Below are 72,089 nucleotides of genomic sequence, written 5' to 3' on the forward strand. Positions count from 1 at the left end.
AATGTCAGATGTAGGTGGGACTCTTCTGAGTCCCAAAGGCCCTACAAAATCGGTATTTTACCACACAATCCTATTGTGTGGTAAAATACCGATTTCAGGTGTGCATGCATATGTGTGCATGCACACCTAGCCATGTGACAGACAGACATGCCCTTAGGGCATGTCTGTGTGCCACATGGCGCACATGCCTATTTGTGGCGTGCCAGAGGGTGTCAAAGTGACACCCCCTGCACCCTTGCAAAATTCGGTATTTACCGATTCTGTAAATACAGAATCGGTATTTCCCATTGATTCCTATGGGCTTTGAAGCCCATAGGAATCAATGGGAAATACCGATTCTGTATTTACAGAATCGGTAAATACCGAATGTTACAGAATAGGTATTTGCACATCTGGAAATACCTACATGTCCACCACATTGATTTACCGATTTTCAATTACCAAATCGGTAAAATTCGGTAATTAAAAATCGGTAAATCAATATTACCTACATCGGCCCCAATATTGCTTAAAACACATACCAGCAGCCCTGTATGAAAGGTTGGGTAAAGAATACATTAAGTCAATCTGGGATTTACCATACACACACACATGTTGGAGTGGGGGAAAGGAGATATTTCTTAGTGGTATCAATTGCAAACATTCACTAAGCGGTACACTTTTGTGTCAAGGTATTAGTTTACACGGAGCCTGCAAAGAGTTCTTCAAATAACCTTTCTTGCCACCTGCAGGGTTCCCCGGCAGCAGTGATAGATCCAGTTTTTAGGCAGCTATCCAATGGTAGCTACATATTGTTGAATGATCACAGCTGTTGTGGAATGATGCCAGGAAAATCCTATTTAGTTAGTGTGTCAGCCAGGGTCACTTGTTGTATGCAAGTATTGTTTCCTAAAAGTAAGACAGACGGGGATTCGCCGCTATGGCATTCACTGAACATCTCTTCTATTCGAATTGATATTTTAAGTAGACTAAAAGCCCTTCTTTTACAAAAAACTGTGCCACTGACCTCGACCAAAGAAACGTATGATCTGCAAGTTGCTAGGTCCTATGCGGAGATACATGCCCTATTATCAACAAACTGCCCAATACTTTTCGCAGAAATATTAGGTCATATCGTAAACATGTCTGATACCAGTGGTATTGTAAATGTATTTAAGGTAGCTTTTTCGGGACTGTTAGCACCCTTTGAAGCAGTCCTAGGCATTTTTCCAAATTTTGTGCACTCTGTGTTCGGTGGCCTGCCTCCCATCTTGGGACTCGTAGCAGGGATACTATTTTTATTACTTCTGCTCCTATATGGAAAGTCCAGTCACCAGCGATACCCAGATTACCATAGAAAATGCTCTTCTGGCGATGCAGTATCGTGACCGAATAACACAGATTCTTGGCTTGGCTCGTTTAAGAGATCTGAATACCACATGGTTCCTTTAGTTCAGACCAATCTGGCAAGATTGCATCTTACCTGTTCTACGATGCCTACTTTGTGGAGAGGAATGCGTGTTAGCCGTTTGTTTGACACTTCTATCAGCACTGCCAATGGATGGTGACGCTTTGCTAGGTCCGGTAGTGGCTCATGCATTGTGTTGTCTCCAGCGGCTACCAATCCTGATGACGGCATTCATTGAGGTCTCACAGACGCAAGCTACTGCCAGTGAGATTCATGGACCAACCGGCACACTGGTACCATATACTGTGAACGTTGCTAATGCGGTTGACGCTGACGGTGATGATTCTCATCTGTGTACAATTGATCTACTTAATGAAGTGGTTCAGCTTTCACCTACTGTGGTAGACGATTTCTTTGCCAGCTTAGACGATTTGATGTTTTCTCCTGACACCGAGATTAACTTTTGAAATTAGCACACAGCTCTGAATTCGACCTTCATTTTTCAACAACAAAGCTTCTAACTTTGGTACTCTATTTTTCTAGTATTTTGATTTGACTTTTTTTCAGAAAAATTGAAACTTTTTTTTTGGGGCGCTAATTAATCTGCTTAAAGTAGAACTATTCTTAGAGAACAAGAAATTCTTTTGAACACTTCCTAGAGACAATATTTGGCCTTGTCCTTAAAAACAATAACAATTTATATATTCTGATATGGAATGGTCTCAACCTGTCTGTAAAACTTAGAGCCATTTAATGAATGTCCATTTAATAATTAATTCAGATAGCATTAAATGTCGTTACATATGCTGTGAATGTCAACTATTGCCTTTAAAAATGCGTGCAGTACCAATACTCATTTTTTGTGTACAACCATTGTCAGATACATTTATGTATTTTTGAGTGGGATTGAAACCCATGCTTTAGTTATGTTTTAGATGCTTATACTTTAGTAATGACGAACTTAATAAGTTGAGTGGGTGTTGTATAGCATTTTAGGACCCCAGTGTAATTTTCTCGATTCATGCCCTTATATAGGTATCATTCACCATATCCTTATATAGGCATTGAAATCATAACCATATTTAGACATAGCTAATGCAGTCCAAATACGGCATGCATACTTCCACTAGTTCCGAAAATCCACAACGATTTCTTGGAAAACTCGCCTTCAGCAGTCAGGGACTTCCCCGTGCTTGAATATTGATTTATCCAAGAACTCTTGGAGTTTTCAAAGAGCTAAGACCCTTTGATGACGTTATTATGTCCAACCTTACGTCAAACTCGGCACCTTCAAGGTATAAATATGCCCACTTGCCCAAGCAAGCACACAGTGGTTTGGAGCAGTTCGACTATCTACTTGCCCGATGCAGCTCGTTACAGCAAGTGCCGAAGGAAGCCCAGCCTCCAGCAGATACACTCAGAGAGACGCTGTCATTTCTCCTGCCGAGAAATCCAGCTCTAGTGTTTCCAAGCTCCCCTTGCGTGGTGTCGGAAAATCGAGTCCTGAGAGAGAGATACCAGACCTCCTTCATTCTAAACCAAGGTACGGAGCTGATTAGACCCTAAGAGAAATCTTGGATAGATTCTTGGCAAAAGAATACTAAAACTAAGCTACACCTCACTTACTTCTTCCCCCGTACTAGACCTAGGTTAGGTACATCGGGTTTGGCGTATTTTAGAAGCACCAGTTGAGTACTTTTTAGTATTTATGTGTGTTACTTTATATGGCTTAGAAAGCATACCATGCTTTCACAGTATTATTTTATAATACTATTCTTACTGTACGCATTGTACTTTGCAACCAGTATTACGATTGTAGCAGTTCATTTCTTCTGCATGAGAAAGAAGACTGTTCCATAAATACTTTTATTAAAAACGCCTGTCTCTCTATTTCTCTGCACCTCTGGTGAAATGAAGCATGCACGATTGACTGAGTGAAATAACTATCTATTGTTTCTGCGACTCTAGAGATATGTTTCTTATTCTTGGGAAACAAAGTTGTCATGTTTATGCGGTTGTCAGAAACTAATCACTTCTTGTTTATTCAAGAAAGTTTCTAGTGACCTCTGAGCTAGCTGGCACTCACAATTAAGTCTAATATGTTCGATAGAGACCTAGTCGACCTCAGTCCTAAGTCTAATCTATAGGATATATTATTCCAATGCGCAGAGCCTATTGGGAATATAGGAACTACACTACAGTTTGGGCTGTGACGCTGCTCACTTGTTGCCTGCAATTGCACATGAAGGAGCAGATTTACAAGTTCTGGCGCATTTCTGCAAATCAGCAGGGATGCGTGAGAAAAGATGCGACACACAATCATTTACAATGCGGCGCACCGTGGCACAAGGATAGGGCGATGTGTGTCGCATCCTGTGGCGTAAGGGTGACGCATTGCTGGAGTCGTGTCGTAGTATGTAACCTCTGTTGAAATGCATTGGGCAGAAACCATTTACACAACGCAAGTGTGGGAGCCATCTTATAGCAAGTGGGTGAACATTTACATGGAAACAAAGCTATAATGGAATCTAAAATATTTTTTGATTCAGGGGCGCGGGAGATGTTGTGTGGCTACTAACATGCCCAGAATAGTTCCTATACTGTACCCTTGTTTCTGGACCTCTACATAAACCAGAGGTCTGTAGTTGTGCCTTGACTGGCCCCAGTATTTCCATAAGGCAGAATACAGCTGATGCTTCAGGCCACAACCAGACCGTGGCTCCAAATCAAATGAAAAGGATAAGAATTGGCATTGTAAAATTAGTGTTGGGGGAGCGCTCCAAGGGCAAAATGTTATTTTACCTGAAGAGTTAATAATCCTGCCACCGTTGCTGGCTCTTTTGTGCTTCTGCAATGGATGGCAACTTCAGGCTGGTTGCATCCATCAAGTATTACTTGATGTTGTCGAGTCTGCTGGCATGTAGCTGGTATTATATTAGTCTTAAAAGAGAAACCACAACGTGACACTTGTGAATGTGGGAAGATGACCCTTCCTGTCATTAAAGTTAGCCAGAGGACAATTATTCAACTTCTCTTGTTGGTTTTAACCAACTTTTTTATGTCTGTAACTACTGTAATATTTTATCATCATTTTAAAATACCATTTTACTCGCCTGCTTCTTTTCTCGCACCTCAAGTCTGAACCTCCATTGTAACTTTACGGCAGAAACCATATGCAATGCGGTTGATGCTGCTTCCACTTACACTATGACAAAAGTAGTGTGGAAATATTGTATCAGGTGCAGTTGTGAACCTGGGGTCCTTCACAGGGGGTCCACTATTTCACATTCATATTTTGTCCCCCCCCCCCCAATTAAATGTGAGTAGGCTACTATACATTTCAAAGTATTTTACATTCTGCCTGAGTCAGTCAGCCTTCAGCTGCGGGCCAGCTACAGTATCGAGCACCAACAGCTAAGGAGGGTCCTGTGTATAACATACATGCCTCAGGAGGTGGAGCTTAACAATATTGACACCGTAGTACTCGTTGTCAGAAGCCAGCACACTGGGCCCAAGTGCACGTGTCGCAGACGCCAACTGGATGATAGTGAGGCAGCTGAGTGAAGCCGATGTAAACTGCACTGATCTCAAGGTCACTGTTGAAGCCCACCACAGAGCAGAATAAAAAGGTTCCTTACCACTGAAGTGCTACCATGCACAATCAAGCCGATGAGGGGGACACTGTGTGACGTAGATTAACCAGGACACTCCGGGAGTACTGCACTTACAAACGAGCTGTAGATGCTTCTAATGCTGGCCCACAGGGCCCTGTTCTTCAAATATGACCTACTGGGGATCCAGGACCAGCTGTCAGTATCTCTCCTGATGTCACATGTCTCACTCGCTGTAGTGCTGGCAAAGTCTCCAGCAAGGTGTCCGACTCCCCGCAGCCGCGGGTGGGCATTTACTCACTGCGCTGGTTAGTTGTTGGGCAGGGCCTATCGGGACCACCATGAGCTTCACAGGAAGGCGGAGATGGCCACCCAAGCCGCCAGGCTGCGCACCATGCCGCCTGCCCGCAGTCCCGCCGGCGATTCACTGGAGCTGCAGACACCACACGCCGGGGTGTACAGGCACACGACGGTGTTGTTGGGACAGGGGCTGCAAGCAAGGGAGGCCGCTCAGCTAAGATTCCACCGCCCAGCGTGAGTGTGATCCGGGCCTTGCACCACGGCTACACAAGTCAAGTCAAGTCAAGTCAGAGATTTATATAGCGCGCTACATACCCAGAGGGTCTCAAGGCGCTTGAGGAGGGGAAGGGAGTTACTTGTCGAATATCCAGGTTTTAAGTTGCTTTCTGAATGCTAGGTGGTTCTGTGTGAGACGTAGGTGGGTGGGGAGTGAGTTCCAGGTTTTAGCTGCGAGGTAGGAGAAGGATCTCCCTCCCATGGTGGATTTGTTGATGCGAGGAATGGTAGCAAGGGCTTGGTTGGAAGATCGTAGCTGGCGAGGGGGGTGTAGAAGGAAAGTCGTGTGTTGAGGCATTCGGGTCCAAGTTTGTAGAGTGCTTTGTGAGCGTGGGTTAGGAGTCGTAAAGTAATCCTCTTATTCATGGGGAGCCAGTGGAGGTTTTTCAGGTGGCTGGAGATATGGTCTTTGCGTGGGATGTCTAGTATGAGTCTGGCTGATGCGTTCTGGATGCGTTGGAGTTTTTTCTGGAGTTTTGCGGTGATACCGGCGTATAGGGTGTTTCTGTAGTCCAGGCGACTTGTAACCAGTGCATGGGTGACTGTCTTTCTGGTTTCGGTGGGGATCCAGCAAAATGTTTTTTTGAGCATGCGGAGGATGTTGAAGCATGAAGATGAGACTGCGTTGACTTGTCTGTTCATCGAGAGGGAGGAGTCCAGGATGACGCCCAGGTTTCGTGCGTGGTCCGTCGGGATGGGTGCTTTTCCAAGGGCCTCTGGCCACCAAGAGTCGTCCCAAGCGGAGGGGGAGGTGCCTAAGATAAGGACTTCTGTTTTGTCTGAGTTCAGTTTCAGACGGCTGTGCTTCATCCACTCTGCTACTTCTTTCATGCCTTCATGTAGGTTGGTTTTGGCGGTGTTGGGGTCTTTGGTGAGTGATAGGATCAGTTGGGTGTCGTCTGCATATGAGATGATGTTGAGGTTGTGTTGGCGAGCGATGGTCGCGAGGGGACTCATGTATACATTGAAGAGGGTGGGGCTAAGAGAGGAACCTTGGGGTACGCCGCAGATGACTTCAGTGGCCTCGGACTTGAATGGTGGGAGGCGGACTCTCTGGGTTCTTCCGGTGAGGAATGAGGTAATCCATTCCAGTGCTTTTCCTTGGATCCCGATGTTATTGAGTCGCTGTAGGAGAGTGCTATGGCAGACTGTGTCGAAGGCTGCGGAGAGGTCGAGGAGGATGAGGGCGACTGTGTCTCCATTGTCCAGTAGAGTTCGAATGTCGTCTGTTGCTGCGATGAGTGCGGTCTCCGTGCTGTGTTTGGCTCGGAAGCCGGACTGTGAAGAGTCGAGGGATTGGTTGCTTTCGAGGAAGGCGGCAAGCTGGGTGTTGACGGCTTTCTCGATGACTTTGGCCGGGAATGGTAGGAGCGAGATGGGGCGGTAGTTTTTGAGTTCGGTGGGATCCGGTGTGGGTTTTTTCAGAAGGGCGCTGAGTTCGGCGTGTTTCCAACTTTCCGGGAAGGTGGCGAAGTTGAGGGAGCAGTTGATGACGTCTCGGAGGTGAGGTGCTATGATGGAGTCTGCTTTGTTGAAGATGTGGTGAGGACATGGGTCTGTGGGGGATCCTGAGTGGATGGAGTTCATCAGGCGGATGGTGTCCTCGGTGGAGATTGGGTTCCAGTTGTTAAGGATGTTCGAGGGGGGTGCAGGTGCGGCAGAAGTTTGGGTGGGATGGTCTCGGGGTTGGATGTCGAAGCTGTTGTGGATGTCTGCAATTTTGTTGTGGAAGAATGAGGCTAGGGAGTCGCAGAGGGCTTGAGAGGGGGTGATGTCGTTGGAGTTGGCTGAGGGGTTGGTGAATTCTTTGACGATGTTGAATAGTTCCTTGCTGTTGTGGGCGTTGTTGTCTAGTCGGTCTTTGAATGCGGCTTTCTTGGCCGTCCGGATCAGTTGGTGGTGTATGCGGGTGGCGTTTTTGAAGGTGTCCCTGGTGCTGGTGTTTGGGTCTTTTTTCCAGGCCTTCTCGAGGGAGCGGCACAGTTTCTTCGATTTCTTAAGATCATCATTGAACCAGGAGGCGTTTTTGCTGCCGAGTTTGATTTGACATTTTTTCGGCGGTGCTAGGATGTCGGCGCTGTTGGATAGCCATTGGGTGAGGTTAAACGCTGCTTGGTCGGGGTTTGAGGAGTGGGCAGGTGGGTTTTGAAGAAGCGATGAGGAGATCTGGTCGATGGTGATTTTGTTCCAGTTTCTTCGTAGAGTAGGTTGAGGTCGGTTGTGAGTGGTGGTTTTATTGTAGAAAAAGTGTACACAGCTGTGGTCCGTCCAATGGAGGGTGGTGGTGTGACTGAAGGAGACATGTTTGCTGGAGGTGAAGATGGGGTCGAGTGTATGACCTGCGATGTGGGTGTGCGTAGAGACAAGTTGTTTGAGTCCGAGGTTGGCGAGGTTGTCCCGAAGGGAGGTGGTGTTGCTGTCGTTGCTCTTTTCCAGGTGAAAGTTGAGGTCTCCCATTAGGATGTATTCCTCGGAGGGGAGGGCGTGTGGGGAGATGAAGTCGGTGATAACGTCACTGAATTTTGCACGGGGTCCTGGAGGCCTGTAGAGGAGAGTGCCTCTGAGTGTGGTCTTGGGGTCGGTGTGGATCTGGAAGTGAAGATGTTCAGCGCTAGCGAGGTTGACGTCTGAGCTGGTTGAGATGCGGATGGAGTTCTTATGGACGATAGCGATGCCTCCTCCTGTTTGGTCGATGCGATCCTTGCGGATGATCTTGTATCCTTCCGGGATGGCAATGGTGATGTCAGGGGCTGATGAGGCGTTCATCCATGTTTCTGTCAGGAAAGCGACGTCGGGAGAGATGGTGTCTAGTAGATTCCAAAGTTCGGTGGCGTGTCTGTGGACTGAGCGGGTGTTGAGCAGGATGCATTTTAGGTGGTTGGTGTCGGGTCTCTTCTTGGTATCGGTGGATGAGGAGTTGGTTTTGGTGCCGTCGAACTTGCAGGAGTTGCATGAGAAGGGTCCATGGGTGTGTCCAGGAGCGGCTTGGACCCAGGTGGCGGAACGGCCGGGGTTAAGGGCTAGGAGGGTGGTGGCATCGTAAGTAATGCGGGGGAGGTAGGAGGTACGAAGGCCAGGGGGTATGGCGCTGGGCGCGGTCCAGGCGCGGACGGGCATAGACGGGCTTACCTTTGGCGCGACTGGGGCGCGAACGCTGCGCGTGAACGCTGCGCGAAAGTGCATCTGTCATATATGGGTAGTGGAGGGGGAGGGGCGAGGGGGGTCAGCTGGGAGCGGGGTGGAGCTATGGGCAGGGAGGCACAAATAACAACAAACCAACAAAATGGCGGCAATGGGGTAATTGACCAGGACTGGGGTCCGATCTGCAGTGTCTGTAGCACAAATGGCAGTGGAGTTGGCAATCGGGCAGCGGAAGACTGCAGGCAGCACGAGACACACAGTATCTGTCTAGCGCTGCTTTCGAAGGTGCCTCCGCTATTATTTAAATATTAAAGGGCGGGCGGGGCAATCGCACGCTATCTCAATACGCCGAAAGTTAAGCAAATAAACAGTTACAAATATATGCAGCAGTCTATCAGAGGCGGGCGGGGCAATCACACGCTATCCCAAAACGCCGAAAGTTAAGCAAATAAGCAGTTACAAATATATGCAGCAGTCTATCAGAGGCGGGCGGGGCAATAATATATGCAGGCTGAGGCAGTGCGAGGGCTTGTAGAGCTACGATACCGGTCAGGAGCAGCGGGAGGAGCGGCCGTTTCTGCCAGCCAGGTCACAGGGCCTCCTCCGCGACCTGGTAGTTCCGTGCAGGGGTTCCTTACGGGCTCTCCACTGGTTGAGAACAGCACCAGGGCCACCGCCTCTCCGTAGGGTTTCTGTTCTTGCTGGGGGTAGTGGGGCATATTACCAACAACTAGCGATGATTATCGCTATGTTGGTTTAGCGGCAATATTAATATCGCCGAGCTTCGCCGATTTTTATCGCTTCGAAGCCTTGCTATTATCAAGGTTTATCTCCTAAGCGATAAAAATTGGCCGAAATGCATGAATATCGCTGTAAAGTCAGCAATATTCATGCATTACCGAGCAAATGCTCTTAGCCATGTTATCCACCAACTATTGGATGTGTGTGTGTATTTGAGCTTGTAAAGCGCACTGCTACTCATAGGTTTCCTGGAGCTGTATAACGCTGGGGAACCCATCCTGGCTTTCCCTGTGAGATGGTCCCTACTGGGCACCCCCAAGGTGAAGCCAGGCATCCCCGGCGTTGATGGGGCCGTTTGTGGAGATTAAGCAAGCTATTGCCCAGAGTTGCTGAGTGGGACCCATGGTTAGAGTGACACCGAAGGGGAGATTTATCGAGGCCGCTGAATTGAACCCTGGTCCCGGGCCGACCTCTGCTTCTGGGTCTGCCGCCTCTAACCAGTGAGCCACACTACTCCACATGGATAACATGGCTAAGAACTGCTCAGGGGCAGGCGGTAGCTTTTGGAGATAATCACGCTTAGCGCGATTATTTCCAAAAGTTGGTAATAGGAGATAGAGATGTTAGTGACTGTTTCCAGTCGCTAACATCTTGGCACGCCCACTTTGCATGTCATTAGCGATAATTATCGCTGACATGCAAAGTGGGCACCTAAATTCCCGCTATCTCCTACTAGCTGTCGCTAACTGGTGTTAGCGACATCTAGGTAATAGGACGATACAATTATCGCCGCTTTAGCGGGAAAAATTCCCGCTAAAGCGGCAATAATGCCCTTGGTAATATGCCCCAGTGTGTGTTATTTCGGGAAAAAAATGCAATGTCAAAGCATGCGGGGTGTTTGTTGCACATTCACAAAGACAAAGACACCCCACAGAATGCATATGTTGTGAACACAGCCAGTCAATCCTACACTATCAGCCTTATTCATGAAGGGGCCGTTTTGCGAGCCCCTAATAGCGAATCATAGCGATTCGCTATTAAGGACTCGCAAAACGGTAATCATGTAGGAATCGCATAATAAAATGCGATTCCTACTGATTCCTTATTTGCGATTAGCAAATTGCTAATCGCAAATAAGGAATAACTCGCCATTCATTCCTATGGGCCAAAAGGCCCATAGGAATGAATGGGGAGTATTCCTTATTTGCGATTAGCAATTAGCTAATCGCAAATAAGATTGCGATTTGAAGGGTGCCAGGGGTGTCCACAGGACACCCTGTAGCACCCCTCAAATGATCTGTGACACAGGTGTTGCACACACGCATGTCCAAAGGACATGTGTGTGTGTAACATGCAACTCAGAAAAATGCATTTAAATGCATTTTTCTGAGTTTTCGCAATTTACCGCGAGGTCTGACCTCGCGGTAAATTGCGCCTAGAAATAGCGAAATCGCAAATTGAAATAGGATGTTGAATAGCATTTAAGGAATCTCAAATAGAGATTCCTTAAATGTCATTTCCTCGCACATTTGCGACATCGCAATTAGCGATTTTTGCTTTTGGGATGCTGAATCCCAAAAGCAAAAATCGCACTCGCAAAGGGCCGGATTCTCAGAATCCGGCCCTTTGCGAGCCGATTTAGCCTTCATGAATAAGGCTGTTTATCACTTCATCTGAGCCTGGTCTGCAGGTTCTTGATAGCTGGGCACCTGACAGTTGGCAGGAGCTGTGCAGCAATGCACCACCCGGCACCGTGCCACAATGCACCAGAGGCAGGCTGCAACACCCGGCACCATGCCACAATGCACCAGAGGCAGGCTGCACCACCCGGCACCGTGCCACAATGCACACCAGAGACAGGCAGCACCACCTGGCACCGTGCCACAATGCACCAGAGGCAGGCTGCACCACCCGGCACCATGCCACAATGCACACCAGAGAAAGGCTGCACCACCCGGCACCATGCCACAATGCACACCAGAGACAGGCGTGCGCTTTACGAATACCAACAACTACGCATCCAAGCTTGTTGTGAAAGGTCCTCGAATTTCAGTTTAGACAATGCATTTTGAAAGTAACAAGGTAGTGTTGGTGCAAGTGTGCATCTCATATCAAACTTGTTTAGTTTCAGTTAACTGTCAAACACGCAGGACAGCGACCAGTTGTCCAGCACAAACTTAGGATACTAAGTTTGTGCTGGACAACTGGTCGCTGTCCTGCGTGTTTGACAGTTAACTGAAACTAAACAAGTTTTGCATACTTCCGCTGACCACACTTCCTGCCAGGGCCACTCTTCGTTTACCTCGGCACCTCCATGCCCCTGCCCTTATTCTAAACAGCGCTTTCGGGCACTCTGGCCCAATGCGAGAAGGCAGAAACATAAATGGTAGTTTTTACCGGTTATGTTTCTGCCTTCTCACACCGCGAGAAAGTAGAGGGCCCACGCCCCACGCCCCATTGGGGGAGCCGCCACTGCGTTTTAAATGAACTAAAGTAAACAAATAGAAAACAGGCAGCAGTAGTCAGTGAGAGCAGAGCCTGTGCCACGCTCATGGGATCCGCTAGCAACGATACACGCACTAGATATTGTACTTCTAGTGAACATACTGTTGCCAGTTGATGGCGTAAACGTGGCACAGGCTCCGTGGTCACTGACTGATGCTTCTGTATAGTCAGCATACCCTCCCATGTCACGCCGAACCAAGTAAGCGTCGGCATGCCCAGACTGACCGTCCTGTAAATAGTCAAATAAGATATTCTAGAAGCAGTGTTTATTGCAGGTGGTACTCTCGTGTTCACATTCCTATGTGACGCAATTCTAGCATGTCTATCTTCGTACTAATGTCAGACATTCCCTCCAGGAAATGCCTTCCAAAAATTTCTAAACGTGAGTCTCACTGTCACACAAAGTACGAGTGAAACATCACGGAAGAACTGGATTCACGCATCTCATGTTAAGAAATGCCGGAAACCTTCGTTAGGGTTAAAATATGTTCACCTAATAAGGTTAGGGCGAGGCTGCAACGTGTGTCAAACAAATGAGAGTTTGGAACAAAAACGCTCAAGATAATCTGTAAATACAAGATTTAAAACTAGTTATCCATGGTTCGTAGGGATGAAACAGAAGTGACATGAGGGTTTGTATGCAGATTTTCGCAAAGGATTGTGGGCAAGCGGTGACACTTAGTCTTGGCGCGCTGCAGTTGCCTGATCCGCAATGAGGGTTTGTATGCAGATATTACGCAAAGGATTGTGGGAAGACGGTGTTGCCAGTAGTTTTTGGTCACTGCAGAGTAGGGTGACCAGCCCTCCGTAAATTTGGACCTCAGTCCCTGGTCCATGAGGATCCTTCTTGCAGACGCCTTTTGTTCCTAATTATGGCCACTAGAGGGAGCCAGAAGCCTCAGCCCCCTGATGCGGCCGCCTCACACCCCTCTGAGGACAAGAGCAGCCCCCAAATTTCCATATTCAGAGTGACAATGGGGCAGTCTGGGCTGGGACAGGGATAAAAGGTAAAACGCCCATGCTGCAACGTGAGAAAACAGTTTATATAAAGAAGCCTGCGAAACAAGGTAAAAAGAGCGGGTTATAGGGGCATATTACCAAGCAATAGCGGTTAGAGACAAAAATTTACCGCAGCGCTGCGGCGATTTTGTACCGCAAATAAACCTTGGTATTACCAAGGTTTAACGCAAATGCGGTAAAAATCGCCGCAAAGCATGAATATCGCTGAAAAGTCAGCGATATTCATGCATTAGCGAGCTAATGCTCTTAGCCATGTTATCCACCTCCAATTGGATAACATGGCTAAGAACTGCTCAGGGCAGGTGTTAGCTTTTGGAGATATTCGCGCTTAGCGCGAATATCTCCAAAAGTTGGTAATAGGAGATAGCGATGTTAGCAACTGTTTTCAGTCGCTAACATCTTGGCACGACCACTTTGCATCTCATTACTGATAAATATCACTGACATGCAAAGTGGGGCCCAAGATGGTCGTTATCTCCTACTAGCTGTCGCTAACTGGTGTTAGCGGCAGCTAGGTAATAGGGAGATAATTTTATCTCAGCTTTCTTGGCTTTTAAAGCCAAAAAAGCGGAGATAAACCCCCTTGATAATATGCCCCATAGTTCTTTCTCTGGCTGAGCTTTTTCAACATTATATTCAACAAAGCCATGGTTGCTGCTTTTTTAATTTAAGCAACTAACAACCATTGACAAAGCCAATAGTCCGGCCTGTTGTTGTTGTAATGATAGGTTGTAATGATACTTGCTGTATTATATATCTGGATACAATGACAGACACAACGTAATACTAGTCGGGTGGGCAGAACACTATGCTAAGCACAGATTTTTATCCTAGGTGATTTAAGCCATGCCCCCCGTAATTACATCGAACACCCCCTTTGAAGAGACCCCCTAGTTTTCTAACCCCACTTAAAGCCCTGAAAACAACACCATGTCACAGTCACCTCACGTCCTGGCACTGTGCATCATGCATGACTCATGACTACTAAGGGGCAGATTTACAATAACTGGCGCATCCCCAGGGATGCGCCAGTTATTGTGCGCTGCAGCTCCGCTACCCATGGTGCGCCGCATTTACAATGAGGCGCACCATGGGGCAAAAATGGCACAGATGCATGACGCATCTGTGCCGTAAAGGCGGCATATTGCTGGAGTTGCGTCGCAAGCGCGACGCAGCTCCAGCAATGCTCTGGCGGGTCCTATCTGTCCAATGCTGTGTCAAGCCTTATGCCTGCTTCAAGCAGGCGCAGGGTTTTGATGCAGCATTGGCATAAAAGTGACTGAGTGAAATCTTGTAGATTTCACTCAGCCACTTTTAGGAGGCCTTCCTGCGCAGGAACGCCTCCTTATGGCGCAGGGCCATGGGCGTCCGCAGGGGGGGGCAAGGAGGGGTGCTTGCCCCCCCTGGAGCGACCCTCCTTGCCCCCCCTGCGGACGCCCATGAAAACCGTGACTTCAAGACGGGGGTTTCACTCTCTTTCCTCTCCTTTCTTCTATTCGCTTCCCTGTGAAATGGATCCCAAAAAGAGATGCTTTTGCTGGAAATGTTGCATTTTAATTTCAAAGTGCAGCATTGGGAATAAAAGGCTAAAATATGAAAAATAGATAAATAATAAAGTAAGACAGAGTGGTAGCAAAGTGGCAAAACTGATTTTATTCACACTGAAACACATTAGCGCAACTTTTACAGAGTTTGCCAGTGAAGCGCTATTTTTGTTTTCTTGACTTTGTTTTCCCTGGACTTGGAACTAGTGCACCAATCCTGGAGGTACTGCAATGTGTGGATTGGAAAACAAAATGTGTGCTGCGGCTCTGCATCCAGGGATGTGGGGGCATATTACCAACAACTAGCGAAAATTTTTGTCTCTAACTTGTTTAGAGACAAAAATTATCGCCGCACATCGGCGATTTTTATCGCAGATAAACCTTGCTATTAACAAGGTTTATCGCAAATGCGATAAAAAACGGCCGAAATGCATGAATATCGCTGAAAAGTCAGCGATATTCATGCATTAACGAGCAAATGCTCTTAGCCATGTTATCCACCTCCCATTGGATAACATGGCTAAGAACTGCTCAGGGCAGGTGTTAGCTTTTGGAGATATTCCTGCTTAGCGCGAATATCTCCAAAAGTTGGTAATAGGAGATAGCGATGTTAGCGACTGTTTTCAGTCTCTAACATCTTGGCACGCCCACTTTGCATCTCATTAGTGATAAATATCACTGGCATGCAAAGTGGGGCCCAAGATAGTCGCTATCTCCTACTAGCTGTCGCTAACTGGTGTTAGCGACAGCTTGGTAATAGGGAGATAATTTTATCTCCGCTTTCTTGGCTTTTAAAGCCAAAAAAGCGGAGATAAACCCCCTTGATAATATGCCCCGTGGTCTTTTTACCATACTGCTTACGTTTTGTAAGGATAGAAGCAATGGCCATTGAAATGGGTCCGTTCAGGGCCCTGTAGTCGTGTCCTTAACTTTTCAGGCAAAAGCACTCACTGGTTTTTGAATAGTGAGTGTAAAAGCATTAAGGTAACCATGTTGTTCCTGCTTACATTTCCCATGGTTTGCTAAATTTTTCATTCCCTATAAGTGTTTGCTTTTTCCAGGATGTTGTTACGTTTTTTTTTGTAGGCCGCATATTGCTCTTGTCTAGTGCGTAATTAAAATTGAGTTGCATCTAGGTGTTTATAGCAGGAACAATTGGGTTGTAGCTGAAGACAGTGGGAGTTTTTTTCAGTGGGGCAGTACAGTGTTCAGTGGGGGAGAGGGTGTGGCACTATGGTCAGAGCTGCTGAGTTTGGAACTGGGAACCCGGTTCAGCCTTAATAACCAGTCCACCAGACCACTCTCCTGCGAGAGCACAATCACATGCTAGACCTTAGAAGGCTTCGCAACACCTTAGAAGTCCTGTTTCGCACAAGCAGGTGGACCCTAGCATGACAAGTGTAGGTTAAGGATATGATGTTACAACGCGGACTGTTACAACGCATACCGTTACAACGCGGATTTTACAACGCGAATACTATTACAACGAGTACTATTACAACGCAAAATAGTACTGAAATAGGAAAAATACCATTACAACGTAACATATAACAACGTATACCATTACAACGCATATCTATACTACTATTATAAAGAGAGAACTTGCACCTTTTGGCCAGGTAAACTCAGGAACCACAGCACCAATCACAACACCCAATACAGCGTTGGAAAGGGCAGTTGCAGCAGAAGGACATAGGCTATGCAGACGCCCACCATATACATTTTAAATGTAAAAGAACCATGCCAGCAAAGTAGTCCCTTGTGGGCGTGTCTGCATTTGTGCATTGTGCTGTGGGTGTGCGCTGGGGGCGTGACAATCGCTGGGGGCATTCCGTCACGAGTGTTGTTTTTTCTTCCCAGGTTCTATACATTCCTGCTCCCTTTAAATAGTAATTCAGTGGTGGTCCCATTCTCTTAGAACCACCCCAAGCATAGTTATGGGCAACAATACAACTAAAATGCCCTGCAAAGCATTATGGGATAAGCTTAGCATAATTTTTAGCATTCATGAAAGGGTTTCAATGTTTTTGAATTTTACTCATCAGGGACATCTTGGGACGACGAGGTGAACTGCAGCTTGATGTATAATATTTTAAATGCTATTGCATGTGCCTCATCAGGGACATCTAGGGACGGCGAGGTGAACTGCAGCTTGATGAATAATATTTAAATGCGATTGCATTTGCCTCATCAGGGACATCTAGGGACGGCGAAGTGAACTGCAGCTTGATGTACAATATTTTAAATGCGATTGCATTTGCCTCATCAGGGACATCTAGGGACAGCGAGGTGAACTGCAGCTTGATATATAATATTTTAAATGCTATTGCATTTGCATCATCAGGGACATCTAGGTACATGAGGTGAACTGCAGCTTGATGTGTAATATTTTAAATGCTATTGCATTTGCCTCATCAGGGACATCTAGGGACCATGAGGTGAACTGCAGCTTGATGTATAATATTTTAAGTGCTATTGCATTTGCCTCTTGGGGACAACTGGGGAGAACGAGGTGAACTGCAGCTCTTTGTAGAAATATTTGGATACTATAATATTCACTTCCCACTGCTAATCTCATCCCATAATGGTTTGCAGGGGTTTGATCTCAAAATCATCACCTCTCTCACTGCTTGCTGGAAGCTAATTTCACTTTTGTGAAATGACTATATGCATTTTAGCATGTAGAAATACTTGGGGCCTTATTTATGAATGCCTTGCGCCGCCCGTGCGTCACTTTTAACATGGGAAAAAGTGACGCATCGGTGGCACAAGGCCTTCATAAATAAGGCCCTTGTTATTTTACCTTGAATATATGAGGTTTCTGTTTTAATAATTGAAAATCTGACGGAACGAAATATTGCGGATTTATTGTACCAAGTTCGCGCCAATTCCGCCCACCCCTACTTTAAATACCCCTGCACCCCATAATCATAACCCACCCTTACTCTATAAAATACCCCAACACCCTTAAACACTAACCCATCTTAACCCTATAAATATACCCTGTACCCCAAAACCCAAACCTATCCCTAAACCCTAAAAATACCCCTGTAACCCAAAACCAAAACCTAGCCCTGAACCCTATAAATACCACTGTACCTCAAAACCCAAACATACCCCTGAACTCTAAAAATATCCCTGTACCCCAAAACCCAAACCTACCCCTGAACCATAAAATACCCCTGTACCATCTAGGGACCATGAGGTGAACTGCAGCTTGATGTATAATATTTTAAAGGCCTTTGCATTTGTCTCTTGGGGACAACTGGGGAGAACGAGGTGAACTGCAGCTCTTTGTAGAATTATTTGGATACTATAATATTCACTTCCCACTGCTAATCTCGTCCCATAATGGTTTGCTGGGGCTTGATCTCAAAATCATCACCTCTCTCACTGCTTGCTGGAAGCTAATTTCACTTTTGTGAAATGACTATATGCATTTTAGCATGTAGAAATACTTGGGGCCTTATTTATGAAGGCCTTGCGCCGCAGGTGCGTCACTTTTCACATGGGAAAAAGTGACGCATCGGTGGCACAAGGCCTTCATAAATAAGGCCCTTGTTATTTTACCTTGAATATATGAGGTTTCTGTTTTAATAATTGGAAATCTGATGGAACGAAATATTGCGGATTTATTGTACCAAGTTCGCGCCAATTCCGCCCACCTCTACTTTAAATACCCCTGCACCCCATAATCATAACCCACCCTTACTCTATAAAATACCCCAACACCCTTAAACACTAACCCATCTTAACCCTATAAATATACCCTGTACCCCAAAACCCAAACCTATCCCTAAACCCTAAAAATACCCCTGTACCCCAAAACCAAAACCTACCCCTGAACCCTAAAATACCCCTGTACCCCAAACTAGCCCATAACCCTTAAAATACCCCTGTGCCCCAAAACCCAAACCTACCCCTGAACCCTAAAAATACCCCTGTACCCCAAAACCCAAACCTAGCCCAGAACCTTAAAATACCCCTGTATCCCAAAACCCAAACCTAGCCCAGAACCTTAAAATACCCCTGTATCCCAAAACCCAAACCTACCCCTGAACCCTAAAAATACCCCTATACCCCAAAACCCAAACCTAGCCCTGAACCCTAAAAATACCCCTGTACCCCATACCCAAAACTATATCTGAACCATTAAAATACCCAAACACCCCAAAACATATACCTCAGTACCCCAAAACATATACCCCTATACCCATACTTGCCTTATCCAAACATTTTTTTAAAACATGCTTTTACCATTCATGCATTTACAACGACTTTCGTTGTAAATGTATGCGTGGTAAAAGCATATAAAATGTAATGCCATGCGTTATAATGGCATTGCGGAGTCATGGTACTTTCGTAATGAAAGTATGCAGAGTGATGGTATGCGGAAAGAAACTTGTGCAATAATGGGTGTTTACCCTCCCCCGTAAGTACATTGGTGGCACGGCGGCCCACATCTCCAGCAACATACTCATATGTTTTCACCACCAATTGGAAAAATGCACAGGTCTCTCTCATTGATGCCCAGCACCGACATACACTTTTAGACACACCTCCCACCACAAGTTCTAGACTTGCGAACTTTAGAGATGGGGAGCTACGTTAGAATCTCGGCATCAGCTCAACATCCTGTGATTCCAGGCAAATCGCTTTGTATACCCGTGCCTACCACAAATCAATGTGTTCTTCTGTAATGTAAATTGTGCTCATGGCATGTTGCCGAGTTCGCGCTATATAATATTGCAAGGAAAATAAAGTAGGGAAACTCGAGTTCACACACTACTGAACGCGCACTCTTAAGTGCATCAGCAGTGCACTGTGAATCGGAGCATTTCACAGGCCTGTCACAGATAAGAAATGCTATCAAAATGAAATCCTACGAAACAATATACTACTGACCGGCAGCAATTCATACCCGGACAACGTCGGGACGGGCTGCTAGTATATATATATAAAAATTCTTTGTATAATGAAACCTGGCACGGGATGCAGGGAAAATAGGGGTTTTGGGTGGGTAAGTGTATTAAAAAACGGCATGAAAAACTACCATATTATGACGAATACCAATTAATTATTTATTAATTTATTACTCGAGTATTTTTTTTAAAAAAATATATAAATATATATTTATTATTTCCTTTGTAAAATAAAACCTGGCACGGGATGCAGGGAAAATAGGGGTTTTTGGGTGGGTAAGTGTATTAAAAAACGGCATAAAAAACTACCATATTATGACGAATACCAATTAAATATTTATTAATTTATTACTCGAGTATTTTTTTAAAAGAAATATATAAATATATATTTATTATTTCCTTTGTAAAATAAAACCTGGCACGGGATGCAGGGAAAATAGGGGTTTTGGGTGAGTAAGTGTATTAAAAAACGGCATGAAAAACTACCATATTATGACGAATACCAATTAATTATTTATTAAGTTATTACTCGAGTATTTTAAAAAAAATATATAAATATATATTTATTTTTTCCTTTGTAAAATGAAACCTGGCACGGGATGCAGGGAAAATAGGGGTTTTGGGTGGGTAAGTGTATTAAAAATCGGCATGATAAACTACCATATTATGATGAATACCAATTAATTATTTATTAAATTATTACTCGAGTATTAAAATTAATACTCGAGTCCTTAAATTAATACTTCGATTAGTAAAAATGATATTATTTTACTTAATCCCTTTTTTTAAATACTAAAATATACACATTTGTATTAGTATACACGAAATGTAATTTTCCGATTAAAACAAACAGATATATAGGATTCATGGACGCCATTTTGAAAAGGTATCACAATATTTAGTCCTACTATTCTTTCAATGAATAAATACCACAACACATTAGCCAAAATGGATGCCAAAACGGCAAACATAACGCTATATAAACTATTTAAAATTGACTTTTAAATTATATGTTCTCAGAGAAATATATGTAAACTTAAAAACGATTTCCAGCGCATATTTTTACAATTAATTTTGTGATACTACACCAAACTTATAAATAGTAGTGAGACACCATTTTGAAATTAGTTGATCCTCAACTACCCGAGAGAGCAGACGTGAAATATCATTCTGTGACCTTTTTACCCTGTCATCCCAGTTAAAGTTACTGATCTACTTCATAGAGCGATTACCAACGATTTACAAGTAAGTAACGTTTACTGAAAACTTTAACTGAATAAATATTAGTCATTTTAAATAAATATATACTCAAATAATATGAACTATATTTCTTATTTAAAATGTAATTAAATATAGGGAAAATATTACTGGGAATAAATAAAGATAAACGAAAAATATTTACATTTCTTAAAAAAAAATCCAATTTATATTAACACAAAAAATAAAATAAAATTATTTTTGAGAAGAAAACGTCATTTTAATTAAATACGATAGCAATAATATATTCGTAATTTATTATATTTCTTTTAGAATTAACTTCAAAAGAGTTAAGAACGAGAGACCGAAATATTTCATTTATTTTGAAAACCGACCCGTTTTTGAAAGTTTAAAAAAGGTACATCATCATTTTTCATTACATACATTTAATATTCAATATGTGTAAAAGTTCGCATTACGAATAAACATTGTATATTTTTTCTCACAGAAATATTACTTCTAAATTATATCTCCATTCATAACTGGCCCCAAATACATATTCGACATCGTTTTAAAAGGTAATAAACATATTTTGTTATCAAACTAAACACTGCATTTTGATTCCCCCCAAAAATCAGTAAACACGGAAAAAGTTTATATTATTTTTTTTAACGTTTCAGATAAAAACACCAATCTCTGAAAAAAATAAAACAAACTGCAAAAGAAAGAACCGATTTCTGCTAATCAAACATCGATAACGAAAAGTAAGTGAAAAACAGTTTTCATTATATATATATAAATCAAGCAAAAACAGCAAATAATGCTAGATAGTGTAAAGGAACAAATACATATTTCAACTCTAGGTAAGTGCAGCACTGAATAAAGTGTATAATAGTTTACAAGTGTAAATTGCTATGCAAAGTCCCGGTAAGTGCTGCAGTAGAGAAAGTGCAGGATAGTCTAGAGGGGTAAATTACTATTCCATCTCCTGGTAAGTGCTGCAGTATGGAAAGTGCAGGATAGTCTAGAGGCGTAAATTACTATTCCAACTCCAGTTAAGTGCAACAGTAGGAAAAGTGCTGGATAGTTAAGAAACATGTAAAATACTATTCCCACTCCTGCTAAGTACTGCAGTAGAGAAAGTGCAGGATAATCTAGAGGTGTAAATTACTATTCCCACTCCAGGTAAGTGCAACAGTAGGGAAAGTGCTGGATATTAATGAAACATATCAAATAATAATCTTACTCCTTGAAAGTGCTGCTGTAGGAAAAGTGCAGGATAGTCTAGAAGTGTAATTTACTATTCCAACTCCAGATAAGTGCAACAGTAGGGAAAAGGCTGGATAGTTAAGGAACATTTAAAATACTATTACCACTCCTGGTAAGTGCTACAGTACATAAAGTGCAGCATAGTCTAGAAGTGTAAATTACTATTCCAACTCCTGGTAAGTACTGCAGTATGGAAAGTGCAGGATAGTCTAGAGGCGTAAATTACTATTCCAACTCCAGTTAAGTGCAACAGTAGGAAAAGTGCTGGATAGTTAAAAAACATGTAAAATACTATTACCACTCCTGCTAAGTGCTGCAGTAGAGAAAGTGCATGATAATCTAGAGGTGTAAATTACTATTCCCACTCCAGGTAAGTGCAACAGTAGGGAAAGTGCTAGATATTAATGAAACATATCAAATAATAATCTTACTCCTTGAAAGTGCTGCTGTAGGAAAAGTGCAGGATATTCTAGAAGTGTAATTTACTATTCCAACTCCAGATAAGTGCAACAGTAGGGAAAAGGCTGGATAGTTAAGCAACATTTAAAATACTATTACCACTCCTGGTAAGTGCTGCAGTACATAAAGTGCAGCATAGTCTAGAAGTGTAAATTACTATTTCAACTCCTGGTAAGTGTTGCAGTAGGGAAAGTGCAGGATAGTCTAGAAACGTAAATTGCTATTCCAACTCCAGTTAAGTGCAACAGTAGGAAAAGTGCTGGATAGTTAAAAAACATGTAAAATACTATTACCACTCCTGCTAAGTGCTGCAGTAGAGAAAGTGCATGATAATCTAGAGGTGTAAATTACTATTCCCACTCCAGGTAAGTGCAACAGTAGGGAAAGTGCTAGATATTAATGAAACATATCAAATAATAATCTTACTCCTTCAAAGTGCTGCTGTAGGAAAAGTGCAGGATAGTCTAGAAGTGTAATTTACTATTCCAACTCCAGATAAGTGCAACAGTAGGGAAAAGGCTGGATAGTTAAGCAACATTTAAAATACTATTACCACTTCTGGTAAGTGCTGCAGTACATAAAGTGCAGCATAGTCTAGAAGTGTAAATTACTATTCCAACTCCTGGTAAGCACTGCAGTATGGAAAGTGCAGGATAGTCTAGAGGCGTAAATTACTATTCCAACTCCAGTTAAGTGCAACAGTAGGAAAAGTGCTGGATAGTTAAAAAACATGTAAAATACTATTACCACTCCTGCTAAGTGCTGCAGTAGAGAAAGTGCATGATAATCTAGAGGTGTAAATTACTATTCCCACTCCAGGTAAGTGCAACAGTAGGGAAAGTGCTGGATATTAATGAAACATATCAAATAATAATCTTACTCCTTCAAAGTGTTGCTGTAGGGAAAGTGCAGAATGGTCTAGAGGTGTAATTTACTATTCCAACTCCAGATAAGTGCAACAGTAGGGAAAGGGCTGGATAATCCACAGGACTAAATTATGACTCCGACTCTGAGTAAATACTGCAGTAGGAAAAGTGCAGACAAAGTGCTAAAGTATGCCTCATTTCTATATGTCTCGAATGTAAAGAAAACATGTAAATCACTCTCCTCACAAATTGTAACTAACACATTTTTTAACATACATTTCTCTTTTAAGGACTCAATCTCACAAGAACTAGAAAAACATCAAAGCAAGAACCCATTTCTGCAAAGCAAACATCCAAAACTAAAAGTAAGTGAAAAACAGTTTTCATTATACATATATGAATCAAGCATAAACACTAAAGAATAGTAGATAGTGTAAAGTAACAGATACATATTTCAACTCTAGGTAAGTGCAGCACTGAATAAAGTGTAGGATAGTTTACAAGTGGAAATTGCTATGCAAACTCCCGGTAAGTGCTGCAGTAGATAAAGTGCAGCATAGTCTAGAAGTGTAAATTACTATTCCAACTCCTGGTAAGTACTGCATTAGGGAAAGTGCAGGATAGTCTAGAGGCGTAAATTACTATTCCAACTCCAGTTAAGTGCAACAGTAGGGAAAGTGCTGGATAGTTAAGAAACATGTAAAATACTATTCCCACTCCTGCTAAGTGCTGCAGTAGAGTAAGTGCATGATAATCTAGAGGTGTAAATTACTATTCCCACTCCAGGTAAGTGCAACAGTAGGGAAAGTGCTGGATATTAATGAAACATATCAAATAATAATCTTACTCCTTGAAAGTGCTTCTGTAGGGAAAGTACAGAATAGTCTAGAAGTGTAATTTACTATTCCAACTCCAGATAAGTGCAACAGTAGGGAAAGGGCTGGATAATCCACAGGACTAAATTGTGATTCCGACTCTGAGTAAATACTGCAGCAGGAAAAGTGCAGACAAAGTGCTAAAGTGTGCCTCATTTCTATATGTCTCGAATGTAAAGAAAACATGTAAATCACTCTCCTCACAAATTGTAACTGACACATTTTTTAACATACATTTCTTTTTTAAGGACTCAATCTCACAAGAACTAGAAAAACATCAAAGCAAGAACCCAATTCTGCAAAGCAAACATCCAAAACTAAAAGTAAGTGAAAAACAGTTTTCATTATACATATATGAATCAAGCATAAATACTAAAGAATAGTAGATAGTGTAAAGGAAGAGATACATATTTCAACTCTAGGTAAGTGCAGCACTAAATAAAGTGCAGGATAGTTTACAAGTGGAAATTGCTATGCAAACTCCCGGTAACTGCTGCAGTAGATAAAGTGCAGCATAGTCTAGAAGTGTAAATTACTATTCCAACTCCTAGTAAGTGCTGCAGTAGGGAAAGTGCAGGATAGTCTAGAAGCGTAAATTACTATTCCAACTCCAGTTAAGTGCAACAGTAGGGAAAGTGCTGGATAGTTAAGAAATATGTAAAATACTATTCCTACTCCTGCTAAGTGCTGCAGTAGAGTAAGTGCATGATAATGTAGAGGTGTAAATTACTATTCCCACTCCAGGTAAGTGCAACAGTAGGGAAAGTGCTGGATATTAATGAAACATATCAAATAATAATCTTACTCCTTGAAAGTGCTGCTGTAGGGAAAGTGCAGGATGGTCTAGAGGTGTAATTTACTATTCCAACTCCAGATAAGTGCAACAGTAGGGAAAGGGCAAGATAATCCACAGGACTAAATTATGATTCCGACTCTGAGTAAATACTGCAGCAGGAAAAGTCCAGACAAAGTGCTAAAGTGTGCCTCATTTCTATATGTCTCGAATGTAAAGAAAACATGTAAATTACTCTCCTCACAAATTGTAACTGATACATTTTTTAACATACATTTCTTTTTTAAGGACTCAATCTCACAAGAACTAGAAAAACATCAAAGCAAGAACCCAAATCTTGCAAAGCAAACATCCAACACTAAAAGTAAGTGAAAAACAGTTTTCATTATAGATATATGAATCAAGCATGAACACTAAAGAATAGTAGATAGTGTAAAGGAAGAGATACATATTTCAACTCTAGGTAAGTGCAGCACTGAATAAAGTGCAGGATAGTTTACAAGTGGAAATTGCTATGCAAACTCCCGGTAACTGCTGCAGTAGATAAAGTGCAGCATAGTCTAGAAGTGTAAATTACTATTTCAACTCCTAGTAAGTACTGCAGTAGGGAAAGTGCAGGATAGTCTAGAAACGTAAATTACTATTCCAACTCCAGTTAAGTGCAACAGTAGGAAAAGTGCTGGATAGTTAAGAAACATGTAAAATACTATTCCCACTCCTGCTAAGTGCTGCAGTAAAGAAAGTGCAGGATAATGTAGAGATGTAAATTACTATTCCCACTCCAGGTAAGTGCAACAGTAGGGAAAGTGCTGGATATTAATGAAACATATCAAATAATAATCTTACTCCTTGAAAGTGCTGCTGTAGGGAAAGTGCAGGATGGTCTAGAGGTTTAATTTACTATTCCAACTCCAGATAAGTGCAACAGTAGAGAAAGGGCTGGATAGTTAGGAAACATTTAAAATACTATTCCCACTCGTGGTAAGTGCTGCAGTAGAGAAAGTGCAGGATAGTCTAGAGTTGTTAATTACTATTCCCACTCCAGATAAGTACAACAATAGGGAAAGTGCTGGATATTAATGAAACATATCAAATAATAATCTTACTCCTTGAAAGTGCTGCTGTAGGGAAAGTGCAGGATAGTCTAGAGGTGTGAATTACTATCCCAAATCCATGTAAGTGGAGCAATAGACAAAAAACAGAAGAATCCACAGGACTAAATTGAGATTCTGACTCTGAGTAAGTGCTGCAGTAGGAAAAGTGCAGACAAAGTGCTAAAGTATGCCTCATTTCTATATCTCTCGAATGTAAAGAAAACATGTAAATCACTCTCCTCACAAATTATAACTGACACATTTTTTAACATACATTTCTTTTTTAAGGACTCAATCTCACAAGAACTAGAAAAACATCAAAGCAAGAACCCATTTCTGCAAAGCAAACATCCAAAACTAAAAGTAAGTGAAAAACAGTTTTCATTATACATATATGAATCCAGCATAAACACTAAAGAATAGTAGATAGTGTAAAGGAAGAGATACATATTTCAACTCTAGGTAAGTGCAGCACTGAATAAAGTGTAGGATAGTTTACAAGTGGAAATTGCTATGCAAACTCCCGGTAACTGCTGCAGTAGATAAAGTGCAGCCTAGTCTAGAAGTGTAAATTACTATTCCAACTCCTGGTAAGTACTGCATTAGGGAAAGTGCAGGATAGTCTAGAGGCGTAAATTACTATTCCAACTCCAGTTAAATGCAACAGTAGGAAAAGTGCTGGATAGTTAAGAAACATGTAAAATACTATTCCCACTCCTGCTAAGTGCTGCAGTAGAGTAAGTGCATGATAATCTAGAGGTGTAAATTACTATTCCCACTCCAGGTAAGTGCAACAGTAGGGAAAGTGCTGGATATTAATGAAAGATATCAAATAATAATCTTACTCCTTGAAAGTGCTGCTGTAGGGAAAGTACAGAATAGTCTAGAGGTGTAATTTAATATTCCAACTCCAGATAAGTGCAACAGTAGAGAAAGGGCTGGATAATCCACAGGACTAAATTGTGATTCCGACTCTGAGTAAATACTGCAGTAGGAAAAGTGCAGACAAAGTGCTAAAATATGCCTCATTTCTATATGTCTCGAATGTAAAGAAAACATGTAAATCACTCTCCTCACAAATTGTAACTGACACATTTTTTAACATACATTTCTTTTTTAAGGACTCAATCTCACAAGAACTAGAAAAACATCAAAGCAAGAACACAATTCTGCAAAGAAAACATCCAAAACTAAAAGTAAGTGAAAAACAGTTTTCATTATAGATATATGAATCAAGCATAAACACTAAAGAATAGTAGATAGTGTAAAGGAAGAGATACATATTTCAACTCTAGGTAAGTGCAGCACTGAATAAAGTGCAAGATAGTTTACAAGTGGAAATTGCTATGCAAACTCCCGGTAAGTGCTGCAGTACATAAAGTGCAGCATAGTCTAGAAGTGTAAATTACTATTCCAACTCCTGGTAAGTACTGCAGTATGGAAAGTGCAGGATAATCTAGAGGCGTAAATTACTATTCCAACTCCAGTTAAGTGCAACAGTAGGAAAAGTGCTGGATAGTTAAGAAACATGTAAAATACTATTCCCAATCCTGGTAAGTGCTGGAGTACAAAAAGTGCAGGATAGTCTAAAGGTGTAAATTACTATTCCCACTCCAGGTAAGTGCAACAGTAGGGAAAGTGCTGGATAGTTAAGAAACATTTAAAATACTATTCCCACTCCTGATAAGTACTGCAGTAGAAAAAGTGCAGGATAGTCCAGAGGTGTAAATTACTATTCCCACTCCAGGTAAGTGCAACAGAAAGGAAAGTGCTGGATAATCTACAGGTATAAATTACTATTCAAAGTCCTATTAAGTGCTGTAGTAGAGAGAGTGCAGAATACTCTAGAGGTTTAAATAAGTATTCCTACTGCATATAAATCGAGCAGTAGCTAAAGTGCAGGAAAATCCACAGGTGTAAATTACTATTGCCACTCCACATAAATGCAACAGTATAGAAAGTCCTGGATAGTTAAGAAACATTTAATATACTATTTCAACTTTTGTTAAGTGCTAAAGTAGAGAAAGTACAGGATAGACTAGAAGTGTAAATTACTATTCCCACTCCAGTTAAGTGCAACAGTAGGAAAAGTGCTGGATAGTTTAGAAATATTTAATTTACTATTCCAAGTCCTGGTAATTGCTGCAGTAGAGAAAGTGCATGATAGTGTAAAGGTGTAAATTACTATTCCCACTCCAGATAAATGCAACAGTAGGGAAAGTGCTGGATATTTTAGATAAATTTTATATACTATTCCAACTCCTGGTAAGTGCTACAGTAGGGAAAGTGCAGAATAGACTAGAGGTGTAATTTAATAATTTACATGTTTAAATTACTACATGCAGAAAGTACAGGAAAATCTAGAAGTTTTATTTACTATTTCAACTGAATACTGCAGTAAGTATAGTGCTGGATAATATAGAAATAAACAATTATCTTACTAATGCAAAATGAAAACTGCATACAAATGTTCATGTTAAATTTTTATATTCTAAATATTAAAACATTTATTCTTTCTTTTCAGAAAATGTCTTCACAACCAACTGCAAAATATATTCCATCCAGAAAAGGAAAACAATTAGGTTACATTTATTGTAAGGATAGGTTAAGTAATCCACGGATTCATTGGAGATGCATGCAATACCATACAACTCGTTGCAGCGGCAGAGCGGTTAAGGTCAATGATATTATTGTAAGAACAACTGACCATAACCACTCTGCCTCTGCAATGGAAGTTGATGTTAGAGAAACTGTAAACGAAATGAAAGCTATTGCAAGCACCTCCAATGAATCCACAGGATCTATTTTGAGACAGGTTGCACAACATGTCCCTACTCATGTTGCTAGTAATATTCCAAACATTCATAATTTGCGTAGAATTATACAACGTCAAAAGCAGGCAAGTAATACTCAAGTAAACACACCACATACCTTTTCTGATATCAATATTCCTCCTGAACTTACTATTTCTTTTTCTAATGAACCTTTCCTCCTGCATGATAACGAAAACCCTCTTAAGCGCATATTAATATTTAGTACTCCACGCAACCTTGTTAAGCTTGAAACAAGTGAAATTTGGATGATGGATGGGACGTTTAAAAGCACGCCCCATCCATTCACCCAAATTTATACTATTCATGCAAAAATTAATAATAGTGTAATACCCCTAGTTTATAGTTTGCTGCCTGATAAGACTTCAGCAACTTACACAAAATTTTTAACTGTGATTAAATCCAAAACAAACCAAAGTCCTAGGAAAATAATTATCGATTTTGAATTGAGTATGATCAATGTGATCACCAAAATGTACACGGATACCCAAATTCAAGGGTGTTTTTTCCACTTTTCCCAGGCATTCTGGCGTAAATTACAGAAAACACCCTTAGTTACTGAATACTCAACGGACAGCAAACTACAAGTCGAATTAAAAAAATTAACAGCTCTTTGTTTTGTCCCTCCCGAAAGTGTAGACGAGTACTACACTGCCATTACAGAATCAGATTATTATTTAACAAACGAAGATAAATTGGCACCCATTTTAAATTATATGGAAGACACATGGATTGGACACCTAGGCAGATCGGGTCGCAGGAAGAAGCCACGTTTCCATGTGGAGTGGTGGAACTGTTATTCGAGTTGCCTACAGGGAGAGGCAAAAACAAATAATGCCATTGAGGGATGGCATAACTCCTTCAATCATGTAATTGGTAAACCCCACCCTAATTTCTATTCATTTCTTGAAACTTTGAAGAAGGAGCAAAGTTTTCAAGAAATGAGACTTTCACAAACTCTCACAGGTAGTCTAAACTCACGGATTACTCAAAGAACTAAGGAAATTTCTGAACGACTATTGGCACTATTACATCAATTTTCGTTGTGTGTGGCTCTAGATTACCTTGAGAATCTTGCTAACATCCTTTCTTTCGAAACTATTATTGACATTACTTTCCTGCTTTTACCAAAATTAAATATTTTTCTAATTTTAATTGGCCAAAAACATTTTTCCAAAAACATTTTTTAATATTTAATGTTGGGTCACTATTTTTTCCATGTAATTAATTTTTTTGCATTCTTTATTAAATAAATCCCTTACATGAATTTTTATTTTTTATTTTGAATAAAATAAGCCTTTCGAAAAATTGCTGAAAATATATTTCCAACATTCATGTTTGAACTGCATTATTAAATAATAGCAAATTACTTAGCAAAAAAAATAAATGCATTTTCGATATTTTCCTAAACTCTTCTTTCAAAACCACACCATAAACTGAATGATTAAAATATATATGTAATCAAAATATTGATATTTCCATGTTTCTACAGTAAGTGCTAATTCCTAAAACATTTGACATAATAATAAATAATTCAAATATGAATTTACTTTGTTTTCTTCAGAAAGTGAAAAACAATCTGGGCTTGTCATTTTTAAAATTCATTGTAACCTCATTTGCTAAATTCAAATTTCTCAACTCCTGCTAAAACAAGAAATACAGACTTCACCTTATTTTTAGAAAAACAATAAACATCAATTCTGCCTTTAAGTCTAATAAAGCAAAATAAACAAAGTCTCCGAAACTTTTGCTTTAATAATTTCAAAAGAAAGACAAAGCACAACGTTATACCAAATTTGTAAATTAAAACTAAAATGCAACCAATATAACCAATCATAACATCACTTCTTCGCAAATAATCCCAAGAATTGAATCTTCAGCAAATACATATTTGTTTTATAAAAGCACGAATAAAACATTGGAAATATCACTATTAACATTCGTATAATATTTTAGCAACAATTCTTAGAAACTAACTTTCTCAAACTCCATATTTCCAAACTGTAATATCAGTTGAAAATGCATTTTAATACTTTGCATACATAAATATATTTTTTGGTATATAAAATACATTTCAAAACACTTTTTCATCATTTTATGCTACTAATTCAACTAATTCATACTTTAATGTAATTACCGATCTTCCCCACGCCCACCGACCCAACATCGGCATATTCTAATAATACGAGTAGCGACATGTTGTTTAAATGACATTTTTTTTAATTCGAGCAACCTCTACTTAACATATCCTTACAATAAATGTTAATCTTTTATTATTTTACATTATTATTTAATATTTAATTGTTTTCCTACCTGATCGTAGATCAGCGTCCTGCTGCTTCCTGCTGCTTCCTGCTCCGGTACTCCACAAAATGGCCGATGACGCTCGCGTATACGTAATGACGTCAGGATATGCTGCAACAATAAACAAAGGACTACTGTACATTTTTGTATAATACTATTTTTGCAAATAAATTATTTTTATATATTATTACATGTATATGAAAATATTACAAAAATATACATTAAATATTAAAAAAAGAGAAGTTTATTTTATTATTTTTTTTATGTAATAAAAAAATATTTTTACTTAAAAAAAGACTGTCTCTTCCTTTTTATTTATTTAATGCAATGTATCTTATCTTTAATATTTTCATATAAAAATGTACTTTCTTATTTTACCTGTTTTCTTCTTTCTTTTCCGCTTTTTTCCAACTCTTTCCTTTCGTTTCCATTGCTTTAATTCCGGACCGCTTTACATATCTGGATGTATCATGAAAATAAATGAAGGACAAATGTATCCATACAAAAACAATGTTAAAGCGTGGGAACGAAAACATTTCTATAAGTATTTCACAAACAAAATCAATTAATTATATTTTTATTTTAAAAACTTAATTCTTAATAAAGTCTAAATGTCTAAAACATTATATTTTAATTAAATTAAATTAAATTAAAACTTAGACCTTTTTTAATAAATATTTTTATTAATACAATTGTCTATATTATCCAAAATATTAAAAAAATTAATATTTCTAAAAAAATTTAAAATATACATACCTAAATTTAAGAAACATACATTAAATTTATAAATAATACATACATTAAACCAAATAAATAAATTAATAGTATTTTTCAGAAATTATAAAATACAAAAATTTACACTCAAAGTAATCTTTTATGTACTTTATTAAATAAAACTCCACTAAATAAAATTAAATAATTTTTATCCAGTAATTATTCAATAATTTATTTAAATTAATACTCTAATACCCTAATTAAAACACAATATAATTTTAAATGCCTTAAAATTATTAATTATTATATCTTTTAATAATTAAATATTTAATACCCAAATTTTAACAATAATACTTCATATTTTTTTAATCATAATTATTACTTATTATACATACATATATCTTTATTTCACATTTCATTTGTTTAATTCATAAATTAATTAATACTTAAATACCCAAATTAATACTCATATTACTAAAATAAACAATATAATGGATAAATAATTTTCCTTTGTTTAATTCATTAATTAATAAATACTTTACTATTCACATTAAATTAACATTAGAAATTTTAAATTATACATTACTATAATTATACTCAATTACCATATAAATTACCATATAAATTAATAAGACTAAAACAAATATTAATTTTTAAAAGTCAATAAACATATTACTAAAATCAAAATTAATTTTAAAAAATAAATTTAATTTAAATACATATATATATATATATGCGTTGTAAAAGTACCTGCGTTGTAACAGTATAAGTTGTAAATGTATGCGTTGTAATAGTACCTGCATTGTAAAAGATGCGTTGTAACAGTACTGCGTTGTAAAAAATGTGTTGTAACAGGTGTATACCGCATCCCACCCTTCTAGAGGGACACGACATGTGTGTAGCCTTAACCCCGGTTAAAGTTAACCAGAGCCTCAGCATCACAAAATGGATGCTGCCACCACAGACACAAGTCTGACCTCCTGCTGCTGGGAGTCCTTCCAGCGAGGGAGGCTTGGACAAAGGGTTTCCTGCCTTGGGAGGTGCGAGCACCACCCCAGACAGGGTTTTGTGTATTGGGTAGGATAGGGCTGAATAGAATCAGACATGCCCGGGGCACACAAGGTGTCCCCGTGCATAAGCCAGTCCAAACCGGTCCTGGGACTTTCCAGACCCAGGCCTGGCGAGGAGCTGAACAAAGGAAAGGGGGTGTAACCGCCCCCCTTCCTGGTTCCTCCCAGAGGAGGGACCTAGTAGGTGATCCACCCCTCAGATTGGGAATAAGAGTGGGAGCAGTGCCATTGCACAGCAGATCATCCTGAATCAACTTTACACGAAGAAGAAGACTGGACTTCGACATTCTGCTGCACAGAAGACTGAAGAGAATTTCCCTTGTGGCCTAGGAGTGGCCACCCTGTGAACACAGGCACCAACCAGCGAATCGACGTCTGCTTTGCCGCTGCCGGAGCCCGAGCCCAGAGCCCGACAAGACCCAGACTCCCAGATTTCTCACAGCCCGATCCACAGTCCCTGCAAAGAAGGGACCCGTGGAGGCACCGAGAGACGTGGGACCGGACATCTTGGAAGACACCCGAAGAGCTGACTGCGCAGCATCAGAGGCATCCTCGATGTTGTGCTTTGGGGACTGAGAACCCCCACCACCGAGCAGCCCTTGCACCGAAGATCAGCCCCCCAGCATCTCCACGATCTGCGTGGGGCCCTTTTGCATTGTGCCACTCGGCGCGCCATCCCGGCCACTAGCCACGTGGTCAGCTCCATCTTGGCAACTACAACTACAAACTACACCTTGGGTCTGGTTGCTCCAGACTTGCCCTAGCTCCTGTGAAAAGGAGCACCCACTCTGACCTTGCTGGTCCAAGTGTTAAGCCTTTTTCGACTCCTGCGTGGCTTGCATTAGCCAAAGCCTGTTTGCTACAATCAAGTTGCCAACACCGCCAACAGCGAGAAGCTTACGTAGGACAGCCCGTGACTGACTCCTGGACGTCCTCGACCCCCGGTGTCCACGTGGCTGCAGAGAGAAGCTACCCCTCAACACCTGTTTGCACCCGACATCGCCTGGTTCCAATCTGGTTCCACGGTAGTCACTGGCTAGTGACTTTGAACATTGTCCCCTCTGCTTTCAGGTCTTCACATCTTCAGATCCACCCTTGGATCCACCGGAACTCTTCACATCGAGCCGCCTGCAGCATCTTCAGCTCCAAGCACCATCGACCAGCGTTACAAAACCCGACACTACTTCGACCCTGTGCACCCGCGTCCTGTGGGTGAGGTAACTCCGCTCCGCCGGTGTTCCTACACTGGTACACATCTCTAGGGCCTGTGTCTCAAGTTTCAGCTTTCTAGGTCACTCGGAAGGTTCCGAACTAACTAATTTTGTACTTTTTACGCACCATAGACTTTGTATTGGTGAGTGCGTGCACTTTAAACACTGCACCCGAGTCCCGCGGGCCTTTCCCGACTTAGTCACTGCTAGTCTCGAATAGCTCCAGCGATTCCCAAGGCTCTAAGCCTGTTTCCTTTCAGATTGGTATCTCTTATACCACTTTCTTAGTATATGGTTTAGGTGGCCCCTAGGGCTCATCCATATTGTGCAACTTTTGTGTATTTTAAACTGTCTTCTGTTTAACGCTTGTGCTTCTGTGCTCATAAAGAGTCCAGGGGATACTTTTAGTTAATAAATCAATATATATTTTCAATATATATCTGTGTGGTGTCCTTTCATTTGGTACTAGCAGCCCCTCCCGACGTTGTCCGGGTATGAATTGCTGCCGGCCAGTAGTATATTGTTTCGTAGGATTTCGTTTTGATAGCATTTCTTATCTGTGACAGGCCTGTGAAATGCTCCGATTCACAGTGCACTGCTGATGTACTTTAGAGTGAGCGTTCAGTAGTGTGTGAACTCGAGTTTCCCTACTTTATTTTCCTTGCAATATTATATAGCGCGAACTCGGCAACATGGCATGAGCACAATTTACATTACAGAAGAACACATTCATTTGTGGTAGGCACGGGGAGACAAAACGATTTGCCTGGAATCACAGGATGTTGATCTGATGCCGAGATTCGAACGTAGCTCCCCATCTCTAAAGTTCGTAATTCCAGAACTTGTGGTGGGAGGTGTGTCTAAAAGTTAATGTCCGTGCTGTGCATCAATGAGAGAGACCTGTGCATTTTTCCAATCGGTGGTGAAAAAATATGAGTATGTTGCTGGAGATGTGAGCCGCCGTGCCACCAATGTACTTACGGGTAGGGAAAACACCCATTATTCCGCAACTTTCTTTCCGCATACCATCACTCCGCATACTTTCATTACGAAAGTACCATGACTCCGCAATGCCATTATAACGCTTGGCATTACATTTTATATGCTTTTACCACACATACATTTACAACGAAATTCGTTGTAAATGCATGAATGATAAAAGCATGTTTTTTTAAAAATGTTTGGATAAGGCAAGTATGGGTATAGGGGTATATGTTTTGGGGTACTGAGGTATATGTTTTGGGGTGTTTGGGTATTTTGAGGGTTCAGATATAGTTTTGGGTTCTAGGGTACAGGGGTATTTTTAGGGTTCAGGGCTAGGTTTAGGTTTTGGGGTATAGGGGTATTTTTAGGGTTCAGGGGTAGGTTTGGGTTTTGGGGTACGGGGGTATTTTAAGGGTTCAGGGCTAGGTTTGGGTTTTGGGGTACATGGGTATCTTTAGGGTTCAGGGCTAGGTTTGGCTTTTGGGATGCAGGGGTATTTTAGGGTTCTGCGCTAGGTTTGGGTTTTGGGGTACAGAGGTATTTTTAGGGTTCAGGGGTAGGTTTGGGTTTGGGGGTACAGGGGTATTTTAAGGGTTATGGGCTAGGTTTGGGTTTTGGGGTACAGTGGTAATTTAGGGTTCAGGGGTAGGTTTGCGTTTTGGGGTACAGGGGTATTTTTAGGGTTCAGGGGTAGGTTTGGGTTTTGAGGTACAGGGGTATTTATAGGGTTTAGGGATAGGTTTGGGTTTTGGGATACAGGGTATATTTATAGGGTTAAGATGGGTTAGTGTTTAAGGGTGATGGGGTATTTTATAGAGTAAGGGTGGGTTTTGATTATGGGGTGCAGGGGTATTTAAAGTAGGGGAGGGCGGAATTGGCGTGAACTTGGTACAATAAATCTGCAACATTTCGTTCTGTCCGATTTCCAATTATTAAAACAGAAACCTCATATATTCAAGGTAAAATAACAAGTATTTCTACATGCTAAAATGCATATAGTCATTTCACAAAAGTGAAATTAGCTTCCAGCAAGCAGTGAGAGAGGTGATGATTTTGAGATCAAGCCCCTGCAAAGCATTATGGGACGAGATTGGCAGTGGGAAGTGAATATTATAGTATCCTAATAATTCTACAAAGAGCTGCAGTTCACCTCATCGTCCCTAGTTGTCCCTGATGAGGCAAATGCAATAGCAATTAAAATATTATACATCAAGCTGCAGTTCACCTCGTGGTCCCTAGATGTCCCTGATGAGGCAAATGCAATAGCATTTAAAATATTACACATCAAGCTGCAGTTCACCTCATCGTCCCTAGTTGTCCCTGATGAGGCAAATGCAATAGCAATTAAAATATTACACATCAAGCTGCAGTTCACCTCGCCGTCCCTAGATGTCCCTGATGAGGCAAATGCAATAGCATTTAAAATATTATACATCAAGCTGCAGTTCACCTCGTCGTCCCAAGATGTCCCTGATGAGTAAAATTCAAAAACATTGAAACCCTTTCATGAATGCTAAAAGTTATGCTAATCTTATCCCATAATACTTTGCAGGGCCTTTTAGTTGTATTTTTGCCCATAACTGTGCTTGGGGTGGTTCTAAGAGAATGGGACCTCCACTGAATTACTATTTAAGGGGAGCAGGAATGTATAGAACCTGGGAAGAAAAAACAACACTCGTGACGGAATGCCCCCAGCGATTGTCACGCCCCCAGCACACACCCACAGCACAATGCAGACACGCCCACAAGGGACTACTTTGCTGGCACGGTTCTTTTACCTTTTAAATGTATATGGTGGATGTCTGTATAGCCTATGTCCTTCTGCTGCAACTGCCCTTTCCAACGCTGTATTGGGTGTGTAGATTGGCGCTGTAGTTCCCGAGTTTACCTTGCCAAAAGGTGTCTGTTCTCTCTTTATAATAGTAGTACTAGCAGCCCGTCCCGACGTTGTCCGGGTAGGAATTGCTGCCGGCCAGTAGTATATTGTTTCGTAGGATTTCATTTTGATAGCATTTCTTATCTGTGACAGGCCTGTGAAACGCTCCGATTCACAGTGCACTGCTGATGCACTTAAGAGTGTGCGTTCAGTAGTGTGTGAACTCGAGTTTCCCTACTTTATTTTCCTTGCAATATTATATAGCGCGAACTCAACAACATGGCATGAGCACAATTTACATCACAGAAGAACACATTGATTTGTGGTAGGCACGGGGAGACAAAGCGATTTGCCTGGAATCACAGGATGTTGAGCTGATGCCGAGATTCTAACGTAGCTCCCCATCTCTAAAGTTCGCAATTCTAAAACTTGTGGTGGGAGGTGTGTCTAAAAGTGTATGTCGGTGCGGGGCATCAATGAGAGAGACCTGTGCATTTTTCCAATTGGTGGTGAAAAAATATGAGTATGTTGCTGGAGATGTGGGCCGCCGTGCCACCAATGTACTTACGGGGGAGGGTAAACACCCATTATTCCGCAAATTTTTTTCCGCATACCAAAACTCTGCATACTTTCATTACGAAAGTACCATGACCCCGCAATGCCATTATAACGCATGGCATTACATTTTATATGCTTTTACCAGGCATACATTTACAACTAAATTCGTTGTAAATGCATGAATGGTAAAAGCATGTTTTTTAAAAATGTTTGGATAAGGCAAGTATGGGTATAGGGGTAAATGTTTTGGGGTACTGAGGTATATGTTTTGGGGTGTTTGGGTATTTTAATGGTTCAGATATAGTTTTGGGTTATGGGGTACAGGGGTATTTTTAGGGTTCAGGGCTAGGTTTGGGTTTTGGGGTATAGGGGTATTTTTAGGGTTCAGGGGTACGTCTGGGTTTTGGGGTACAGGGGTATTTTAAGGGTTTAGGGCTAGGTTTGGGTTTTGGGGTACAGGGGTATTTTTAGGGTTCAGGGCTAGGTTTGGGTTTTGGGATACAGGGGTATTTTAGGGTTCTGGGCTAGGTTTGGGTTTTGGGGTACAGGGGTATTTTTAGGGTTCAGGGGTAGGTTTGGGTTTTGGGTATAGGGGTATTTTAAGGGTTATGGGCTAGGTTTGGGTTTTGGGGTACAAGGGTATTTTAGGGTTCAGGGGTAAATTTGGGTTTTGGGGTACAGGGGTATTTTTAGGGTTCAGGGGTATGTTTGGGTTTTGAGGTGCAGGGGTATTTATAGGATTCAGGGCTAGGTTTTGGTTTTGGGGTACAGGGGTATTTTTAGGGTTTAGGGATAGGTCTGGGTTTTGGGGTACAGGGTATATTCATAGGGTTAAGATGGGTTAGTGTTTAAGGGTGTTGGGGTATTTTATAGAGTAAGGGTGGGTTATGATTATGGGGTGCAGGGGTATTTAACGTAGGGGTGGGCGGAATTGGCGCGAACTTGGTACAATAAATCCGCAATATTTCGTTCATTCAGATTTCCAATTATTAAAACAGAAACCTCATATATTCAAGGTAAAATAACAAGTATTTCTACATGCTAAAATGCATATAGTCATTTCACAAAAGTGAAATTAGCTTCCAGCAAGCAGTGAGAGAGGTGATGATTTTGAGATCAATCCCCTGCAAACCATTATGGGACGAGATTAGCAGTGGGAAGTGAATATTATAGTATTGAAATAATTCTACAAAGTGCTGCAGTTCACCTGTTCTCCCCAGTTGTCCCCAAGAGGGAAATGCAATAGCATTTAAAATATTATACATATAGCTGCAGTTCACCTCATGGTCCCTATATGTCCCTGATGAGGCAAATGCAATAGCCTTTAAAATATTACACATCAAGCTGCAGTTCACCTCATGTCCCTAGATGTCCCTGATGATGCAAATGCAATAGCATTTAAAATATTATATATCAAGCTGCAGTTCACCTCGCCGTCCCTAGATGTCCCTGAAGAGGAAAATGCAATAGCATTGAAAATATTATACATCAAGCTGCAGTTCACCTCGTCGTCCCAAGATGTCCCTGATGAGTAAAATTCAAAAACATTGAAACCCTTTCATGAATGCTAAAAATTATGCTAAGCTTATCCCATAATGCTTTGCAGGGTCTTTTAGTTGTATTTTTGCCCATAGCTGTGCTTGGGGTGGTTCTAAGAGAATGGGACCTCCACTGAATTACTATTTAAAGGGAGCAGGAATGTATAGAACCTGGGAAGAAAAAACAACACTCGTGACGGAATGCCCCCAGCGATTGTCACGCCCCCAGCACAAACGCAGAGCACAATGCAGACACGCCCACAAGGAACTACTTTGCTGGCACGGTTCTTTTACATTTTAAATGTACTAGCAGCCTGTCCCGACGTTGTCCGGGTATGAATTGCTGCCGGCCAGTAGTATATTGTTTAGTAGGATTTCATTTTGATAGCATTTCTTATCTGTGACAGGCCTGAGAAACGCTCCGATTCACAGTGCACTGCTGATGCACTTAAGAGTGCGCGTTCAGTAGTGTGTGAACTCGAGTTTCCCTACTTTATTTTCCTTGAAATATTATATAGCACGAACTCGACAACATGGCATGAGCACAATTTACATTACAGAAGAACACATTCATTTGTGGTAGGCACGGGGAGACAAAGCGATTTGCCTGGAATCACAGGATGTTGAGCTGATGCCGAGATTCGAACGTAGCTACCCATCTCTAAAGTTCGCAATTCTAGAACTTGTGGTGGGAGGTGTGTCTAAAAGTGTATGTCGGTGCTGGGCATCAATGAGAGAGACCTGTGCATTTTTCCAATTGGTGGTGAAAAAATATGAGTATGTTGCTGGAGATGTGGGCCGCCGTGCCACCAATGTACTTAAGGGGGAGGGTAAACACCCATTATTCCGCAAATTTCTTTCCGCATACCATCACTCTGCATACTTTCATTACGAAAGTACCATGACTCCGCAATGCCATTATAACGCATGGCATTACATTTTATATGCTTTTACCACGCATACATTTACAACGAAATTCGTTGTAAATGCATGAATGGTAAAAGCATGTTTTAAAAAAATGTTTGGATAAGGCAAGTATGGGTATAGGGGTATATGTTTTAGGGTACTGAGGTATATGTTTTGGGGTGTTTGGGTATTTTAATGGTTCAGATATCGTTTTGGGTTATGGGGTACAGGGGTATTTTTAGGGTTCAGGGCTAGGTTTGGGTTTTGGGGTATAGGTGTATTTTTAGGGTTCAGGGGTAGGTTTGGGTTTTGGGGTACAGGGGTATTTTAAGGGTTCAGGGCCAGGTTTGGGTTTTGGGGTACTGGGGTATTTTTAGGGTTCAGGGCTAGGTTTGGGTTTTGGGATACAGGGGTATTTTAGGGTTCTGGGCTAGGTTTGGGTTTTGGGGTACAGGGGTATTTTTGGGGTTCAGGGGTAGGTTTGGGTTTTGGGGTACAGAGGTACTTTAAGGGTTATGGGCTAGGTTTGGTTTTTGGGGTACAGGGGTATTTCTACATGCTAAAATGCATATAGTCATTTCACAAAAGTGAAATTAGCTTCCAGCAAGCAGTGAGAGAGGTGATGATTTTGAGATCAAGCCCCTGCAAACCATTATGGGACGTCACAAGATTAGCAGTGGGAAGTGAATATTATAGTATCCAAATAATTCTACAAAGAGCTGCAGTTCACCTCGTTCTCCCCAGTTGTCCCCAAGAGGCAAATGCAATGGCCTTTAAAGTATTATACATCAACCTGCAGTTTATTTTATTTATTTTAAATTCTTCTAAAGCGCAGGAATCAATCCCGTAAGGGTATCTCCGCGCTGTGCCAGCAGTAGGAAACTCAGTCAGTGAATAAGGAACATTAAATTAGATGGACAGAAATGCCTCTTGATAAAGGATAGTTTTTAGTATTTTCCTAAAGGATAGGTAATTAGTAGTTGTTCTGGCTTCAAGGGGCAGTCTGTTCCATAGGGCAGGTCCGACTGAGGAGAAGGCCCGGTCTCCTTGTCTGGACTTCTTTGTGGACGGGGGTTTTAGCAAGGCTTGACTACTTGAGCGAAGGGACCTACTGGGCTGATATGGCACCAAAGATTGAGACAGGTATTTAGGACCTATGCCATAGATGCATCTATGGACCGTGCAGCAGATCTTAAAATCGACGCGCTGTCTTATTGGGAGCCAGTGCAGCTCCCTGAGCAGGGGTTTGGAGGGGGTCCTAGCTGGTGCCCCCATAACCAGTCTTGCTGCCGTGTTCTGGACCACCTGCAAACGACCTACTGCGTCAGCATTTGCTAACGTCAGCAGGCCGTTGCAGTAGTCCAGACGGCTGGTCACTAATGCCTGCACAAGTGTCTTCCTGTAAGAAGCAGGAAGATACGGAAAGACACGTCTAAGCAGGCCAATAGTGTGAAAGCACAATCCTGCGATGTAATTGGTGTGCTCCTTCAAGGTCAGCTTTTGGTCCAGTTTCACCCCAAGATTCTTCACATGATGTTTAGATGAAGGTACTGGGCCAAGATCTATTGGCCACCAGTCAGGGGACCAAAGAATGCTTGCTTTGCCAAAAAGCATGACCTCAGTTTTTGTGACATTACATTGGAGGCAGTTCTTCGCCATCCAATGTGACACCGCCCTCATACCCTCAGCAAAGTTCTCTTTGACTTTAGAGTCAAGGGAGCTGAAAGGGTAGAGGAGCTGGGTGTCATCAGCATAGGAGATCGGTGTGAACCCATACTTCCGCACAATCTCAGCAAGGGGGGCCACATATACATTGAACAATGTAGGGCTAAGGCAGGAGCCTTGTGGCACCCCCTTCGTGAGCCCCCTGGAGATGGAACGGAAGGGGCCCAGGCTGACAGATTGTGATCTCCCGGAAAGGAAACTCTCCAACCATGATAGTACTAGGCCTCCGATTCCTACTCCTTGCAACCGGCCGAGAAGGATGTTATGATCCACGGTATCGAAGGCTGCAGACAGGTCCAACAGCACTAGAATCATGGAGCCTCCTCTATCCTGTGACATTTTGATCTGATCCGTCACAGAAAGAAGGGCTGATTCAGTGCTGTGGTTGGGCCTGAACCCAGATTGTGATTGGTCCAGGCCCCCTGTTCACCTCGTGGTCCCTAGATGTCCCTGATGAGGCAAATGCAATAGCATTTAAAATATTTCATATCAAGCTGCAGTTCACCTCATGTCCCTAGATGTCCCTGATGATGCAAATGCAATAGCATTTAAAATATTATATATCAAGCTGCAGTTCACCTCGCCGTCCCTAGATGTCCCTGATGAGGCAAATGCAATAGCATTTAAAATATTATACATCACGCTGCAGTTCACCTCGTCGTCCCAAGATGTCCCTGATGAGTAAAATTCCAAAACATTGAAACCCTTTCATGAATGCTAAAATTTATGCTAAGGCTATCCCATAATGCTTTGCAGGGCCTTTTAGTTGTATTGTTGCCCATAACTGTGCTTGAGGTGGTTCTAAGAGAATGGGACCTCCACTGAATTACTATTTAAAGGGAGCAGGAATGTATAGAACCTGGGAAGAAAAAACAACACTCGTGACGGAATGCCCCCAGTGATTGTCACGCCCCCAGCACACACCCACAGCACAATGCAGACACGCCCACAAGGGACTACTTTGCTTGCACTGTTCTTTTACCTTTTAAATGTATATGGTGGGTGTCTGCATAGCCTATGTCCTTCTGCTGCAACTGCCCTTTCCAACGCTGTATTGGGTGTTGTTATTGGTGCTGTGGTTCCCGAGTTTACCTGGCCAAAAGGTGCAAGTTCTCTCTTTATAATAGTAGTATAGATTCAAGGGGGTTGTGTATGGTAATACAGCTGGCTTCACATGCCTTTCAGAGTTTAGCCTAAGACTGCTTTGTCCACGTTAACACTAGGATAACTGGTCTATAAGGTTGACTTACAACCAATCATCATAAGGGTTGCTTGGCATGGTACAAAGTGATCACTAGAATTAGTGAGCATTATATACCAGGCCAACTTCTCACAGACGGGACTGCGTTGACTTGCTTGGTCATCGTGAGGGAGGAGTCCGGGATGAATCCCCGGTTGCGTGCGTGGTCCGTGGGTATCGGTGCGGTGCCCAGTGTCATGGGCCACCAAGAGTCGTCCCAGTCGGAAGGGGATTGTCCGAGGATGAGGACCTCCATTTTGTCTGAGTTGAGCTTCAGACGGCTGAGCTTCATCCAATCTACGACATCTTTCATTCCGTCCTGGAAGTTGGCTTTGGCGGTGAGGGAGTCTTTGGTGAGGGAGAGTATCAGTTGGGTGTCGTCGGCGTAAGAGATGATGTTGATGTTGTGCTTGCGTGCGATGGCGGCGAGGGGGCTCATGTAGATGTTTAAGAGGGTAGGGCTGAGTGAGGAGCCCTGGGGTACGCCGCAGATGATCTTGGTGGCCTCGGAGCGGTAGGATGGGAGGAGGCCTCTCTGGGTTCTGTCAGAGAGGAACGATGTGATCCAGTCCAGGGCCTTTCCTTGGATCCCAGTGTTGTAGAGTCGGGATATTAGGGTGCGGTGGCAAACGGTGTCAAAGGCGGCCGATAGGTCAAGGAGGATGAGGGCGGCTGTCTCTCCGTTGTCCATCAGGGTTCTGATGCCATCGGTGGCTGCGATGAGGGCGGTCTCGGTGCTGTGGTTGGCTCGGAATCTGGACTGGGATGGGTTGAGCGAGTTGTTTTCTTCGAGGAAAAGGGGGAGCCGGAGTGGATGCTGTTCATGACTCGGGTGGTGTCTTCGGTGCTGACGGGGGTCCATGCGTTGAGGCAGGAGGTGGGGGTCATTGGTATGGTGGTTGGAGGCGGGGTCTGGGGTCCGAAGCTGTGATATTGCGGTGGAAGAAAGTGGCGAGGGAGTTGCAGAGGTCTTGTGACGGTGAGATGTCGTTGTTGCCGGCACTGGGATTTAAGAGCTCTTTGACGATGCTGAAGAGTTCCTTACTGTTGTGGGCGTTGTTGTCCAGCTGCTCTTTGAACAATGTCCTTTTGGTGGTGCGAATCATCTGGTGGTATTCGCGGGTGGCGTTCTTGAGAGTAGTCATGTTTTCTTGTGTCTGCTTGTGGCGCCAGGCTTTCTCGAGGGTTCGGCAAGATTTCTTTGCGATTTTGAGGGCGTCTGTGAACATGCGGGTTTTCTGTTGCTAGTATTGCCTGGGGGTTTCTTCAGAGGGGCGAGGTTGTCGGCGCAGTTGGTGATTCACCGTGCGAGGTTGTGCACTGCGTTGTTGGTGTTGGGGTTGTCGGCAGGTGGATTATTGCTAAGTGATGTGGTCAGTTGGTGTGTGGTGACTTTGCTCCAGTATCTGCGGGGGATCTGCGGTGTCTGGTGGTGACAGGTGGTCTTTTTGAAGGTGAAGTGGACGCAGCTGTGATCGGTCCAATGTAGTCCGAAGGAGTGGCTGAAGGAGACGTGGATGCTGGCAGAGAAGATGGGGTCGAGTGTGTGACCGGCGAGGTGGGTGGGCGTGTCCACCAGTTGCTTGAGTCCGAGGTTGGCAAGGTTGTCCAGTGACATTCCTGTGGTGATAAGGGCTTTTAAAAATGCCCCAAAAGCTTGCTGAGGGTGGCTGATTTTGACTCCTCATCAGGTGACCATGTGAAGGGGGCCAATCTTGTGTCACACTAGGTGGGAGTAAGTTGGCACATTCATCCCTGCCAAGTACCACACATCAGGGATTAAACTAATGCATTTTGATGCAGATGACCACATTACCACATTAAAATGCATTAGTCATGATTAATTAGAACTCCTCCGACCTAATGATATCATGAGGCACTGCATTTATTTTAACAAAACTAAGCCAGAACGCTCGGCCGGCCATAGAAAGGATTGCTCTTTTAATAATGGCACACACACAGGATGTACTTGCAGCAAGTATTTTATGTTCACAAAGGGGCATATTAACAAGGCAACTCTATGAAATTATCACCGCTTTGCGGCCGTTTTTGTCTTATTTTATTGCCTTATCAACAAACACACGCTATCGTGTGTTTTGCTGACTAAGCGCTTGTTTCCAGCACGCCTACCTTTGCATCGCTAATGAGATGCAAAGTAGGCATGGCTGTGAAATCAACCAGGGAAAATATCATGAAGGCCGCTTCATGATAATAACAAGGAAGGGTAGCGATGATTTAAGTTGCGTTAAGTATGCCTTAACGCAGGAATTTAACGTCTGTTAAGTTCCTGACATACTTAACATGGGGGGTGGATTCTGTGGCTAAGACCACAGGCCCTATCATCTAGGATATTGCGGTTTTCCACTATGGAAAACAGCGATATCCACACTATCTCTGGAATTTTTGTCGCCTTGCTGATGCTCGTTGTTGATAACGCGCTAACCAGGAGATACATTCCAGAGCTAGCCTGCGATAAACATCTAAGCGCGCTTTAGCGATATTTATCGCCAGCCCTTGTTAATATGCCCCTCAATGAGGCCGCTTTTATTGTTGATTGAAAACTACTGGATATACAAGGAACTTTGCAGTGCCAGCCCCAGTAACAAAACCGCCCCCCTTTCCAGCCTCCCATGGTGCCCCTCAACTTCACATAGACTGGCTCTAATGTGTACTTAATTTCTTTTACAGTGTGACTCATCCCAAGTATGTAGGACAGGGTGTCATAGTGCGTACATCACACACACATTATATAGAGACAATGACTTAAATAAACGTGAAAGTCAATGTATAATAAATTTTACCTAATATAATGGGTGCTACAAGATGTAATCATTCTTTCATCTTTCATTCAGCCTTTCATTGTTCATTCTGTCCTTCCATCTGTGTGTCCATTTATATCCAAACATATTCAACCATTTGCAAACCTATCAAGTTCTGCTTGCCGATGTCGTCCACCGCCCCTTTGTGTTGCTTGGTTGACATCCTTGGTCCCACGCCCGGAGGACAAAAAAAAGCGGAGATAATCCCCCTTGATAATATGCCCCTGTTTTCCCACCTTGCAGCATGGGCGTTTTACCTTTGATCCATCTGACAGAATCCCCTGCTGTACACTGAGGCAGGAGGAGGACACTGCATGCTGTAACAGCCCAGACTGCCCCATTGTCATTCTGAATGTGGCCATTGGGGGCTGCTCTTGTCTTCAGAGGGGCCGCATCAGGGGGCTGAGGCTTCTGGCAGGGAGCAGTGCTGCTCTCTATAGTGACCATAATTAGGGACAGCAGGCGTCTGCTGGAACGATCCTCATGGATCAGGGACTGAGGTACAAATTTACGGAGGGCTGGTCAGTCCATGGGCGTAGGAAGTGTGGGGGACGCGGGGGACATATCCCCCCCAGATTTTCTAGTGGGGGGGACACGGGGGACAAGGGTGGGGGGTACGAGGGGACGAAATAACGTGCCCTCTCTCTCCTATTAGTTGCTGGGCCATTGACACGTAAAAATCACTAGTGCTTTGACGTGCCAATGGCCCTGTACTTAGCCTGTGTGACTTTACCTTTTGTGTGCTGCAAAGCTCCAGGAATCATTTCACACCTCGTTCTGGCTACCCCGGCTGCCTGCAGTCTGCACTTCAGGACAAAGGGAGAGAAGTCATTTGTTTATTGCTGTCTGCATCCTGCCCTTCCCCAGCACCGACCTGACCTTATTCACGCCACCTGCGCAATTCAGTCACTCAAAGGCTACTGTTCTGCTTAAATGTTTATTTTAAGCAGTTGAAACTCACCCTGGAACATTAAAACAAATTAGCAATAGTCGTAGTCTAAGCACGCATCAGGGTTACGTTGTGACAGATGTGTTAGTCTGTCCTAATACTTACACAAATAATTGAAATACCACTATTTTGTCTTATTTGTTTTTATAGCGCTACTCAACCCTATCCCGGGTGTTAGAGCGCTGTACATCACTCATACACATTATACTTTAACAATAAAACATATGTGTAAATCCTTTTACAGGATGTGTTCCATAAGATAGTGAGCGTCAAAAGGTGTAGGAGTCACATGTGCTTTAATTAATAGGTTACGGTGCAATATTCGAAAGATTACAATGTATGAAACGCAAACACTTAAAGGATCTCTTTGTTAAATGCAGTTCCCCACTTACCCAGCGAAATAAAATAAAAAAATCTATCATCTGTGTGTCACATGATGTGCTCTGTGGGAGACATATTAACCCTCTATGCCACTCTGATTAAAAACTGGAACTAGACAAAATCCGTGTCTCTCCAGCAAGTGCATTAACCTCCAGAATTATCTCACCATTATTTCCTCAAATTTACTGGATACATATTGATCTCAGCAGCAGGTCCCTTAGCCCCATGAGATATTTTAAAATGCAAACTTAGTAACCAATTAAGCAGAACAGATTTACTGCCACATTTCTCCTTGTTGTCGATTTCTTTCTGGCAGAGTTTGAATTAATAAATGTCTAAGTGGAGGCCAAGATCTTGCGCCGGTGTTGCATCACTTTTTTTGACCCAGCTCCAGCGCAAAATCTTATTTCTTAAATATTGTAATGCGCTCACATGTACTCATGATAGAACCACTTAACGCATGAGAGGTCATAGAATCTGATGTCATTTTTTGTGATATCACTTCCTGCGAGGTCATGTGCGATGTCACACACTGTGATGTCACTTACAATGAACACAAATGTAAGGAGGGTCAAATGGGGATATAATTTAATGACCTGTCAACTTATGCCCCAATAATTGATACAAAACACGAAAAAGGAGACCAGGTCGATTGATGGTGTGCTGTACTGGATGGAGTGTAGGAAGCACCGGGACACCTGTGTGAGTAGATGTGTAAGGTTACAGTGGGCTGAAAAAGTCCCATCAGACCACCCTCTTGGAGGCATATCATCATTTGGGGAGGGCAGCAATTCCATTCTCCGCCTATGTGTCAGTGCGGAAAAGGAGCTCATCGTAGTATGCCACAGTAGTGCCCAAAATGATGTGTGAAGAAATGCAGTGCTGTGAAAAAAGACTTAAAAATGGCTACCCAAACTCAAGAAAAAACTTGTCTGTATGAGTATGGGTGTCATGATTAAAACCCACGCCTAGTAGCAAAAAAGTGGAGCTACGTTATGGCGCTGCGTAGAATGGTCAACTAGTTTCAGCTAGGTGGAGTAGTGCTCCAGCTTTCATCAGGACCTTGGAAATTGATACGCTACTGCAACGTGAACTCAAGGGTGTACAAGTATAGAATAACATAAGTTTCATCAAAATACTTTATAGAAGAAGGAGTATCACCCGAGACTTGGAACCTCTCTGTCCTCTGTAGACAGGAAAGAATTGTTCTACCCAGCTTTGTGTGGGTGAAAAGCCTCACCTTGCCCGGCAACCGCTCGGGAAATTGAGGCCCCGCTCCAGCTTTGTGTGGGTGAAAAGCCTCACCATGCCCGGCAACCGCTCGGGAAATTGAGGCCCCGCTCTGTCCGTCGGTGCCTCTGCTCGAAATCGAGGACAGAGGACAGAGAGGTTCCAAGTCTCGGGTGATACTCCTTCTTCTATAAGTGACTTCTTCACGCCAAGGGAGATCACGCCAAGGGAGATCACTTTGGATGTCCTTGATGCCCACAGGCCTTCTGGAGAACCTGGATGAAGCACAGAGACAGAAGACACAGAAGACTTGAAGAACCGGGAAACCAGGAGCAGCAACAGTCTTCCTTGATGCACTCTCAGTTCCAGTCAAAGTCCGAAAAAGTCCAAGCGTCCAGATGTTCGAAGAATGTTTTGGTTTCAGAAGTGAGTCTTGTTCCATGACGAATCTGAAGACCCACCCACAGAGGATCCCCTAGGGAAAGAGTTGGTACAACTTTGTGGTTCCTCCCAGAAGAGGGGCTGGACAGAGGGGAGGGTACTCCCCTGTCCTTTTTCGAGTTTCGCACCAGAGCGAGAACCAAAGGTTCTTGATCGGGCTCAAACTGGAGTATGCATGGAAGGCATCAAATTTGCCCTTCAAAGCAGTCTGTTGGCCCTGGAGGGCACACCCATCCCAGCCCAATACACTAAGTTCTGTCTAGGAGGTGGTCATACCGCCCAGTGACAGAAAACCTATTGTTCGACCTTTCCCTGCTCAAGCTAAGCTCAGCAGCAGGAGTGCAAAATCATGTCTGTGGTCGACAGAAGCACAAGCTTGCTGGCAGACCCTGAAATGCTATTATCAGGCGTCTGTCCCTTAAGGAGTCCCCCAGTTCATGGGATCATACTTCCAGCACTGGAATTGGTTGCTGGGGTATGATTCCATGATGTTTGATTACTCTAGGTAATATCTTTTTAGAGGAACAGCATCCACAGTTGCTTGATTGATCTGACTGGGCACTGCTGTTGGACTTCTTCAAAAAGTCCTCTAGTCCCCTCCTTTGATGAACTGATACCAAATATGACCAGGTTCAGTGCAGCAGTATATAGTTAGATATCTTGTAATAACTGATGTCCACTATATACCTTAAAATGGCTGACCACACTTACAAAGACTGCAAAATCGTCTCTGGGATTTGTATTGGTGTCCTGCTCATCCTCAAATGTGTAACCAAGCACCCTGCCTTCCATAGGGGTGACTTAAGTGCAGTGACCTCAGATATAGAGAAACTTATATCTGTCATGAGGGGTGCAAGCAACATCTCACAAAGGCTGCAATGGCAGGCATGTAGCTGGAGTTTAAGTGGTCTCTCAAAGGTGGCACATGCTGCAGCCCACGAGAGCACCTTAGTGTACCCATGCCCTGGGTACCTTAGTACCATACACTAGCAACCAACCAGCGTACACCAGTAGCCAATTGTGAATTTACCAAAGTACTTACCAGATCCAATTTTGGGGAGAGAGCACAGTTGCTGGGGTCCCGATTAGCAGGATCCCAGCAGACTACAGTCAAAACACGCTTTCACCAGGCAAAAATTGGGGTTAACGATGGAAGCAGATCCTACTTACCTACAAAACCCCCCACCAAATGTAAGGACATGGGATAGCCTTGCCCAGTTGAGCCTTCTTTTTCTAAGTAGGAATATCTGGAAAGTCCATCTGCATTGGCATGGTTACTCCAAGGTCTATGTTCCACTGTATAGTCAATCCCTTGTAGAGAAATAGACCACCTCAAAAGTTTAGGGTTTTCATCCTTCATCTGTTTAAGCCATAAGAAGGGATTGTGGTCTGTCCGAACAATGAAGTGAGTGCCAAAGAGGTATGGTCTCAACTTCTTCAAGGTCCAGACCATAGCAAAGGCCTCCTGCTCAAGAGCTGACCAACGCTGGTCCCGGGAAGTCAACCTTCTGCTTATAAACGCTACTGGTTGATCATGGCCCTCTGCATTAAGCTATGACAACACTGCACCTACCCATATATCAGAAGCATCTGTATGGACAATGAATGGTTTGGAGTGGGACCTACTAATATTCCCCGCTTCCTCAGCAGCAGCTTGCTGTCTGAGTTGTTCACAAAGGGGCAGGCCTTCTGCTCCAGACCCAAGGCTTCCCTGGAAGGAACCTTGCCCCAGTAGCTCTGCCTTATCAGGGCTAAGCTCCTCTGTGACAAGGTTCTGAGATCCAGCCCCCTCATGAGGCTGATTCTCACTGGGAGACTTAGAGGAGGATAAATATTTACCCTTCCTGCTCCTTCTTTTGGGAGCAGGCTGGTCCATTATTCTCAAGATCCAGGGCTCCCCTAGTGTCTAACGTCTTGGACTGAGCTCAACTGACAGCAAACACACAGACTGAATTTCTCATAAATTCTGCATGAGTCAATTACTCCCCGTCAGACCAAGCTGACGTTTCCCAATCTTTGCCCAGTAGGCAATCCAAAGGTAGGTCTGAGGATACCACAACTCTCTTTGGACCAGTTACCCTTCTCCAGATGAGATTAGCAACTGCCATGGAATGATCTGTCCTGCACATTGATGAGAGGCTGTTGTCTGCACTTGCCCAAGTTAGTGGGACTTACAATAAGGGTGGCAAGCTCAGTGCCACCATCACAGACTAAATCAGTCTGAGTGGCTGTTCTGACTAGGCCAGAACCCACTTCAGTACCCAAGGTTAACTCAGCTAAACGTTTGGGGGCACTACTACTACCAGTGGTATTACTAGGGGCACTAGAAGGTTGAGGGGTAGTAGTAGCTGTATTGGTGCTAGACTTAGAGCAATTAGCATCACTTGCCCTGTGGCCTTTTTCCTTACACAAATAGCACCAAGGTTTTGTGTTAGAGGAGGAAGAGGAATGGGTACTACCCCCAGAGGAAGATTTTTGGGGACCTTCAGAAGACTTTTTTTTTAGATTTCTCCCCACCTTTCGCCTGGGCCTTAGAAGCACCTTGCCTCTTCTGACCACGACCACCATGAGACTTTTGTTTCACCCTGGTACAGACCCACATGTCTGCCATCTTTCCCAATTCTTGGGTAGAGGTCAGATCCGAGTCCACCTGGTACTGGTGCAGGTGCTGATTTTAAAAGACACACAGATGATGGACGGAATGCAGAGCAAATCAAACATTCAACCCCAGTCAATAGATCTGGGTTAAATCCATCATTCATTTGCTCACCATGCCACCTCAGTTTAGACCTAGCCATATGATAATCAGGCTTGACTCTGTGCCTCATGGGACCAGTCCAGCCCAAACCACCAAGCTAGTCCTCCCTGGACTGGAAGCAAGCATCCTGGGACCAGATTCGGGGCATAACCCCTCATCAGCAAGTAACACAGTGAGCAGGTGCTGATTATTAAGGATAGCTCACTAACAAGTAAATTGTTCAGTCCCTCATAATCATGCACATTACTTCCCTGAAGCAGCCTTCTAGAGCCTTAATAGCACTATCTACAAAACCTACCCAGTCTTGAGTGAGTACCTTCTGTGTGTCCCTAAACTTAATCCTGTATTGCTCAGTGGTTAACCCAAACCCATCTATGAGGGCAGTCTTCAAGACTTTGTAATTGTCTGTATATTCTTCCTTTACAGTCAAGAGTGTGTCCCTACATTTGTTAGTAAAGGAGAACCACAGGATAGCTGCCCTCTGCCCTTGAGGAACCTTCTGAACTTTACAGGCCTTCTATAAAGCAGTAATCCACTTATGAATGTCATCACCCTCCTGGTAAGGAGGGACTATCCAGCTCAAGTTCCCAGTGTCAAAGGATTGTTCCCTAACTCTAGGTGTACTAGTGCCAACACCATGGGATTCTAAACCCACATTTTTCCCAGCCCTCTGGACTTTTAGGGTTTCCTTGTCTTGGGCGAACTGTTCTTACTTGATTCTGAGGAGGTAGTATTCCCTTTCTGAAGAATCTTCCCTCTTGCTATAGATGGAGGTCCATTTTGAAGTGACAGAGGAAGTAGAATTAACTGAGGAGGACCTGGACCTCCCCTGACCCCTTTGTACCGTCCCAGGAGGAATAAAGGGGTCCTACCGCTAAGGCATCCCTCCGGGTCAAAATAAATATTCCCTGAGGGACTAGAGTTCTCCAGTAAGGGGTCTTCAGAATCCTCCTGGACATGCTCAGAAGCAGAGGCATGCGTGTTGGACACCCCTGGCTCATCTTCTGGAGCATCACTACCTATAGCCTGTTATCCAAGTTATCCTGCCATATGACCTTTTTTCTTGGTAGCAATACCTATTACCCAAAGATTGCTTCACTGTTAATATGCAACTCTCCAATTGTCATTTGTAAATAAATCATCATAGTCTTTTGCAAGGCCTCCACACCTTCAATCATTGTTTCAATTAAATGCTTATTTTTTGGGCTCGAATAATCCTAGCATGAGGCACATTTGCTAGTTTTGAGTATTTTTTATAGTTTTTGTGAGCCTACCATATAACAAAGTTTGTAACCTTCCACCCACTGTATTCATTTGTAAGCTTCACACACAAACACTATGGTTCTTGTCTAATTTTTTTTAGCATCCCACACAAAGTTAATTCTTATTGCAAATGTATCTCATGGGGCTTCTTATACATTTGTGCAAGATAATGTGGTTTGAGTACACTCTACACTCATAACATACATCTGCAATAAAGCTTCTCATAGATTAGACAACAAAAGTTTTGGTATTGTGTTGTATATTTTGCAATGCATTATGGTTTTCTCCACCCTCCAGCCTCAGCAATGCAGGCGATAAACTTCCACTGTTTGAGAAACCATTCTCGCTCTCCTTCTTGTGCCCTGCTAAACCAGAGTTTTCCAAAATGTATCTGACTGAATTCAATATTCAAACAGACAAACAAAATCCTATACAATACTATTAGACCTGTCTAGCTTAGGGTGGTCTTCCTCCAAACATTTTGGCTGCTTACCTCCTTTTTCTGCTGATTATTTTTGTTAGCCATAGGACTCTGAGTAACTTATCACTACTGACCAGTGTTATATTGCATGTTCTTCTCCCCTAAACATGGTAACATTGGTGTATACACAACTGGCAAATTTTATTTACTTGTAATTACATTGTGCAGTGGTATACCATATACCCAGGGCCTGTAAATTAATGCTACTAGTGGGTCTGGAGCACTGATTGTGCAACACACACAAGTAGCTCTTTAAACATGTCTCCGGTCTGCCATTGAAGAGCCTGTTTGTGCAGTTTTACTGCCACGTCGACTTGGTATTAAAAACTCCTTCCCAAGCCTTAAACTTCTCTTTTTTATTACACATACATCACTTCCAAAGTAGGCCCTTGATAGCCCATAAGGCAGTTTGCTATGTTACTAAAAGGAAAGACATGTACTTTTAGGTTTTGCATGCCTATGTAGTGAAAAACACCTATATTCATTTTTCACTACTGTGAAGCATAATCCTCTCATAGATTAACATTGGGAATTCCTAAATACTTTCTTTTAAGCTGTAATTCATGGTGAGAAAGGAGTAGCTGTGCCATGTTTACATCTTTGGAATCGCAATGATAAATCCTCTCTACTGGTAAGGCTGGATTTCATATTACTATTTTAGACATGCTACTTTTACAAGGTGGACATTTCTATGCTCTTACAGCTGTGTGTGCTTGTAGCTTGTCTCCAATAAACTCCAATATTAATCCAATTGCATTTTGAGGTTTAGGAATGTCACAAAAAGGATTTAGTTTATTCTTCCTTTTTTTTGTCCCATCTTTGTTGCTTGGTGCATTCAAAGTAAGGTTCAAAAACAGGTTTTTCACATTTGGTCTAATTACTTTGTGAATGTAAATAATAATTAAAGCATACTTGCAAACTGTGACTACATGCCTGCCTTTATCAATGTTTCACTACAAAACCATGCGATTGTATAGGTTTAACCGAGCGTATGGCTCCTAGACAATGAGCGATTTGTATAGGGTCACTGGGTAGTCCAAAAAAATTGTCTTTGTCCCCCCCAGAAATTTAGTGTCTCCTACGCCCCTGCTGGTCACCCTACTCTGCAGTGAACAAGGACTATTGGTAACACCGCCTTCCCACAATCCCTTGCGTAATATCTGCAAACAAACCCTCATTGCATGGGATCAGGCAACTGCAGCGCCCCAAGACTGAGTGTCACCGCCTGCCCACAATCCTTTGCGCAAAATCTGCATAAAAACCCTCATGCCACTTCTCTTTCATCCCTACGAGCCATGGATAACTCGTTTTGAATCTTGTGTTTACAGATGATCTTGTGCGTTTTTGTTCCAAACTCTCTATTGTTGATCGACACAAGTTGCACCCTCGCCCTAACCTTATTCTGGCGTGTCCGGGGCCAGGCTGCGTGTCGGGGAGGGGGAGGGTAGATAGTTCGGTGCTGACCCTCGGCCACTAGACCCTGCGGCTGGGCCTTCAACCTCTGGCTTGTCCGGAGCAAGGCTGCGTCAAAGGGAATAGGCACCGGGGTGACGGGCTGCCACAGGCCACTGTCGTTCCTGAGGAATTTGGGTGCACGTTTTTTCACTTTTCCTGATGTCCATCTGCCGGTGCTGAGAGGGAGGGGGGAGCCGACCCCGTCGAGGAAATCTGGGCTGTGAGCCAGGTAGGGCCACTGCTGCGTGAGCTGTGTGAGCCCACGACCAGAATCCACGGAGTTGAGGCGTCGCCCCTTGTCCTTGACCCCTGTGAGGTGCCCCCACCCCCGAGAGGAACTCGCACGGGCAGCAGACGAGCCCACTTTGGACCCCCTGCACTGGTGAAGGAGGCGACCGGGATATCTTAAAACCCCCCTGCAGTACCCCTTTTGGTCCCTAGAGGGCCGGAGCTGTGAACCATCAAGTGAGGTGAGTCGGGGACCCGTTTTTCACTCGGAAGGTGGCTGGTGGCCACGCGAGAGAGAAAGGACTCTCTCCCTTTGTTAGCACTGGGCAGGAAGCCCCTTCCATCCCCCCAGCAAATACCACCTCAAACATCAGTGGGGGCTCGCACTTCCACTCGAGTGCATCCCCGTTTTGAGGCGCAGAGAGACCCTTGCCCTGAGTCTTGGTCCTGCCTTCCCTGGGTTCCCACTCGGGATTATTCGTCTAATCAGGCCCACGCCCCACTTTCCACCCAGAGCGCCCCTCGACGGCACCTCGGCTCACTTCTGACTTAAAGCGAGTGGCAGACAGAAGGGCACTGCATCCCTGGGAAAACAAGAGACTTTTGGACTCTGACTTTGAACTTGGTGTAAACTTGTGTGGGCAACTACGGGGCTCGGCCACAGAGGGCCTAAGATCACAGAGCCAAAATGTTGCCCTAAGCACAGGGAGAAAGTGCACAGCTAAAATGGCGAAACAAACGCTCCAGTATGGGGAGCTTGCCATTAAAATCGAAATAGAGGAAGAGTATAGAGGTACTAAGGATCTAGAGTATGTAGTGAAGGAAATACTTGAAAAAGTATTCAAATGTACTGCTAAGGATTTAAAATGTGTACAGCAACACAAAGATAGAGGTTTTTTTGAAATCACGTTTTTTACAGAGCTGAAATATGAAATTTTCTTACAGGGAGTGTCACTCATGTGTTCACATGAGAACCTCAAGGGGGTAAAAATTACTGCTATGGCAGCAGCAAAGGAGGTGCCAGTAATTGTCCATATGTATAATGCCCATGTGTCTACATGGGAGATTGAATGTTTTTTAAACCGGTTTTGCGCAAAGGTGAGGGGAGGTATATTACAGAGAAATAAGTTTGGAATCTGGAATGGCAAGAGGAAGTTTTTTGTGATACTTAAACCAAACCCTGCTGGGGGAGTGACCCACCTCCCACAAACCTTTGATTGGGCCCAAACAGAGGCTATTTAAACTACCCAAGCCAACCACAATATTGTAGGAACTGTTTAAGTTTTGGCCACCTTAAAGAAGAATGCAAAAATGAGAGTTGCAAGTTCTGTGGGGACATAGGCCACAAACACACCGAATGTAATGCCCCCAAATCATGCAACCTATGTGGATCCAAAGAGCACCTTTATAAAGCATGCCCAAAGCAAAGATTCTCATATGCGGCATCTGCAGCTGCCAAACATCACCAGCCAGGCGATAGTAAACCTTACGCCGCAGTACTGGCACCATTAATCTTCAAGACAGTTAGTGATGGAGGCACCGGGGAAACACCCAACACAAAAAAACAAGTAATACAGGTTGAACCTACCCCTACCCCACAGGCAGAACAGGAACAAACCAAGGAAAGTACACAGGTAGTAGAGGAGACTCAAGTGACAGAAATAGTGGAAAGTGAAAAGAAAGTTAAAGGGATGTCAGACATAGACTCACAAGTGGAAGACAGGGAAATAGATTCAGATTGTACTCTTATTCCTACAGATATATATAACATCATCAAAGAAGCCAAGGACAGGGCACAGGAAAAAAGGGAAAGAGAAGAACAGACCTCCTCCGAAGAGGAAACAAAAACCACCGAGGGCCAAATGCAGATGGTTAAAAAAAGAAATAAAATCAAAATTAAAAAACAAACGGCGGACCCAAGTGGTCCGGCCGCAACAGAACAGAAAGAAAATAGGAAGAAAACTCTACCAAGAGAGAACTGCTCAGGGTCCAGGTATAGTGTATTTGGGGACCTCTCAGACTCAGAAGACCTAGGATATAGCTTATTCTCACAAGAGGTAGGAGTAACCCCCCACAAAGACCTTTTTCTACAGTCCCCATACTTAGGGGGAGCAGAAGAAATTGGCGGGCAAGAGACGCAAAATAGTGAAAGCAGTCAGCAAATATGTGACAGCATCTGGTCGCCATTGAGCTTTGAAAATGTTCAGGTTTAACATGTATTGTATATCGTGCAAAGTAATCACCATTGCAAATATAATGTTTAACATCATATCATGGAATGCCCGAGGAATGGGCGCACAAGTGAAAAGAGCGTCAGTGTTTGAGCTCTGCAAAGTACAAAAAGGGGACATTATATGTTTACAGGAATGTGCAATCCCCCACTCCACGGACTACAGTCACATATCTAAATATTGGGAAGAAGGCCCCTCCAAATGGTCTGGGGGTGGAAACAAGAATGCTGGAATAGGCATTCTCATAAAAAACAAAGAAATGTCAATCCTTGATACTAAAATCATACTGCCAGGCAGGGCTATGATGGTCACCATACAATACAGAAACACCACCTTTAAGGTCTGTAATATTTATGCACCAACCGACAAGAATGAAAGAATGTCCCTGTTTGAAATGCTCCCACTTTTTATTGCAGGTGCAACCCCAATGGTGTTAACAGGGGATTTCAACTGCATCATAAACCCCACAGACAGATGTGGCAAGAAAAATTGTTACGAAATTGATAAGTCTGCAAAATGTCTCAAAAACATGTGTAAAGATTTGCAACTGTCAGATACAGGGGCAAAATCAGGGTCAAAACAAAGGTTCACATGGGAAGCAGAAAGTGGCAAAGTCAAATCAAGAATTGATTTCATTTTCACCTCCAAAAATATAAAAGCAAGGAATTATGAAACAAACGAGAGTGGTATGTCAGACCACAAAATCTTGAAAGCAACCGTTGAAATCTCAAACATGTGTCAAATGGGGAGGGGTGTGTGGAAAATGAACACCTTGTTATTACAAGAGGAAAATATATGTAAAAATTACAGTGATATGTACAACAACTTAAAAACCATAAAGGAAAGTTTCCCATCCTTAGCAGAATGGTTTAAAGAGGTAAAAAAACAAACAAAACTTTTTTTCAGAAAACAGAGCATGATCAAAAGCAAGGAAAAGTTTCAAAAATTTGATGAAATACAACAAAGAATAATCACGCTAGAAAACCTGGAAAGGGGTGGAATGGAAGTAGGGGAGGAAAGAGAAAAAACAAAAACGGAACTGAAAGAATGGCTGAAACAACGAGGGAAAGAACACATTTTTAACTCCAGGGTCAAGATCTTTGAGGAAGATGAAAAGTGCTCAAGGTTTTTTTTCAAAAAGGCACAGCAAGTGCATAAGGTAATGAATGAACTGAAAGACACAAATGGACAAACACAAAAGGGCACAGAGAAAGTAGGGAAAATAACAACAGCCTTTTTTCCCAATTGTACAAAAAAGAGCCATCAGATATAAGTGCATGTGAAGATTTTCTAGGTTCTTTGCAGAGCTCTTTATCCCAAGAGGAACAACAATTTCTAACCACCCCCATTTCAGGAGAAGAACTTTTGGGGCTTCCAAATCATTCAGGAAGCCCCAAAAGGATCAGCCCCTGGGCAAGACGGCCTTCCATGGGAGTTTTACAAAACTTTCTGGGGGCTTATTGCAAAGGATTTTTGGAGTCTGTTGAAAGAATACTTGAAAAAAAATGTTTTACCCCCCTCCTTTCCACAGGGCATCATAAAACTGCTGGAGAAAAAGGGGGACAAGCTGGACATCAACAATTGGAGGCCAATCACCCTCTTGAATGTGGACAGTAAGATCCTAAGTAAAGTCCTGGCAGGAAGATGCAGAAAGGTGCTGGCCTCCATCGTGCACCCAGACCAGACATGTGCGGTCTCAGGAAGGAAAATCTGGGACAGCTTGACCATTATTAGAGACACCTTGTGGTTAGCGAAAGACAGGGGGAATCCACTAGCTATCTTGGCCCTTGATTTCCAGAAAGCCTTTGACTCCCTAAGTCATGAATACCTTTTCAAAGTGCTCAGGAAAATGGGATTCCCAGAAGGTTTCATCAAAACTATTGGCTTAATATACACTGGATGTGAAAGCCAGGTCCTTATAAATGGTACACTATCTGAGGGGTTCCACATTGAATCGGGGGTCAGACAAGGATGCCCCTTATCACCGGCACTCTTTGTATGTGCAATTGAACCTCTCCCATGTGCCATCAGGAAGGACAAGTGCATAACTGGCCCTCTGGTACCGGGCAGCCAAGGCATACAGGTCAAATGTGTAGCATACATGGACGATGTCACCATTGCTTGCACTGACGCTAGATCCATGAAAAGAACTTTCCTTATAACCCAACTCTTTTCCCTAGCAGCTGGGCTACAGGTGAATGTGGAGAAAACGCACTGCATGACGGTGGGACAATGGGACAAACTGTCTCAGCTCCCAGTGAAACCTTCCAAAGACCCAGTAAAAATACTGGGGATTCTTTTTTCACAGGACATGAAGGGAGAAATAAACTGGGAGAAGATCCAGACAAAGCTCAAGCAGAAAATGGCGCTCTGGACGACAAGAAAACTTTCCCTGGAAGGGAAAGTCTTGGTGCTGAAAGCAATATGTCTACCAATCCTGATGTTTATTGCCATGATTTTCCCTCCATCATACAGGTGGGCAAAAGTGACACAAAGACTTTTTGCAAACTTCTTTTGGGGGTCAAAAATTGAAAAACTAAAAAGAGACACAGTTTTCAAACTACCCACAAAAGGAGGGAAAGACCTGCCAAACCTCCATGACTTCCTGATGTCACATTTTGTTAAAAACATACTGGGGAATGCAAAGAAAGACTCACATGTGGCTGCCTACACTCTGTTTGCTACAAGTTTCATCTTATCAAGAGAGGGCATATGTAATCTGGACAATACAAAGCCTTTTTTACTAGAACCACCCCCTGCGTACAAAGGCATCAAGCCTTTCTTCAAGAAGCTGGAAGAGAGGCAAATTCAAGCGAAGGACATCACACCCCAGATGGCCTTAAGCAAAGAACTGAAAGAAACAGACTCAGTGACAATGGTAAACAACTTATCAGAGAAGCAATCAGGGAAGGTTTGGGAGATGGTAAACCACAAAGACTTGACAAACTCCCAGAAAGACTTGGCATGGATGATGGTATCCAAATGCCTACCCGTGAAACAATTCCAACATGCAAGGAAACTGGCAAAAACAGCAAGATGCCCAACACCAGGCTGTGCAGCAGATGAATCCCTGATGCATTTCATTTGGAACTGCGGCGGAGCACAAAGCATGTGGAAGGCAATGGGACAGCTCATTAAAGAATTAACAGGACAGGCATCCCTGTCCTATGAACTGGTTCTATATGGGTTGGGCATGAATTGCAATGCAAATAAAGAAAGGACACTATGGAGAATAATAAACTGCGTGAAAGAGGCGATGTGGGAAAACAGGAACCTTTCCTTGTACAAACACCAAGCAATCACGGAAAAAGAATGCCAAAAACTTGTTTTCACTAAAATGTTCTCTTACATGTGCATAGACACCCATAGATTTGGACAAGAGTGGGCAAAGGAAACCTGGAAAATCAGGAGTTGGTCTGGATGGGTAAAATGAGAAATCTTGATGGAAAACCACCAAAGATAGCCTAATGCGCTTCTTTGAGAATGGTTAAATGTACAGCACCCAAATATAAGGGACTGCTTAAAATGGAAACCTGACAAATAATTTTAAATAAAGTATATTTTTACAAAAAAAAAAAAAAAAAAACTTGTACTTTTTGTGACAGTGAGAGTCATGTCTTGAATTTTTTGAAGGCATTTCCTGGAGGGAGTGCTTGTATTAGTATAATGATAGAAATGTTTTAACTAAATCTTCACCGTTAGAGGGGGTGAAAAGGAGGCTGCGCGGCATCCAAGAGTCTTACACTGTGGCGCAAACCCCCCCATCCCCCGAGACTGAAGTGACCGGAGGTTGGAAACCGAAAGACGCGGCCCGGACCCCGAGCAGCGCGGGGAGCGGCACGGGAAGAACTCTGGAAGCCGCTCCGCCCCTCTTGAGCCGGTGTTCTAACTAGCTGATCTTCCCCATCGGTTTGATCTCCCCCTACGTCAGAGGGGAGATTAGAAATACAGCACGGAGCTAACTAGCTGAGCTTCCCCGTCGGTTTGATCTTCCCCTACGTCAGAGGGGAGATTAGAAATACAGCACGGAGCTAACTAGCTGAGCTACCCCGTCGGTTTGATCTTCCCCTACGTCAGAGGGGAGATTAGAAATACAGCACGGAGCTAACTAGCTGATCTTCCCCGTCGGTTTGATCTTCCCCTACGTCAGAGGGGAGATTAGAAATAAGGCACGGAGCTAACTAGCTGAGCTTCCCCGTCGGTTTGATCTTCCCTTGCTATAACGTGATTTGCTGTATTTGCGTTCCTCCTACGGGGCTTATTAATTCAGCTAAAACCTGGTTTATTTGTTGCCAGGCTTTTGTCTATGCCTCCCGTAAAGCGCTGCTGCTATTTGTACGTGTGCCTTATTTTATTTATTTATTTTATTTTATTTATGCTATTTTATATAGCGCGAACTTTACCAGAGGATGTCAGAGCGCTTTACATAAGAACCAGTTGAAAAACATAAGGACATTGGGGCAGATTTATGTTAACTGGCGCATCCCCAGGGATGCGCCAGTTAACATGCGCCACAGTGCGCCACAGCTCCGCCAGCCATGGTGCGCCGCATTTATAATGCGGCGCACCATGGTGCATGGTGCAAAAACGGCACAGATGCGTGACGCCGGAACGCCCACAAGCGGCACAGGGCTTTACAACGTGACGCATCTGCCTAGATGCGTCACGTTGTAAATCGTTCGTAGGGATGCGCCACGTTTACGCCGCCTTGCGTGACGCAACAGCGGCGTAAAAGTGGTGCAAGGGCCTCATAAATCTGCCGCTTAGTATTACATCCGTTACATAAAGGATACAAACATAAAAAAATTGCAAATGTACAAGATGTAAAGACACACAAGGAGGAGATACAAGTGAATATACTCTAAGAGTCACATAGGAATGATAGATAGTATAAAGGTCTACTTCATATACTAATGATTAGAGTTATATCTATATACATAGGGAAGGGATACACATGGATATACTCTAAGAGTCACATAGGAATGGTAGAGAGTACAAAGGTCTACTGCATATACTAGTGATTAGAGTTATCTCTATATACATAGGGAAGGGGTAAGACTGGATATACTCTAAGAGTCACATAGGAATAGTAGAGAGCACTACGGTCTACTGCATATACTAGTGATTAGAGTTATCTCTATATACAGAAAAGCAGAGTTTCATTAAGTGTGGTTGGAGGGGGAATGCAGTCGGAGGGGGGATGCAGTCACAGCACCAGGGGCCTCATTTATGAGGCCTTGCGTCAGTTTTGCGCTGCGGATGCGTCACTTTTTGTGACGCATCGGCAGCGTAAAACATGCGCCTTGTTGCGCCATATTTAAAAAGTGACGCATCTAGGTAGATGCGTCACTTTTTAAACCCCTGCGCCACATTATACCTGCGTCAGGTATAATGTATGCAGAGGGGGCGTTCCCCCGCAAAAAGCCTCGTAATAGTGACGCAGTGAAATCTATAAGATTTCACTGCGTCACTTTTAGGATGCGGTTGCGTCAAAATCTTGCGCCTGCCTCACAGCAGGCGTAAGACTGACGCAAGCCCTTTCACATGGGGCTTTCCCCATGTGAAAGGACGCATTGCTGGAGTTGCATCACTTTTGTGACACACTCCAGCAATGCGTCACTTTTGCGCTTAGAGATGCGTCAGAAATACTGATGCATCTGTAAGTCCTTGCGACATGATGCGCCATACATTAAATATGACGCATCATTGGTGTCGCAAGGAGTGCGCAGTGAAAAGTGACGCATCGCTGTTTTCACGCAGCGATGCGTCACTTTTCATAAATGAGGCCCCAGGGGAGGGACAGAGAAGGGCAGGAAAGTGAGACAAACGAGAGAGGGAAGCAGTTAGTAACGATTAAGACAGCAAGGAGTGTGTCAGAGACAACAGGAGAGACAATAGAAAGGTCTCTAGGACAGAGAGGGGAGAGGTCAGAGAACGCTAAAATGGCGGAGGAGAGAGGTAGCAGAAGAAGCGAGTCATGAAAAGAAAGGAAAATGGCGGGAAGTGCAAAGGTCCAAGTCCGAAAGTCCAGGAAGAGGGCTGCCATAGCCAGGAAGTCCGGGGGAGAAAGGCAGTCCGCAGAAAAATCACAGCCTCATCGTCCATGAGGAGCTGGGGCTGAGGATTTCGATTTGGAGACCAGGGATCAGGGAAGGAAGACCTCAGGCGCCCAGGCAGGCGCCCAGGCAGCTGATCGCAGAACGGGAGGCAACAAAGTCAGAAAAAGAAAGTTAGACAAGGGGGACGACCCCGTGCTCACTCTTGTTTCTCGGCACCTTTCTTCCCTTTTTTTATAACATCAGACGGGCCTGGTGATCACCGGGGTAGAATGGCATTTTTCTACAGCGCTCTCTACAGCGCAGCCAGGGCTCACCTTTATCGGCAGGGGCTGCATGGTGACCTCCACAATGTTGCCTCCATACTGAGCACGGTAGGAGCCGTCATCTCTGCACCCGTCTCTGATGTTCTCACTGTCCATGAGCGCATCCGTGTGGAGGGGGGGGGGCACTGCCTCTCCTGCAGCTGGCTGTTCATGGTGCTCTGTCTCCGAAGCGCTTGCCGCGCGGGAGCGCGGTGCAGCCCGCACCAGCTCCCTCTCTGCCCCTTTGGTGTGATTGCTGGGGGGGGTGTCTCTGGGCTTATTTCAGGGCTTGCGGTTGGCAAAGGAAGCGGGGACACCCACCGCTTTGATCTGTCCCGGCTCCGTCCCGGCCATCATCCCAGCCGTGTTGCTCCACCCTGGGCGACGCCATCTTTGTTCACCTCGCGGCTGCGATCGGCACCCCAAACTTTGCCGATTTCAGCCTCTCATCTGGGATTTCTAAGTCTGCGTGGTACAGCACTACCTTGTGCAGCTGCAAGGGTGCACTGTACGATCCCCGGATTTGCTCAGGGCATCCGGATAACCTCGGATGGCAGCTGACCGACCGGAGCTCTTGAGCTTGCTGCTGTAATTCATGCCAGTAGGGCGAGCCGGGGCCGTGTCCATCATCCCCCACTCCTCCCCGAGTCTTCCTAATTCTGCGTTAAAACAGCGGCCGTGCTCGGCGTCTCTGTCCCGAGTGGATCCCGCCGGCTCGATGCGCTCCGCCATGGAGGGCACGTCAAGGATGGACCGAGCGAGGAGCTCGGCCTTGACTGACAGAAACTCTTATGTCCTGTGTAAACTTTGAGAGAAGGCTCCCCCGCCTAGGGAGAGAACGCCCCTGAGCACAACGTAGCAAGGACCAAAAGGTCTGATTCAATAAACTGAAGTAATCAATAGTTCATGTTGAGGATAAAGATCCAGTTATCCATGTTTATTTATACATATAGATGAGAAGAACTCTGTTTGAAGCAAGTATCAGAGCATGTAATCCACATAAATGAATTAAGGTATGTTCATTTTCACACATCCCAATGCATTTCGGGCGGAGCCCATCGTCAGGGGATTACTCTTCAGGTAGGTTAAACACGTCTTGACGGTGTATTCCGAAGTTAAGCAGCTCCCATCCAAACTTTAACAAAAGGGCCAACTATCCCAATCGCTATCCCTGTATTCTGCAGTGTCCACTACGGTGACCTTAGGGGCCAGCAGGGCGTGACGCGGCTCCGAGGATCGCTATCACACTCCCGTCCCCCCCGCCCCACAATCTCCCCATAATCACTCACGAGTTTCCGTTCTTATACACCACAGTCTTTTGCATCGAAGCGTCTCGGTCCCCCCAGGTTCATTATATAAAACAGCACTTTATACTTTCCCTCTCAAGCTTCTATGATTTCTTCCGACGTTTGTGGCGTCACAACTGGCCCCTTGGCACCACCAAGTTCTGAGAGGTCCGTTTCCGAGTCTGTGGCCTGGCCTTCAGAGTCCAAACCCATGCATGATTGGCTGTGCACCGTTCCCGACAAGTCCACCACCGCTTGAAGTGCCGCCTTCCTCTCCTCTTCCGTTTGTGATGCCGTTGGCTTCTTAGTCCTTTGTCGGCACTTCCGAAGTCGCTGTGATTTTCTGGTCGGTTGTCTCCGCTGTTCCTCCTCAGCTCTAACTCGAGCTTCATCCGTTCCAACCCTATGAGTATCCCACCACGCCCAGGCATCCGCTGATGTGTGGAAGAAGAGTGTTTTGTCATCCACCACGACTCTGAGCTTTGCCGGGAAGAGGAGAGAATAGTTTATGCCCTCTACACGCAGCTCCCGTTTGATCGACAAGAAGGAGGCCCACAGTTTCTGTGTTTCAAATGTAAAGTCTGGGAACATTGTCACATTGTTATTGTCCACCTGAAAGGGGCCCGCTTCTCTGGCCCTTTGCAACAGCCAGTCCCTGTCCTTATAATGCAACAGTTTGATCACCACCGGACAGGGCAGCTGGCCCGGGGCAGGCGGCCTGGCCGGGACCCTGTGCGCCCGCTCCAGCATGAAGAAAGGTGAAAGCCCTTCTGGCGCCACTTCAGTCCGCAACCAGTTATCAAGAAATCCCACCATGTCGTCCCCCTCCTTTTTCTCTGGAAGTCCGACCAAGCGTACGTTATTGCGCCTACTGCGATTTTCCGCATCCTCCGCTCGCCGTTCCAAAGCTAGTATTCGGTCTAGGGCATCCCCCAACCGTCCTTCCATAGATTTATGCTCCGGGATCATCTCTTGTAGGGTGACCTCCGTGCTCTTGACCCTGTCCTGTAATTTATCGTGGTCTGCGCGTAGGAGCCCCAATCCTGTTGCTACTTGAGCGATATCGTGTTGTGGAGCTTCTTTCGTGGCCGTGATAGCTTCCAATATACGATCTTGCATTTGTTGTAGTTCCGTATGGCCCTGCTCCATTCCTTCTGTCGTCTCAGAGCTAGTAGCTCCGTCCCCTTTCCCTTTTGGTTTCCCCATCTCCATTTGTTCGCCCGACGGCGGTTTCTCTCCTTGGAATCCCAAAAATTAGGGGTGGGGGTCCTCTCACTGCTTCGGGGCGAAGGTTTGACCGCCCTTACATGGACCTCCTGTGGCTCCACCATCTCCAGGCAGCAAGTTTTCGGCCAGCTCTCGGTGTCTCCTCTTCCGGTCAGCTCCCTTTACGCCTGAGTAACCAGTTCAAGGGTGGTCTCTTGCTACAGCGCGATGTCCGTCTCGGGCTAGTCAGCCAAGGTGTCTCAGGTCTCCCTTCAGCCGCTGCAAGGCCTATGCTCCACCAGGGAATAGGGGTCCCCCTATCTCTACCAGTGCGCTGCCCTGCTTCTCTCCAGCGCTCGTCGAAGCCTCAGATTAGATATGGTAGTTCCTGTCATCGTCCGCTGCACAGCCCTCCAGGCCTGCCAACTCCACCGGCGCTGTCGCAGCCAAGCTCTAATGGTCATCTCCAAGGAAGCTCCCCTTCTCAGGTCGGGGGTACCCCACGTATCCCCAGCCGCCACCAAGTTTTTTCTCAGGGTGCGTGGGTCTGCTCGTAGGCTTCGTTCCACTCGTGCCTCCCCCGGGTCAAGCCCCCGCCGTCTGTGTCTTCCACTGTGCCGCAGGAGTACCGGTCTTTCTCCGATCTTCGCCCAAGGCTCCGTATGCCCCCAGCCCTATTAGAGCGTTTATCTTATTCAGGTCTCTGCAGTTAGACGCGCGTGGTGCCGCTCCCCCTGGGTCTGAGCTTCTCGCGATCGTCGTCACCCTTCCGGATCTGGGCTGCGTTCTGGCTCTAAGGCTCTGGGCAGGTCGCTCCTCTTTGTAATCAGGGGGAACCCTTCCCTCGCCAGCGGGCTCCGTGCAGCTTGATCCCCGTTCCCCGTCTCCTCAGCCCCTTCACTTTGCAGGGTCTTCAGCCCTCGTCTCCCGGGACCGCCGCCATCTTGAGTGTGCCGCGGGGGGAGTCCGATAGTCGCCGACCGCCGTCTCTTCGTGGGTGGTAGGAGATGTTATTTATGATCCTCACCGTTGCGGTCGCACAGTAGATTCTCCGGCGGCGCCCCTTATTTATCCGGCGTCTCTAGAGAGGAGATCGCTGAACTCCTTCGGCTTGCAGTTACGCCGGCTCGATCCTCAATCCGCCATCTTGGGTCGAAGCGTCTCGCTCCCCGAGCAGTTCGCTTGGTCGGGTTCTGTGCCAATTAGTGGCAATTAGCTTCAGCCTTGGGGTTCCGTCGCCCCACCGATGCCTTCTGCCAACAGGACGGTCTTTATCCGCCGGATTTCGTGCAGTTTAACAGGATTTTAGCCGGGATCGGGCGCGGAGCTCCGGGCTCTCGCTGCCTAACTCCTCGGCATTCAAGCCACGCCATGATATGATATGATGATAAAGACATTTGTACAGCGCACGTTCACCAACGGCTTCATGGCGCTTTGGACAGGCAAAGAGAAAAGACTAAAGGCAGGGAAAATCAATCAAACAGAGATCAGTCAAAAGCTTGGGTAAACAACCAGGTCTTCAAGGCGGATCACTGACAGAATATCGACATCAGAAATATCGACCTACAAGAATATCGAGTCAACAATATCGAGGGCAAAAATATCGACATCCTATCTACAACATGGTAAGTACAAAAATATCGAAAAAAATATATAGATGTAAAAAATATCGATGTTAAAAATATCGATTTTTTTATATATATAAATGTAAAAGTAAGTATATAACACTAATAAATAATATATACATATTTAAAAGTATCTAATAATGTTTAAAATTAATAAATAATACATATATATTAATAATACATTAATTAAATATATACAGTAAATATATAATATATATGTACTGAACAATAAGTATTAATAATTAATTTACTAATTTATAAATTAATGAAATATATTCTAATTTACTAATACATTTACAAACATAAAACAATAAAATAAATAAAATGTATTCTGTGGTGACCTCAATATCTCGGCAGATTTTACAGGTAATACCCATTATAAAGGACGAAAACCCCGGGTATTCAGGGCAGTCTCCTCGATAATCCATTCTTACGGCCTGAAGGATGTATGGGGTAACCTAAAGAAAGATGATCCTGGGTTCACATACTTCTCACACCCATTTAACAAATACACAAAATTGGATTATTTTTTAGTATCAGCCACTCTTCTCAGTACTGTAGAAATTTCAATGCTCCCAAAACTAATTTCGGATCATAATCCACTTGTCTTGAATCTATCTATCACTAAACCGAGGGAAAAAATGAGACCGTGGTCCTTTGATAGAAAACTTCTATTAGACAGAAATTACATCGCACATATAAAGGGGTGGTCTCAATCGTTTTTCGATGCCAACAGATATAGTGCTTCTCGTGGTGTGGTTTGGGATAGTTTCAAGGCGGGTTTAAGAGGAGAGACTATTAGCTTTTCTGCACGGCTGTGGAAAAATATAAAGGAAGATAGGGAGGGACTTCTGAATAGGCTGGTAAAGGCCGAGGAACAACACAGGAGAGATGTATACAGCGGGATTCAGGGTTCTCAGAGTGTAGATAGCTTAAATACGATAAAAGCAGACATTCACCGGCAACTAGCAAGGAAAGCTGCAGCAGAATATCAGACTCGCAGATTGGGAATGTATGAAACAGGTGAGAATGCAGGAAGGGCTTTAGCATTAAAGATAAGACAAGCTACCTCAAAAAATATTATCACTGAAATTAAAGAGGGGGAGCATATCTATAAAAAACCAACAGAAATCCTAGAGGTTTTTAGGCGGTTCTACCAGGCTCTCTATAAAGAGGATGCAGATACAACCTATCCAAGCAAGAATTTGCAGGATACAGAAAATAATTTGTTGCCCAATGAGAGGGAAATCTTAGAGCAGGATATTACTATGGAGGAGCTCCGACAAGCACTGAAAGATTTATCAGCAGGAAAAGCAGCAGGGCCGGATCTCATACCCCTGGAAGTTTATAAATACCTGAGTGAAGAGACGGCTCCTCTCCTACTAGATCTATTTAACGGGGTTATTAATACAGGCACCATACCAGAGTCCTGGACCAAAACCAATATAGTGGTCTTTCATAAAAAAGGCAAACCCAAGGAGAACCCAGGTGCTTACCGGCCTATTTCATTAATAAATAGCGACAATAAACTTTACGCTAAAATATTGGCCACTAGAATGGGGAAGATTATTGCAGGCCTCGTCTCTCCCTGGCAGCATGGTTTTATCCCCGGAAGGGGTACTACCGACCATATAAAAAGAGCTATAACTCTGTTTGATATGCATGCCGGGGAAGGGGAGGGGATTGCAATGGTCCTCCTCGATGCCGAGAAGGCGTTTGATCGGGTCAAGTGGAGCTTTCTCTGGAAAGTGATGGAGGGCAGAGGATTTGGCCCCCGATTTCTTCAGGCAATCAAGGCCATGTATTACACCCCAACAGTTAGGATACACCTAATGGGTGAGGGTTCTAATCCGATCCATATCTCGAGAGGGACAAGACAAGGGTGCCCATGTTCGCCTATCCTATTTGCACTGTATATCGATCCCTTGATTTGTCACATTATGGGTAACATAAATATTAAACCAATCATTACTAACGGATTTGCAACCAAAATCCTCGCTTACGCGGATGACATAGCCATTACCACTGTGGATCCTGCTAGTGCTATGAGGGAACTAATTAATATCACCTCCGATTTTAGTAGTGTATCCTGATATATGTTAAATGTGGCAAAAACAAAGGTTCTATGCTCCAGTAAGACAGTCAAATTGGATGACAGATATGTGGACTCTGTTGTCTATCTGGGAATCACAATCAATGCCCAGACACAGGAAATTATTAAGGATAATTTCTCACCATTATTGTTGAAAATGAAACAGGATCTAAAGAGGATCGATACTCTTCATCTATCAATTATAGGCAGGGCTAATGTCATTAAAATGACAATGTTTCCAAAAATTCTATATAAATTCAGATCTATTCCTTTTAAAATTGATGATATTTTGATCAGGGAAATGGAGGCAATTTTTATGAATTATATCTGGCAATATGGCAAGGTGAGGAGATCAATCAAATTTATGTCTCTCCTTCAGGAAAAAGGTGGTTTGGGTATACCAAACCTAAAATTCTACCATTGGTCTTGTCTCCTTACAGATATGGCTATACTTTTTTTCCCTGCTAACATGATAAACTGTCAAAGCGGTATTCCATCCATTTATAAGCTATTATTAGGGAATGAAACCTCTGGGGTACTATTAAGACACTATGACAAACGGTTCTTTAAGTCTCAAGGGTATAAAATGTTGGAAGATATCTACACAATTTGGGCGGTGATACAGAAGAACCAGAAAATTCCGAAGTTTAATAAACACACTCCACTCTGGAACTCAGGGCTATTCCCTTACTTGAGCACAGATGGATCCTGGAGACACTGGGAAAGACAGGGAATTACTTCATTGGGTCAAGTGATGGTAAAGGATGCCCTGAGGCCCCTTGATCTCCTGATGTCTCGGTATGCACTTCAAGGTTCTCAAGAGCTTAAATACATGCAATTGACTCATACAATTAAATCCAAGAGACCGACCATAGATGTATCTAAAGAATGTGCACTGTTAGACTATATGAAGGGAGGCGGCCGTCGTATAAGGAAAATCTATGTATTATTTTTGGATACACTGTCGGATGATCTGCTCAAGACAGAAACCACTTGGGCTGGGAAACTGAATGATCCCGATATTGATCTAGATAGAGCCATCCTTATGGATAAAAGGTTTCTAAGATCTTCAAACCTAAGAGCGCAGCATTTTAAAACTTTATTTAACCTTTATTACACACCGGCAAAATTATTTGACTGGGGCAAGAGAGTAGATCATAACTTCCCCAGATGTGGCAAGGGTCCGGCAGATCTGCTTCACATGTTTTGTTGTTGTGAGAAATTAGGACCAATTAAAAACGAAATTGTAAAGTTTTTAGAGGGGCTGCTAGATATCAGGATTGATTTATCCCCAACACTTTTAATATTTGGGGTCGATACCAAAATGGGTTTGAGCGTAGAGATGGAGGCACTCGTTTTCATAGCAACAGCAGTCTTCAGAATATTAATTGCTGCTGCTTGGAAGGACACCGAGGCCCCAACCTTTCAGATGTGGATGTGTAGGCTACTAGGGATACACAACATTGAGTCAGAGCTGTATGCACTGAAGGGTGTGAAATCCAGGGATATGGGACTAAGGCTCTGGGCCCCCGTGGCAGCATGGAGGCGGTCAAAAACTCTGGGCTTATAGCTTTTTAACATCCTCAGCACTACTTCCCCCACAATCTTAACATATTAGTAGCATTTGTATCCTCCGTTATATTAATGGTTTTAATCAGTTCGGACATTCTTATTAGAAGTTGAAAATCTGTTAGCCTTATTTATTTCTTAATATGTATAACTACCTGGTATCGTCATGCTAGTTTGTGTTCTCTGCTATGTATTTGATATGATATTGTCATGAACTTTCAATAAAAAATAAAAAATAAAAAAATAAATAAATAAATAAAATGTAAGTAATATAAAAAATAAAATAAACATTTGATATTTTAACAATTAATGATATAAAACGTTGGATACCGTAAGGGTAATAATTACTATTCCTACTCCAGAGAGTGGAACAGTAGGGAAAGCGTTTGATAGCGTAGGGATAAAATTACTATTCCCACTCCAGAGAGTGCAACAGTAGGGAAAACTGACCCTGAACCCAAAAAACACCCCTTTACCCAAGAACTGAAAACTGACCCTGAACCCTAAAAATACCCCTTTACCCAAAAACTAAAAACTGACCCTGAACCCTAAAAATACCCCTTTACCCAAGAACTGAAAACTGACCCTGAACCCTAAAAATACCCCTTTACCCAAAAACTGAAAACTGACCCTGAACCCTAAAAATACCCCTTTACCCAAGTACTGAAAACTGACCCTGAATCCAAAAAATACCCCTTTACCCAAAAACTGAAAACTTACCCTAAACCCTAAAAATACCCCTTTACCCAAAAACTGA

This window comes from Lissotriton vulgaris, chromosome 3_1 (assembly GCF_964263255.1).
Source record: "Lissotriton vulgaris chromosome 3_1, aLisVul1.2, whole genome shotgun sequence".
Classification (NCBI taxonomy): domain Eukaryota; kingdom Metazoa; phylum Chordata; class Amphibia; order Caudata; family Salamandridae; genus Lissotriton; species Lissotriton vulgaris.